This window comes from Pelobates fuscus, chromosome 4 (genome assembly GCF_036172605.1).
Source record: "Pelobates fuscus isolate aPelFus1 chromosome 4, aPelFus1.pri, whole genome shotgun sequence".
In the NCBI taxonomy this organism is placed as follows: domain Eukaryota; kingdom Metazoa; phylum Chordata; class Amphibia; order Anura; family Pelobatidae; genus Pelobates; species Pelobates fuscus.
The window spans coordinates 48,399,542-48,471,630 of NC_086320.1; the positions used below are offsets into that span (position 1 = coordinate 48,399,542).

A 72,089-nucleotide genomic window follows, 5' to 3' on the forward strand; every position below is an offset into this window, starting at 1 on the left:
CTGAACCATTTGCACTGGCTTTCGTTGAACAGCCAGCAGACTCCTCTCTTGTGGCCTGCCGGCGCGCCACTGTGCACGCCGGCAGGCCCTGGAAAGGGAGAAGGTGGTGGTCTACAAGGCGTCATCAGAAGTAGCCATAGGCTACCATCCTGCATGCGGAAGTCCATATCCGGGCATGCTGCTATTTTTTGCCTAAACTGTTGGTCATAGCGAAACCAACACTGGCCCCCATAAATCTTATAAGCCCCCCAGATTAAATCCAGATACCCAAATAGAGAGCTAGCCTTCTCTGGAAAACGACGGACTAAGATACTAGAATAAATAATAAATCCTTGGAGGCAGTTGCCGAATGTGCGAGGAATTTGCTTAGACTTATCGCCCTCATGAGGATTCCCCCCTACGGGGCCTGACAACAGATTCCCTGTCAGGGGGAACCAAGGACAAGAAGTGAACGTACTCACCATTACAAATCCTGTCCTGCGTCTCTGCGGGGATATGGACTCCCAGGGGGGATATGATACACCCAGGCAGACAAGGTCTAAACCCTCCTTGAACCCCCTTAAGGTACCTGCGCACTATTGCTCTAGGCCTGCGACCCCAGACAACTGATCTAATACTGCGCGCAGTAAACTAACAACCTCCCTAGAGCTGCCCTGATCCCCAGGCAACGCACCCCATATGCTCGCACAAGTCAACTCACCCCTGGAGAGTGGCACAGGCGGCTCCTGCACTGTAGGCATGACAGCTTCTTCCTCCTCTTCTGTCCAAGAGTCTGCATCTGACTCTTCCCGAGCAGCACTTCTTCCCTGTGCACTCCTGCTGTCTGTCAGCAGAGTTGAGGATCTTCCGGTACTCCTGCCTGTCTGTGGCAGAGTTGCAGGGCTTCTGGCTTCTCCTCTATGTAGTCTGCCCCTCCTCCCGGCTGAGTTGCTGGGCTCTTCCGAATGGAACGAGGAAGTGGAGGCGGGGCCTGTGACGTGGCAGCTTCCGGCTGTGCCTGCGTCACGTTCGCGCCCCCCGGCGGTGCGTCCGAAGTCACTCTTCTGCGCCCATGCGTCGGACGCGATGATGTAATTTCCGATCTTGCCGGAAGAGATGTCGGACTCCGTGACCGCACCTCCCTGCTGGCGCCATCTTGGGCCCTTGCCCCCGACACCATGACGGAGCGCCCGCGCCTGGCGTACACCTGGGGGGGCTTCCTCTGCACGATCCGCACCGGAACTCTGCTCACCAACCCTCCGGTCTCCGCGCTTGGTACCGGTTCTTCTCACAGGACTGGGGGATAACCGCGCCGGAGGCCTTGTCCTCCGGGCCCTCCGACCGTCTGCAGGGGGGTCTTCAGCCGTCCTCTCCAACATCGTAGTACCCGAACTTCCAGCGACGCCGGCCATCCAGGGCGCCTGAGCCATGAGACTCCAGGTAAGCCTGTAGCATTGCAACCAGTGCCTCCTGGGACACCGTTGTTGAAGTAGATGCCATAGTGAAATAAGAACTACTGCAAACCGAACTAAAAACTGCTGCAAAACTAACTATAGTTAAATCACTAGGCCCTATACTCTGGAAGTTAAATTAGCAAGTTCTCAATCCTCAATTTACTGAGCAACTGATAAGGCCCCTCCTCTGCCCTGCTTTATATTGCATATTGCAACAAAGTATCCAGTATAGCCACCCCGCCTTACTGCTGGCCTGCAGTCATGCCCTCCCTTCCTTTTCAGTCCAGGGAGATACTAAAGTTCACTCTCGCGATCGCAATCGCGAGAGGAGATCTGGCGGAGCTGCAGGTAAGAGCTCTCGGGTCTCCTCTCCCTCCTCCCTCCCTGCCGACCGCCCAGCAATGTGCCTGCGGACTGGTGAGGGAGATCTTTGATCTCCCCTCCGGTCTGTGAAGGCACATAGCAGGGTCGGCACTTGGATAGCACCGAGAGAGGAGGGCCGGTGGGGGGGGGGGGGAGGGGGCAATTTCCCTGTTGCGCCCCCCCCTTTTCCCCCCCGAATCTGCCAGTGGTTGTCAGCTAATGGAAGTAAAACCTAACCCTGGCTAAAAATATATAGAGAGACAAGAGTCCAATAGTAGGTAGAAAGGGCAGCAAACAATTTCTAAACACAGGGAACAGGAACAGCTACAGAGTTGTAAACGGAAAAAGGGGTATGGCAAGGATAGCAGTAAATAAGTAACTACTATTCTGACAAAATCAATAATATAGGTAGAGTCTCTGTCAGAAAAGTAAATCAAGTAAGATCCTCTCTGAATACTGAAGAGACAAAAATGGGGCATCACTATTGATAAACCCTATAACTCCTGGAAATACCTTCGAGGGTGTTCCATATAAATGCTGAATTTGAAGTGACAATCCTATAATGCTAACTCAGTATCAAAAATAGAAGAAAAAAAAAAAGTAACCATCATGTGTGTGACGAAGTGCCCTTCGCCACTTTGTCCTGGAGAGGCCTGCTTGCCTGCCTCCTCCCCTGCGACTATGGTCCTGGACTATATTGCACTGTAAACCCTGTATTCAGGCATATGGACTTGTATTAGACTGTCTTTTTCCCTTTATCTATGCTGTAGGTTTGGACTGCTAATATAACCTAACAGCCAGGGGATTTAGGCGAATATAGTGCATGAGAATGCCATTACTGGAGAATACAGCCGTTCGCATGATTTCATGCGAATTCTTTGTGCTCTGAATAGGTGGCCGCCATTTCGGGACTTTTCCACGTGTTCGCGGCCATCTTGCGTGCGAACAGCGGTGTTTGCCTGTGAACGCATGGAACTGAAATCGGAAGCACAAACAGGCGAATACCGCTAAGACCTCCAGACATCCAGAATTACGCACGGAAACTACCGAACGACCGGCCGTTCGGTAGTTATACTTAACTTAGTATGGGGATTCTAGCGACCACAAAGATGCGAATGGATGGCAAGAATTTCGTCTATTTTACCGTGCGAACGGAGACCGACCGCAAGGCCAAAACTCATGGAACTATTTTCGGCTAGTTGGTCTGTGCGGTCGGTCAAAACTTTGGAGCCCTGTATCTCCCGAACCATCCATCCGAATGGGCTGATTTTTGGACAGACTGTTCCCCTGAACAAGGGCTATTTGGGGATACCAGATTTAAAGCTGTACCCCCTGTTTTTGGGGTACATCCAGAACTTGGGTAAAATAATGTATGTTTTAATTGGGTTATGTGTTTATCTGAGGGGAGGAGACGTGGGGGTGTTACCATGCATGTGATTGGTCAATTTCATCCTCCCCCTGGGAGTGTCCTGTATGTACCTGATCCTAATAAAAAGCAGGCTGGGTGTTCCAGTCCTCAGACCTCTTCTGACCCTCAATACGTAGCCGTGTCTCGTTATTGGAGGGAACTGCTATATCACACTGGGGATTGCTATGCTCTGCATATTCCCCTGAGCTCTTAATCACTTAGCTCTTTTAAGAGCTTGTTCCAGATACGCTCTCCTGGAGGAGAGGTCTTCCCCACACGGTCCTGGAGGACAGAAGCCGATCCAGGGTGGAAGGAAGACGGCGCAGCTCCAGTTAAGCTACGGCGGTTGTGGAGTCTGCGGTGGTTGTGGTGTCGTCTGCAGTGCTTGGAGTCCTCTGAGAGCGCTAGGAGCATCCATCAACGGAGGGTATTCGGTCGGAGTACACGGAGCTCCGTTACATTGGTGGCAGCGGTGGGATGGCGTCCTAGTGCGAGGAGAAGCAGCTCAGAGACACTGGTAACGTTTGGAGTTACAATTGAGGGCAACGCTAGCCATTGGGCAGCGCCCCTGGCTACAACAGGATGGCTTCCCTAGGGCGAGGAACAGCATCCTGGGAACACCCAGCCAAACTGGACTATTGGTATAGTCACGTACAGTTTGACGCTATGCTGAAGCGGCGGTTGGATATCTACGGGTCCCTTCTAACCGAGGAAATGGTACCAAGAATAAGGAGAGAACTGGCGGAGTATCTGCAGATGGAAGCCGAATATCGGGCAGTGAGGGCAAAGTATTCCGTCCCTGCGCCCCAACAACAGCGTGAGTTACAGGGGGCCGAAGGGGCCGTCCTTTCCCCCCAGCAGCCGTGTGTCCTACAGAGAGCAGAGACAGTTGGTCCCTCTCTACAGCAACAGGACCATGGTAAGGGAGTGGAGACAGGCAGTCTCCCTCTCCAGCGGCAGTGTGTACCACAGGGGGCCGAAGGTGCCGTCCTTCCCCCCCAGCAGCAGTGTGTCCTACAGAGAGCAGAGACAGTTGGTCCCTCTCTACAGCAACAGGACAATGGTAAGGGAGTGGAGACAGGCGGTCTCCCTCTCCAGCGGCAGTGTGTACCCCAGGGGGCCGAAGGTGCCGTCCTTCCCCCCCAGCAGCAGTATGTCCTACAGAGAGCAGAGACAGTTGGTCCCTCTCTACAGCAACAGGACCATGGTAAGGGAGCGGAGACAGGCGGTCTCCCTCTCCAGCGGCAGTGTGTACCCCAGGGGGCCGAAGGTGCCGTTCTTCCCCCCCAGCAGCAGTATGTCCTACAGAGAGCAGAGACAGTTGGTCCCTCTCTACAGCAACAGGACCATGGTAAGGGAGTGGAGACAGGCGGTCTCCCTCTCCAGCGGCAGCCTGTGTTTCCAGGAAAGGAGCACAGCACCCCCTCTCCCCAGCGGCAGCTTTCCCCAACAAGGGGAGACACCAATCCTCCAGACGGCGCAGATGGGACCGTGGTCTCTGTGCCTGACCTACAGGGATGCTGGACAGCCTTTCCAGATCCCCAACTACCCTCACCGGGACACCCAGAGGAGGGGGTAAGTACAAATTCCCCTCCCCAGCTAACTCCTAGCGTGGCACCAGGGTTAACGGAGGCGATGCTAACCCCTCCTGACGTCCAGGTTCCCTTAACTACTGAGCCGGATTATGGTCTCAGTACCCCAGCGGAAGAGCTGGCAGCTGGACAGAGCGCAGTCGGCCTCTGCCCTACCTTTGTCCCTGGTCCAGAGCCTGATGACCGGCAGGCTACCCCAGTAGAAGAGCTGGCAGCTGGGCAGAGTGCAGTCGGCCTCTGCCCTACCTTTTTCCCTGGTCCAGAGCCTGATGTCCTGCAGGCTACCCCAGCAGAAGAGCTGGCAGCTGGGCAGAGTGCAGTCGGCCTCTGCCCTACCTTTGTCCCTGGTCCAGAGCCTGATGTCCTGCAGGCTACCCCAGCAGAAGAGCTGGCATCTGGGCAGAGTGCAGTTGGCCTCTGCCCTTCAAGTACCCTCGGCATGTGGCCTCATTACCACAGCCAAATACCCAGGTGCAGTGACTGTGTGTTGTGGGTGGGCTGTTCCTGTACTTTGATGTTGGGGGGGGGCCACTCGGACATCTGTTTATTGTGGGTTGGTGGATCGACTAACGGAGGCACTGACCGACAGAAGGTCAGGTGCCTGGTTAGTCTTCCCCCCAAAGGGGAGATGTGTGACGAAGTGCCCTTCGCCACTTTGTCCTGGAGAGGCCTGCTTGCCTGCCTCCTCCCCTGCGACTATGGTCCTGGACTATATTGCACTGTAAACCCTGTATTCAGGCATATGGACTTGTATTAGACTGTCTTTTTCCCTTTATCTATGCTGTAGGTTTGGACTGCTAATATAACCTAACAGCCAGGGGATTTAGGCGAATATAGTGCATGAGAATGCCATTACTGGAGAATACAGCCGTTCGCATGATTTCATGCGAATTCTTTGTGCTCTGAATAGGTGGCCGCCATTTCGGGACTTTTCCACGTGTTCGCGGCCATCTTGCGTGCGAACAGCGGTGTTTGCCTGTGAACGCATGGAACTGAAATCGGAAGCACAAACAGGCGAATACCGCTAAGACCTCCAGACATCCAGAATTACGCACGGAAACTACCGAACGACCGGCCGTTCGGTAGTTATACTTAACTTAGTATGGGGATTCTAGCGACCACAAAGATGCGAATGGATGGCAAGAATTTCGTCTATTTTACCGTGCGAACGGAGACCGACCGCAAGGCCAAAACTCATGGAACTATTTTCGGCTAGTTGGTCTGTGCGGTCGGTCAAAACTTTGGAGCCCTGTATCTCCCGAACCATCCATCCGAATGGGCTGATTTTTGGACAGACTGTTCCCCTGAACAAGGGCTATTTGGGGATACCAGATTTAAAGCTGTACCCCCTGTTTTTGGGGTACATCCAGAACTTGGGTAAAATAATGTATGTTTTAATTGGGTTATGTGTTTATCTGAGGGGAGGAGACGTGGGGGTGTTACCATGCATGTGATTGGTCAATTTCATCCTCCCCCTGGGAGTGTCCTGTATGTACCTGATCCTAATAAAAAGCAGGCTGGGTGTTCCAGTCCTCAGACCTCTTCTGACCCTCAATACGTAGCCGTGTCTCGTTATTGGAGGGAACTGCTATATCACACTGGGGATTGCTATGCTCTGCATATTCCCCTGAGCTCTTAATCACTTAGCTCTTTTAAGAGCTTGTTCCAGATACGCTCTCCTGGAGGAGAGGTCTTCCCCACACGGTCCTGGAGGACAGAAGCCGATCCAGGGTGGAAGGAAGACGGCGCAGCTCCAGTTAAGCTACGGCGGTTGTGGAGTCTGCGGTGGTTGTGGTGTCGTCTGCAGTGCTTGGAGTCCTCTGAGAGCGCTAGGAGCATCCATCAACGGAGGGTACTCGGTCGGAGTACACGGAGCTCCGTTACAATGTGTCAGTGCATACTGCTGAAGTGCTCCAAAAGGGAGATAATAATGAAGCCCAACGCGCGTTTCAGCGTGTAACAACGCCGTCCTCAGGGGCAAACGTTTGCCCCTGAGGACAGCGTGGTTTCACGCTGCAACGCTTGAAACCATATTTGTTGATCCTTCAGATTCACATGAGCCACCCCCCTATAGGGAACCCCTTTGTTCCTGCTGCCCGGTTATATCCGGACTTGAATAACTTGCCCCCACCTTCTCCCCTGGTAGTTCGATTACCGTTCAGACAGCATTCACTGGATACGTCACCTAAATCCCCTGCAACGGCTCTTTCAAGTCCCCCTGGTACCCTGACTCAGTCAGTTCCTAGAACTAACAAACCTGTATCTAGTGCCTTACATAGCATGGATTGTCCTCTGCCAGCAGAGGCTTTCTTTACATTCCCCAAAGCTCCTGCTGGCAATAAATATGATCTTAGGGATAGGCCTGGTACTAAAATCTTGCCCCTTAGAGCCCAACCTGGCCCCCCTGTGTTGGATATTGATGGGCATGTGGTTAATTCTCCTCAGATATTTGTATATATCCCCTTTACCACCACTGACTTGCTGAACTGTAAAACCCACAATCCCTCCTTTACTGAAAAGCCACAAGCCATGACTGATTTGTTTCAATCTATTATCCATAGGTATAACCCTATATTGTTAGATTGCCAGCAGCTGTTAATGACTTTATTCAATACTGAGGAAAGGTCCCGCATTACCCAAGAGGCTCCGATGTCCCTTAGAGAGTGTCCCTAGGGCTGGAAGGGGTTCACAACCCTGATGACTGGGCAAACACCCATTTCCCGAATGCAAATCCCAACAAAGCTGAAGATTTGGCAAAACTGCGTACCTACCAACATGCTGTTCTGACAGTTATGAAAGCGGGGGGAGGGGGGGGGGTAAACGTCGTACAAACATTACTAAGGTCTCAGAAGTGTTCCAGCGCTCAGATGAATCCCCCAGTACATTTCTTGAAAGGTTGCATGAGTCCTACCATCTGTACACCCCATTTGATCCTACTTCTCCTGAGAATTCTCACATGGTGAATTTGCCTTTGTTAGTCAGTCCCAGAGTGATATTAGATGAAAATTGCAAAAGCAGGAAGGTTTTGTTGGAATGTCTCTTACACAACTGCTGGAGATTGCCAATAAGGTGTTCATGAATAGGGAAGCAGCCACGAGGCAAGAGAAGACAAAAGAAATGAAAGTGAAAGCGGATCTGGTGGCTGCAGCCATTGTGGGCACATCCTCTTACTCCAGAGGTAGGGGGCTGGGTGCCCGAGTGCAAAGAGGGAGGGGCACTAGCCACACCTCATTGGGCAGCGACCAGTGTGCATATTGTAAGGAGGAAGAATGAATGCCCGAACTGTAGAAGAAGGGATTACAGGCAAAGGAATGAACAGAGAGGAGGGTATAACCATTGAAGTGATGAATCAACAGGCAGATGATATGTTGCAACTGGTGGAGGATATGTCTCCGCTGATAGAATGCATTACCAGACTAACCAGGATGACAGGGGCTTCATGGGATTGGCTGATACTGTGTTTTCTGAAGCCGAATACTGACGCCAGCCTGGTTCCGTACCTCTTGGTCATCAGGAGCCGCTGGTTGAACTCTTAATTGAGGGAAAGAAAAGTTTCTTTATGATTGACACTGGGGCCCAACATTCTATTGTGACAAAACCAATCGCCCCAGCATCTGGAAGGACAGACACCATTGTAGGGGCTACTGGTAAACCAGCTACTAGACCATTGTTACATGAAAGAACATGCAATCTGGGAGGCCATGTTATCCAACACCAGTTCTTGTATATGCCTGACTGTCCTATTCAACTCTTAGGGAGAGATGTCCTCTCAAAACTCCAAGCTCAGATCACCTTCCTCCCTAATGATAACGCAGCTCTTGATCTCCCACATAGTCCTAGAATCATGTCTGTCTCTGTCCCAAAAGAAGAAGAATGGAGACTATTTGTTGTAAAATATGCATGGAAAAACCTCAACTGCCTACAGGAATCCTAGACATTCCTGGTAAATGGGCTGAACATAACCCGCCTAGCCTTGCCTTTAATCAGCCTCCTGTTTAAATTGAATTGAGGCCCGGAATATCTCCTGTCAGTTTGAAGCAGTACCATATTCCACAGGTGGCGATGAGGGGAATTCAAAGGTTTCCAGAAAAATTCATTCACTATGGTATCGTGAAATTCTGCCAATCCCCCTGGAACAGTCCTCTGCTGCTCGTACATAAACCTGGTACCAATGAGCACAGACCTGTTCAGGATCTGTTAATAAGGTGGTGGTCACCATCCACTCTGTTGTTCTAAACCTGTACAATTTGCTTGCCTTAGTCCCTGGCAGGGCCTCTCATTATACTGTTCTGGACCTCAAGGATGCTTTATTCTGTCTGAGAGTAGCAGAAGAGAGTCAATGCATATTTGCCTTTCAATGTGAAGATGCCATTATGGTAACTAAGAGACAATTGAATTGGACTAAGCTTCCCCAAGGTTTCAAAAACTCTCCCACTCTGTTTGGAGAAGCACTTGGTCAAGATTTACGTAATTTTACATCTGAACTAGGTCACTGTTTCCTCCTGTAATACGTGGATGATCTCCTCATTGCTGCTACTTCCCAAAATAAGTGCCTGCAAGCTACTAACCAACTGCTGCAAATCCTGTGGGAGGCAGGATACAAGGTGTCTAAAAGAAAAGCCCAAATATGCTGCACAGCAGTCAAATACTTAGGATTTCATATCTTGGAAGAAGGCCGTAGTCTGGGCCCAGAACATAAAGTAACAGTGTGTTGTATCCCTATACCTACCAGTTGTCGAAAAGTGTGTGAATTCCTGGGTGCTGCTGGATTTTGTTGCATGTGGATACCTAATTTCGCCATTATTGCTAAGCCTCTCTATTAGGCCACGAAAGGTTCTGAGCATGAACCGTTCTTATGGGGACAAGAACAATTGACAGTTTTCAGAAGTCTGAAAAAGGCCTTGGTTCAAGCCCCAGCACTAGGATTCTCTGATCACCTAAGGATGTTTTACTTGTATGTTCAGGAGAAGTTGCCCCTTAACCTGTCCACAAATGTATATCTTTACATTCCTTGGGCCTCTATTTGGGTAAAAGAGTAGAACACTACTACACTAGGTCCTAGATATAGGGGGCCTTATACTGTTCTTGTATCCACTCCTACAGCTGTAAAAGTTGATGAGGTCACCCCGTAGATCCACCATTCCAGAATCAAGCCTGCTTCTGCTCGCTGGGAAGTATTGCCTTACGACCCTGATAACCCTCTGAAACTCCATTTTAAGAAAAATGAATATATCTGTTGGAGAGAATATAAACAAGTAGGTGTTTTGGTGGCCATAATGATGCCTGACCACCTGCCAACGATGGAAAGTCGAGGACCCCAAAGGAGGCCTCTTGAAGTTGGAGAGGATCAGAAGTACCCCTTACCTTGCAGCCCTCACATCCAGAAGCTGGGTGCCATTGCACGATTGAAGCTTTAACTGAATACTCAGTGTTGGTTGTGTTCATGATAATGCTATCTTATTATCCCGGTCTTTCTGTCTCTTGCACTCAATGCATATTTACTGCTAAAACTGGTTATTATGTAAACAAGACCCTGGTTTGGCATTCCCACTTTGATTGTGTCATAAAGAATATCTCTATTTGCACATATCAAGGCATTACCTATTCTGTTTGTAATATGCCATGAGGCTCAGTTTGTTTTGATCCTAAGTATGCCCCCCCGCAGAGTTTAGTTAGCTGTTTGTAGTTTTAACTCAAAAGGCAGTATTATAAACAGAACGTTACTAGAAAACATAGAATAGTCTACGTCATTATATTTTAATGCATGCGCTGCAATTAATTTAAACACTTGGCCCAGGTATACTTGTACTAACTTGATAAGTATATGTGCCCACCAAGTCGAGAATGTGCATATGCAGAAGATAATTACTGTGGATATTGGAAGTGTGTGGGATGGGCCACCTTTAAATTAGGTGCCCTAAATGCTAGTCTGCAGAAGATGCCGACTTTAACTAACTGTGTATCTGGCACCTGTAACCCCTTGAATTTGACACTTTTTAACCCCCTAGAATTCCTACGCAAGTAGGGAAAGGTCCATGGTCTACAAATATACACTTCAGGTGCAGTCCCAGGAACCGTACTGTACTTTGATATTGAGACCGAAACTGTGAAAAGTGAAATTCACCAGGTTTTTCAATCCTTTTGTGAAGAAATGAGATCTCAGATTGAAATTTCTCACACCACTCGTAATCTATTTCTTGATTTAGCTGAAAACAGCTTGTTTTTTAAATGTAACCAATTGCTATATATGTGGTGGAACTATTATGGGTGATCAGTGGCCTTGGGAGGCACGTGAGACAGATTTGCAGGTACTTCAGCACGGGGAGAGGGAAAGTGTAGTACCCCGTTCCAAATCTGAATGGTTATTAAAGACGTCCATAATTGGGAATGTATGTATAAGTAGATCTGGTCCAGAATTTAAAACTCCAGTGGGTACCCTTACGTGCCTAGGGCATAAAATATATAATTCTTCTGGTGGTCCGCAACTAATGTATCTGAACCATCCTAGTCCCTTTGGTAATTACCCACATCTAAAAGATGTATGGACCAATTTGTCTGCAGGGTCCACCTGGATAGCACCCAATACTATGTATTGGATTTGTGGCCTCAAGGCCTACTCTGAACTCCCCGAGGACTGGTTGGGAGCCTGTGTCCTATGAACTCTGAAACCATTATTTTTCTTCTTCTTCTTCTTCTTCTTCTGCTTACTTCCCCTACATGAAGGAGAGACACTTGGATCCCCAGTGTATGAACAGCTTCTAATGTAACAGAGGGCACTGACGATAGGTCAATGGAAGGATAATGAGTGGCCCCCTGAACGAATAATTGAATATTATGGTCCTACTACATAGGCAGAGGATGGAACTTATGGTTATCGTACTCCTATCTACATGTTAAATCGAATAATCGGGCTACAAGCTGTAGTTGAGATTGTGACCAATAAAACTGCGAAAGCCCTCAATCTTTTGGCCAAACAGAATACGGTCTGCTATCTAACAGAACCGGTTAACCTTAGATTATTTGTTAGCCACAGAAGGGGGTGTGAGCAGAAAGTTTAACTTGTCTAATTGTTGCCTTGAGATTAATGATGAAGGGAAGGCCATAAATGACATTGTTGATAAAATAAAGACAGTGGCCCACATTCCAGTACAGACATGGAATAGACTAAACCCTAGTGTTTGGTTCACAAGATGGTTTGATTCTTTTGGGGGTTTGAAAACTCTAGTGGGAGGGTTTCTACTCACGATGGCACTTTGTATGCTACTCCCATGTTTGATTCTGTTGCTGCTCCGTTCCCTCCGTAGTATAACTGATGCTACTATAGAGATGAAGACAGCAGCTCATGTCCATGCCCTTTGGAGGTATACACCCCCTAATCAAGAAGATTCTGTGTAACCTCACTTGCCTAGAATCCAAGACTAGATTGGTATGGTATTCCTGGTTATATCAGCCACCTGTATCCAGGTATTTAAGCATCAAAGGTGGGAATGTGGTAGAAGCTATAGGATGTTTAAGAAACGTTAAGTACTCACATGGTTAAAAATACTGTGCAACTATCTTGGACATGGGTGCATGTGTGGAATGTCAGGAACACCCACTATTAGATAACATGTGTAAGAGATAAATTATAGTTTAATAATTGGATGTAACCATAGTAATGTAGGTGTAATTTCTGTATACGTATGGAATACGTCATTTATAGTATATATTCTTTGTTTGGAATCTGACCAGTGCCCAGTAAAGCATATTGTTTAGGATAAAAGGTGCTGGGACTTTGCAGCTGCTAAATAATAAATAGCCTTTGTTCTTTAACCCCTTCAGGACCGGACTGTTTTTGCGATGTTTGTACATTAACCCTGTGACGAACCCTGCTGCATAGACCTGTATTGCGGGTTCATCTGTTTCCATTGGATTCGTGGATTTCCTGTCCGTACGCTGTTGGTTTTTTCGTTTCCTAAAGTACCGAGTAAAACTACCGAACATCGGCCACCCAGGAGAGGAGTGTGCGGCTCATTAACACCTTGACCACAAATTAGAACGCTGTGGTTAACCGCAAACACCTCTCCATTCCATTTCGTACGGGTGGTCGTCGTTCGTATGCCGACCACGAGGCGGCGGCCATTTTGGACACGAGGCGAATCAGCGGTGTTCGGTGAAAAAACCCATGGATCTGAAAACGGACTCTTTATCTACCGAACACCGCTGGAGACGGCCGTCTCCCCTTCTATTCCCTTGGAGGCATACGAACCCTGTTCCGTTCGGGGGTTTTCTTCATCCGTATGAACTTACCCAGATAGCCGTCCCATGGAGTCATTCGTACACCGAAAGACTTATGAGAGACTTTGACTCCATGGCGATTGGACTGTGTACTTCGGATCTGAGCGCTATTCGGCAGGAATATGCCCTCAGATTTAGTCTATCTGGGGATACGTTGCACGAACACTATATCTTCGGTACTTCGGATTTTATGTATTTTATTGCATTTTGTGTGTTGTGTTTAAAATGGCGATGGTTCCTATCCTCGGAGTTAATTAGGTTTCTCCCTAATTATCTCCGGGATAGGAAGAGATGTATTATGGGTAAAATGGGGAGGGCTTGTGTTATAGCCACTGTGATTGGCTACTGTTTAATATATTTTACAGTCTTCCACCAGGTCCCCTAGGGGAGTGTCTACCTGGTGGAGACCTGCATAAATACTGGGCAGGTAGCCCCCATTAAACACATTCTGCTTGACCTTCAAAACGGAGCTTTGTCTCGTTTGTGGAGGGATTGACTATTGGGACAGCGTTTTCGTTTATTTATAGCTGTGGAAGGATTTCGAATGGATTGCTGATCGGGAGTTACCGTGTTCGTATGCTCCGGTCGGGAGTTTTATGATCGGTTATGCTGGAATTGCATTTCTGGAGAAAGGGGAATATCGGCTAAACGGCGGCTTCACTCTCCAGGCGGTGAGTGGCGTAACAATTGGTGGCAAGCGACAGGATGAATCCCACCGCCCTGAAGGCCAGCTACACACCCCGGATTGGAAATGCAATATGAGGAGTTAAGGCGTGCTACCCTTAAAGACATTTTGGAGCGCAGAGGACGATCAGCGAGCAATCTCAAGAAAAGAGAGATTATTGCTATATTGGTGGAGATGGATACAGCACAGGGAAGGGAGATAGCTAATGTGCCTGGCCTGCTGGATCTAACACCCGAGGAAATAGCATTTAACCGGGCAGTTCAGATAAGGCTGGCACACTTTGGCCCCAACCCTGCAGCGGATATTGTGGTTCAAGTACAAGCCGCAGTAGCAGCACAACAGGCGCTCCAGAGAAGCGGAGCTGCAGCAGCGGAGGTACCCCATAATAACAATGGGAAGAAAAAGGTACCATTTGCTGCTTTTAAAAACTTTATTGAGACTGAAGGAGAGATAGACGGGTTCCTGGCGGACTTTGAACGACAGTGTGCTTTACACCAGGTGCCCGCAGAAGAATGGGTTCCTATCCTCTCTGGGAAATTATCCGGCCGGGCCAGTGAAGCTTTTCGGGCCATCCCAGAGGAGGAACTCACTAGCTACCGGACAGTAAAAGATGCCCTTTTGACCCGGTACGCTGTTACCCCTGAGGCGTACCGGAGGCGATTCCGAGACAATAATAAGCAGGCTGGTGATTCCTATGTGGAATGGGCATGCCGGGTACACCGCACGGCAACCCACTGGATGGCAGGGTGTCGAGCGGTAACTGGGGAAGAGGTGCTGCAAGTGTTCCTGCTAGAACACTGCTTTGACAAATTACCTGCAGGAGTTCGAGAGTGGGTCAGGGACCGTAAACCCGCTACCTTCCATGAAGCTGCTCGTCTGGCTGACGAATACACTGATGCCCGTAAGCTCGATCAGACAGCAGCCAAGGTCCCTGCCCGAGTGGAATACAAACCGGCAGCACCTCCAACCACCAACCTATATCACCCCCCAGCACAACGTACCCCCGCTATACCGCCAGCAACCAACCATGGGCAGTCAGCCCGATTTAACAAACGGGGTTACTCCAACCAGGTCCAGTGCTTTGGGTGCAAGCAGATGGGACATAAAAGACCAGAATGCCCTTTAAACCACGCCAACCAAGCACCATCCTGGAGAAACCCAGCCGGCGGAGCCCAGCAGTCACCTCAGCCTTCTGCTCACTGCCTTGAGCAGGAGGAGTTTTGGGGTTTCCTTCACGAAGCAGACCCAGTTCACGCAGCTCAGCAGGACAACCGCCAACACCACAGGCAGACCGTTAAGTTGAACGGGAAAGAGGTCACTGGTCTAAGAGACACCGGAGCTACTATGACCTTACTTCAAAAGAACCTGGTTTCGGAACACCAACACACCAGGAATACTGTGGCAGTAAGGGTGGCAGGAGGCGCCGTGTTCCGTCTGCCTGTTGCCCGGGTTCATTTGGACTGGGGAGCGGGAGCTGGACATGTGAATGTGGGGGTTATGAAGGACTTGCCTGCCGATGTTTTGCTGGGAAATGATTTGGCCCCTTTGATTTCCGCCTATGCTACTATGGGGCCTGGCGAAGCCAACCCAGTGACTACCCGTGCTCAGACCCGTGCTGCTGGAACCAGCCCACCTGCTGCTGAGACCCAGGTAAGAACCGATTCCCCGACTGACACCCCAGGGCCGACGTTAGCTAGTTGGGATTCCCCGGAGGAGTTCGGGAGGGAAACCCAGACAGACCCATCTCTCCAGAGGTATAGAGGCAGAGCAGACACTGGAAAGGAAGGAGCAGAGGGGGAGCGGTATGAGTGGGTGGGGGACAGGTTATATCGGATCCCTAAGCCGTCCCAGAAAAGTGTTGCCCCTCCGCCGAATCGACAGCTGGTAGTACCCGCGAAATACCGGCGGGAGATTCTGCGGATAGGGCATGATGTCCCGCTAGCCGGACATCTAGGGTCCCGCCGCACAGGCCATAGGATTATGCAGAACTTTTTTTGGCCAGGAATTAACCAGGCTGTGCGGATATATTGTAGCACGTGTGACACTTGTCAACGGGTAGGGAAGCGGGGGGACCACCCAAAAGGTAGGCTTATGTCGATGCCTATTATTGGGGAGCCCTTTGCCCGCATAGCCGTTGATATTGTGGGTCCACTGGCCAGGGCCAGTCCATCTGGTAAGAAATACATTCTCACCGTGGTGGACTATGCCACTCGCTATCCAGAGGCAGTAGCGCTGTCTAACATAGAGGCAGAGACAGTTGCTGATGCCCTGGTTAGGATTTTTACCAGGGTCGGGTTCCCTCAAGAGATTCTCTCCGACCAGGGAACCCAATTTACCGCTGTGCTCACCCAGCAGCTGTGGAGGGTATGCGGCATTAAACCGATACTTAGTTCCCCATACCATCCACAGACTAACGGTCTCTGCGAGCGATTTAATGGCACCCTCAAACAGATGCTGAGGACCTTTTCTGACACTTGCCGAGACTGGGAGCGATTCCTCCCTCATCTGTTGTTTGCCTACTGAGAGGTGCCCCAGGAATCTACTGGGTTCTCCCCCTTTGAGCTGCTTTATGGGAGAAGGGTCCGCGGACCTCTAGATCTCATTAGAGGCCACTGGGAGGGGGAGACAGAGCAGGAAGGTACCCCCATAGTACCGTATGTTCTGGAACTTCGGGACCGCATGGAGAAACTGTCTCTGATGGTAAGAGAGAATCTCCAGGTGGCCCAGGGGAGACAGAAGGAATGGTACGATCGGGGTGCCCGACAGCGAGTATTCCAGGTTGGGCAGAAGGTACTAGTGCTCAAACCTGTGAAGGCGAACAAGATGCAGGCATCTTGGCAGGGCCCGTATAAAGTATTAGCCCAGGTGTGCGATACTACGTACCTTATAGCCAGCTGTTCAGATGACAGGATCCAGCGATCCTTTCATGTGAACATGCTAAAGGAGTATCAGGAACGACCTGAGGATGTAGCCGCAGTGTGTGCCCCCGCTGCAGACGATACCGAAAGCTTACCCTTACCCGACCTATTAGCCAGAGGTGCCCAGACGGATCTGACTGAGCTCGTACAGCTAGGGGACAGGTTAAGCCCCGCGGAGAAGGAACAGGCGAAACAGCTTCTGTGGGAGAAGCAGGCGACGTTCTCCCAAGAACCCGGCTACACTACCCTAGCTGTACATAAGGTAGAGACCCCTGGACAGAACCCCTTACGACAGCCCCCTTACCGTATCCCTGAAGCAGTTCGAGAAGGAATGCGGAAGGAGATAGAGGAGATGACCCAGCTTGGGGTCATCGAGCACTCCGATAGCCCTTGGGCCTCCCCTGTAGTCCTGGTGCCTAAGAAAGATGGGATGGTTTTGAGACCAGAGCCTGCACAGACTACTTCCCCGCAGCGGCAGTACAGCGAGCGGATCGTGGACACCAGCAGCACAGATCCCTACTGCAGTCATCCACCTGCAGGCACCCTTGAACCCCAACAAGCCACCCACCTTCACTAAAGCCACCCTCAGAGGCGTCCCGCGGGGTCCCGGTATTTCCTCCCTCCTCCGGGCAGGGAAACGAAACATCACACACAGGCATCAGCTGCACGCAACCACCGCTGCACTGGGGAGCTTACCGGCACAGGGAGAAGCAAACGAGCAATCGCCCAAACTCCTGTTGGATCCTCATAGGCAGCAGGAACACAGCAGAGAACATGCCCAGCACCCAGCGACCGGCAGCAGACCGGGCACCCTGGTTCAACACATCGGCAGCTGAAGGGAGTAACTTTCTACCACAGAGTCTGGCTTACCTCCAACCATCTTACCCTCAGGAACTCGTGCCAATATCGACCGAAATCTGCTACCTGCTGGTGTACTCCATCCACTAGCTTGCCTCTAGACCACCCTGTAAACAAGATCGTGAGGCACACAGAGGACACAGGCGGAGCAGAGCCTCACATGGCTGTTTTGCCTATATGCCCCGCTGAACTAAACCTGCACATTTTGGAGACTACACAGGCGAGATCCAGTACCACTGACAAACTGATCTCACCAACCGGACTAGAACTCGTCCGCAAGGGCCCCTGAGGTGACCATCTTATCTTCCACTGCAAAGCTGCAGTTCTGTCCTTAAAGCTTATACTCCTGCCAGCCACCTGTCAGCAGACAACTGTGGCCTGATGTCTTTACTATAATAACATGACACAGATGTAAAATGTTACACCTACCAAATGTTGTGCCCTCAGTTTAACTCAGCTCTGCCAGCCACATAAGTTTACATCATTATCAATTTAAAATGTTTCACCTTATTTTATTTAGCGAAAGTGCACCAATCATTTCTGCAGCAGGGCCTGGTCTCCCAGTGGTACTAACAGCTTGTACTTAACTATGCCTTAATTAACCTATTACTATAGCTTATAATAACGCAAGTCCTTAGCAAGCCATGTCTCAGACCTTACCAAAGCGAGGTACAACGCTTGGCCATCTCGACATGGTAAAATAGCATGTATGTAAATGCTGGAGCAGCAACTAACTCGTGTTTTACATTTTCAACCAAAAAATATGTGCAGTTTCTTTTGACATACTGTGTTTATACTTGAAGCCTGTAATCACTTATACTGTAACTTACCTATATGTCATGATCAAGCAATGTTTGTTTCTGCTGCACACCAAAAATAAAGAATATAAAAAAAAATAAAAAAAAAAAAAATTCATTTATTTGTTCTGATTTACAGAATATATAATGTGTCTGGGATTTTAAGTTTTTTTTGGTAGTTACAGGTCACAAAGCACAAGGAGTAAAATAAAATTTTAATGTGGAGCGATTTTAGAATTTGGTATGTTTGTCTTGTAAGCCTAATAGCCATAAAAGAAAACAAAATTGCCACACAAGAGTATATATTTATATAAAGTAGACATCACAGGCTATTTACCTAAGGTTGTTTTGACACTTTCTACGTAGCCATTTTACCGCCAACCTCTGCTAAATATTGGAGTAAAATTGTGTTTTTAGGGGGTTTTCGCACACAAACGTATAACAAAGAACTTCTCATGTGTATTTTGTAAAGTTGTTGTGTGCTATTCCTGTACAAAGTTTTATTATGTGTTCAGTTACTTCTGCTGAGTACAACGGTACCCCCATTGTATGTCTTTGGCACTATTTTGTGAAGCTACAGTGCCATATAGGAGACCTGTCCTTTTCAGTATTCACAGTAGAATTTTGAGAGACGGATATAATGAGCCTATGCTTCCATTTGGGGTATTATAACAGTTTAACTGTTCAAAAAAACCCCACAAAGGCCTACCATTTGTAAAAGTAGACACTCCAGGGTATCTCATAAGGTGCATATTGTGCCTTAGCATGCCCCCATTTATTCATCAATATATGCCAAAGTATGTGGTAAAAAATAATTTTGTGCATTTTTTGACATACGGATTGCATTTTTGCTGGGCATTTTGTATATTTCATATGTGCCACTAAGTTCAAAACCTTCAAATTATGCTCAGCTAAGTCTTCTGAGTAAAAAGACATCCCCAATGAATGTCTTTGGCACTATTTTGTGAAGCTACAGTGGCATATTGGAGACCAAGCCATATCAGTTTTTACAGAACTTTGAATTTTGACGCTGGACCTATGTGCAATTTCCAAGCATCTTCGTAAGTTTTAAATTCAAACTACCCCACAAAGGCCTACCATTTCTTAAAGTAGACACCCCAAGGTATTTCAAAAGGCATATTTTGAACCTTAGCGTGGGATAATTTTTCCGCTAGCTTGTACCAGGTGTAGTGGTAATAAGCGTTTTTTCTGCCTTTTTGACACACAAAGTGAGTTTGCACAGTATATTTTGCAAACCTTATGTGTACCACCACTCTATAATACTTTATATGTTGCTCAGCTATGTCGGCTGAGTACAAAAATACCCCCGTATGTACCTTTGCCAGGTATATGTGGACATCGGAGGGGCACATTTGGGACACAGCCATTCCATTTTTTTTCAAACTTTACATTTTTACGCTGTGCCCATGTCCCATTTTAGAGTATTTTACCAGGCTATATAATCCAAATACCCCATAAAGCCATACCATTTCTTAAAGAAGACATCCCAGGGTATTTCAAAAGGCATATTTTGAACCTTAGCGTGGGATCATTTTTCCGCTAGCTTGTACCAGGTGTAGTGGTAATGAGCGTTATTAAATGTATTTTTTTACTTTTTAAAACTATTTTTTAAACTTTTGTTTTGCTTATTCATTTTTTTAAAGTTTCCTAAACTTTCGTAAAACTTTTTTTTACAGATTTAACATTTTTCTAAGCTTTTTCTTTTACCGTTAACCCCTAACTAGCAGTAAGCAGCACTAACAGTAAATTCCCCATTTTCCCATAACTCCCACCCACCCCAGCTAGCAAAATATTTAATTATACAATATTTAAATTAGTTAATTAAATTAATTTAACCCCTGAGGGTTAAAAAAATAAATAAAAGTTAATCGTCAGGGGTTAAAAAAAAATTAGATCACAGTATAATACTGTGATCTGTATTTTGATCACTGTAGGCAGTGATAGACTGGCAGGCAAGGGGTTAATTTTTATTTGGACTGGGTAAAGGGTTTATTTTTTTTTTTTTTTTACTTAAACGTTATTAAAACTTTTTTTTTTACTTAATTTTTTAACTTTTTAAAGCTTATTTTAAAACTTTTTTTAACGTTAACCCCTAGTTAGCCTAACACTAAATCCCCCAATTCCCCACTAACTTCCACCCTCCCCAGCTAGCTAAATTTATAATTTTAAAATATTTAAATTAATTAATAAAATAAATTTAACCCCTGAGTGTTAAAAAAAAAAAAGAATTAACCCTCAGGGGTTAAAAAAAAAAAATCAGATCATATTAAAATGTAATCCCTGCCAATTGATCACTGTAGTCAGTGATCAATTGGCAGGGAAGGGGTTAATTTTTTATTAATATGGGTAAAGGGGGGTTGGGATTTTAATTTAACTTTTTTTTTTTTAAACACCAGGGGGCAGGATCACTGCAGATCCGTCTCCCTGCACTTCACACTGAACCCGGAAGTGCAGGGAGGCGGAGGTGAGTATAGAGAGCACATGTGCCCGCTCTGGCATGCTGTCAGAGCGGGCACATGTACTCTGACAGCCCGATCCAGTGCGGCGATCTGGGGTTAATTTTACCGCGTGACGGACGAGGTCCGTCACCCGTCGTTAAGGGCATCCCCAGGATGACGGACCTCGTCCGTCACCCGTCGTGAAGGGGTTAAGGACCAGAGCTATTTTAACACTTTTGTGGTGTTGGTGTTTAGCTGTAATTTTCCGCTCTCTCATTTACTGTTCCGATACAAATTATATATTGTTTTTTCCCCAGGACAAAAAGGGGCTTTTACATAGTAATTTTATCATGTCATAATTTAATTTAAAAAAAAAAAAAAAAATACGGTGAAAAAAGAAAACACTTTGACTTTTACTTAAAAAATATTTTACTGATCTACAAAATCGAATGAAAGAAACTGCTAAACAGATTCAAAATGTTGTCCTGAGTTTAAAAACACCCAATGTTTATGTTTTTTTGCAAGTTATAGGACTATAACTACAAGTAGGAAATTGCTGTTTCAAAATGTACATTTTTCAAATGTATCAATAGTGACATTGTAACACTGTTATGTCATAAATCTCAAAAAAAACACCCCACATGTATATATTTTTCTTAAACTAGATAACCCAGAGTATTCATCCAAGAATATTTTGATACTTTCTATGCAGCCATTTTACCACAAACCTTTGCCAAACTTTGCATAGGTAGTTTTATTTTTTTATTTATTTTTTTCACGTACATTGCAATTCAGGTGTAAATTCACAGATCCTGTTATGTATCACTGCCAAACAACACCCCAATATGTGTTCAGCAACATCTCCCGAGTACAGGGATAACCCCCATGTATAGGTGTGTCGGGTTGTTGAGGGGCTGCAAGGCCACATTTGGCAGATACGAATATCAGTTTCCCAGCTTGGAATTTTGACATGTAGTCAACCTGCAAGCATGTCCCATTTGGGCCATTTTTGAAGCTGGCCAATGTATTTTACCCCCATCAAACCATATATTTTTGAAAAGTAGACACCCTAGGGTATTTCACATGGGGTTATTTTAACACTTTCCATGCACTAATGCTACCACCAGGCTTTGTCAAACATTGAGTTAGTAAATTGTTTAGTTTTTTTACACACACACACACACACACACACACACACACACACACACACACTGTATTTAGGCATGAATTAACAGATCCTGTTATATGTCACCGCCAAACAACACCCCAATATGTTCAGCAACATCTCCCAAGTACAGTGATACCCCCCATGTTGCTGGGTTGTTTGGGGGCCAAAAGGCAACAAATCAGAACTTGCACATGTAAGTTTTTCAACTTGATATATAGGTATGCTTGGTCTATCTTCAGTTTAACATATTTTTGCACCCCCCCCCCCCCCCCCCCCCAGCGGTAACTTAAAAAGTCTGGACTCAGCTTGCACCATGGTGGAACTTGTCCATCTCCATAATTTTTTAAAGAAATTATTATCAACTGAAATTGGAGAAAAAGGTGGTTTTCCCTGGATTATTATTATGGTTTTTTTTTTTTAAAGCAAAAATGAGTTGTGGGTTGCTATTTGCATCAGATAGATAGCCACCTTTTTATACCATGCTTTGGTTTTTCGTAAAATAAGATATAGCTGCATCAGCTGATCGGCCAAATCAACACTCCCCATGTACTTATTATACGCCCTGATGCAAACCGGTTTGGACTCTACTCTGCTCAGACCGGTTTTACAGAGCCCTCTCTCCTGGAGAAAATGGAGAAGTAATCCAAATACCTCCCAGGACAGAGACAGACTCCATTGAGCACATGGGGACACAAAGACAGTAAAACACTTTAAAATACATAAAGTCCCCTTTTACACATAACACACAGACATTTCACATATCCCCAGATAGCTAGGATCTGAGCGAACAAAACTACCGAATAGTACGCAGATCCTATTCACACAGTTCAATTGCCATGGAGCTAAAGTCTTTCCCATAGTCTTTCAATATATGAATAGGCTCCATGGCATAGCTATCTGGGGTATCACCGCTCACACAGGGCAAGTACCGAATGACCCCACTGTATTTAAAGGGCCAGAATGAGTGACATGCACTCTGTTAGGGCCGAATACTGTTTTTAAAGGGCCCAATCTCCCAGGGCCATAGTCATGAGGAAGGAGGCTGGCAAACAGGCTTCTCCACAATCCAGGGAAGCAGGGCAATTTATCATTTAAAGGGCCAGTTGCAAATAGCAATTTGTAACACATATCCTGCTGCTATTTGCACTAGTCTCTTTAGTTGAGACCTTTCTGCAATAGCATTATCAAGATAGTATATCTGTCCTTTTGTGGCACCATTATCACTCTACATCACTAGTCCACAGTTTGTGGTATAGACCCACCCCATTGTATATAGTGGTTATGGTGTTTTAAGTTTTATTTGTTTCTTTATATTTTTCTTTGGGATCATATTTTTAATGATACCCCTAATAAAGTAATTTTAGGTTGTTACATAAAGCAGAACAATATCTGCAGAACTCTTTTCTCGGCGCTCCTGAAGCTATTTAGCTTGGGATCACGCCTATTCTCTTTATTGCTGTGTACATACAAGGGTTATCCCCTTTATAGTTCTGCAGACACTCTCTAGTTTCCACCAGTTGGGAACCTAGCACTTTGGTGCCCCCTTTTTCCAAAAGAAATACAGACAGTACAAATGCACTGCTGTAACAGATATGGCAGGGAAGGGGTTAAAAGGGATTTTTTAATTCACTTTAGATACTGTATAAAGCTCTGGAACACTTCTGCTGCAACAAAACTATCACAATCTCTGTCTTTCTCGCCTCACAAAACGCTACATAGGAGAGAGGGGCAGAGATCACTGTCAAAGTGAGTGTTTGTAACACCCACTTTGACAGCAGCCAATTGTGAGCGATCACACTTGGCTTTTACTATCTGCCTGGGATGTCTGGCAGATAGTTACAGCGTTACACCAGCGGGAGCGATCTTTGATTGCTTCCCGCAGCCCGTTTTTCGCTACAACGGTTCAGGACCGTCAGCAGCCCAAACGCACGTCCTGAAGGGGTTAATATTTCCTGTAAAGGGGTAGGGGGTGTGATCCTTGTCTGCAGTTAGCACGGTGCTTTTGGGTACAAACATGCACACAGTCTTTAAAAGTAACTTAAGTCCAGGCACTTTATTGTTGAGCTTCACCACAGAGACAGCAGCAAATGAAAAAACAATAAGTAACAAAATCCCTATAAACAAAAACCTAGCTTGTCTGAGCACTCACTAATTTTTAGATTCCCTATCTCTCAGGGATTAAACTATAACAAAACAATATTGGTTTCACCAACCTAGTGTCGCTGCACTCCAGTGTTTAGTCAGCCTGCTGCTTCCAGCACTTCAAGAGAGAAACAAACATTCTCTCCTACCTGCCTAGCAGGGAGGGGTTTATTCCCACTGCTGCAGCTGATTACCTGCAGCTGAGCAGTGGGTTGGAGACAGTCCAAAGCCTGGTCTGGATCTAGTCTCCCAAGAAAAAACAATAAACAGTGGAGTGGAGCACTGGCCCACCCTTCTCTTCAAATGCTCCACTCCATTGGTCCATAACTAAATATGCATTTAAGTTATATACATACACACACTCCCCCTGGAGACCTGCCTAAATACCGGGTAGGTAGCCCTCATTAAAGCAGAATCCTGTTTTACCCTCAAGACGGAGCTTGATCTCGTGTTTGGGAGGAATGATACTTGGAAGTGTTATTTCGCCTATTTTAGCAGAGAAGGAGTTCGGCTGATTCTTTGTTCGGGAGTTTGAAGTATTCCCTTACACTCCGTTCGGGAGTTTGGCGGTCCACACAGCAGAGCCGGTGTGTCGAAGGGGGAAGATCACCTAAATGGCGGTTTCACTCATTTAAGCTGAGAGGGTCTTAACAATTCTCTACCACTCGATCCCTGTAAAGTTTCTTCTCTTCTTGATTTAAACAGCCTGACTCCTTTGCAGAGAAAAAAATTTCCTCTTTCTCAAAATCGGATTGTTCCTAAATAAACACATTATTTACATATCAGTGTCCTCCAACATAACACACAGAATATTTTCTCTCTCCCTCTACCCTGTCTTTGGGTTATACTTCCTTCCTTAAAGGGACACTATAGTCACCAGAACAACTTTAGCTTAATGAAGCAGTGTTGGTGTATAGAACATGCCCCTGCAGCCTCACTGCTTAATCCTCTGCCATTTAGGAGTTAAATCCCTTTGTTTATGAACCCTAGTCACACCTCCCTGCATGTGACTTGCACAGCATTCCATAAACACTTCCTGTAAAGAGAGCCCTATGTAGGCTTTCTTTATTGCAAGTTCTGTTTAATTAAGATTTTCTTATCCCCTGCTATTTTAATAGCTTGCTAGACCCTGCAAGAGCCTCATGTATGTGATTAAAGTTCAATTTAGAGATTGAGATACAATTATTTAAGGTAAATTACATCTGTTTGAAAGTGAAACCAGTTTTGTTTTCATGCAGGCTCTGTCAATCATAGCCAGGGGAGGTGTGGCTAGGGCTGCATAAACAGAAACAAAGTGATTTAACTCCTAAATGACAGTGAATTGAGCAGTGAAATTGCAGGGGAATGATCTATACACTAAAACTGCTTTATTTAGCTAAAGTAATTTAGGTGACTATAGTGTTCCTTTAATATAATTGTCTGATTAGTAGCAGCGTTGCATTAATGATCCAGTATCCTCTCTGCTGCACCATATCCTCCCCTCCATGCTGCCCCTTTACTTCTCTGCCCATGTGAAAGGGTTAAACATTCTCCTTTGCTGCAATGCCTCTCAAGAACACTTCATGAGTCAGCAAATATATCCTGCTACAGTGTTCCTAGCTAAAGCCATTTCTGATCAGTTTAGCATTAGGTTAGCTTTGTAGATAAGATAAGAACACAGTAAAAAGTAACCCCCTCGTTATGATGTAGAAAATGTGACCCCCCTCATTATGATAAAATAATCTTGTTCTGCAATATGATTGCACATTTCTCTTTGCAAGCATTTATTAACCATTGGTTTGTTCTAATTTGGTATGTTTTGAACTTCCATCTGGTTTAGTGTAGCATAAAAGTGTGGTTCCCTCCAGGTATAGCGAACACAGGAAATATCCCAACACCATGTTACTGTAATTATCTAATTATTGGTAGCATTGCATTAATGATCCAGTATCGTCCATGCTGCACACTCCCCTTCTCTCTCCATGCTGCCCCCACTCTCCTCCTCTCTCCCATGTTAATGTACTAGCCTGATTAATGGAAGTGAGTAAAAAGAGCTTTGCCCTCATCCAACATGGCGCCGGGTGGTTCAGTCTCCGTGATGTAATTTCCTTTCCCAGATGAAGCTTTCCTTCCATAGGCTGCTTACCAGGCTTCCCCCCCTTCTCACTGTATTCGGCATTGCCATCAGTGACGTAATTGAGCTGCGCCGTGCTGAGCCGGTGGGAGCAGAGTGTGAGGCTCGGGGTTCATGGTGTTTATTGGGATTATTCCTGGTTCCAGATCAGGAGGTTAGTATTGTCCTTAGTGACCCCCCTGGAGCATCATGTGACCTGGTAATACAGCCATTCAGTTATTACTGAGCAGCATGGAGGATACTGGATCATTAATACAATGCTGCTATTAATCAGACTAGTACATTACACATGAGAGAGAGGGGGAGAAGGAGAGGGGACAGCATGGAGAGAGAGAGAGAGGGGGAGAAGGAGAGGGGACAGCATGGAGAGAGAGAGAGAGAGAGAGAGAGAGAGGGGACAGCATGGAGAGAGAGAGAGAGAAGGAGAGGGGGCAGCATGGAGAGAGAGGGGGCAGCATGGAGAGAGAGGGGGCAGCATGGAGAGAGAGGGGGCAGCATGGAGAGAGAGGGGGCAGCATGGAGAGAGAGGGGGCAGCATGGAGAGAGAGGGGGCAGCATGGAGAGAGAGGGGGCAGCATGGAGAGAGAGGGGGCAGCATGGAGAGAGAGGGGGCAGCATGGAGAGAGAGGGGGCAGCATGGAGAGAGAGAGAGCGAGAGAAGGAGAGGGGGCAGCATGGAGAGAGAGGGGGGCAGCATGGAGAGAGAGGGGGGCAGCATGGAGAGAGAGGGGGGCAGCATGGAGAGAGAGGGGGCAGCATGGAGAGAGAGGGGGGCAGCATGGAGAGAGAGGGGGGCAGCATGGAGAGAGAAAGGGGGCAGCATGGAGAGAGAGGGGGCAGCATGGAGAGAGAGAGGGGGCAGCATGGAGAGAGAGAGGGGGCAGCATGGAGAGAGAGGGGGCTCAGCATGGAGAGAGAGGGGGCTCAGCATGGAGAGAGAGAGGGGTCAGCATGGAGAGAGAGGGGGGGCAGCATGGAGAGAGAGAGAGAGGGGGCAGCATGGAGAGAGAGAGAGAGGGGGCAGCATGGAGAGAGAGTGAGAGGGGGCAGCATGGAGAGAGAGTGAGAGGGGGCAGCATGGAGAGAGAGTGAGAGGGGGCAGCATGGAGAGAGAGAAGAAGAGGGGGCAACATGGAGAGAGAGAGAGAAGAAGAGGGGGCAACATGGAGAGAGAGAGAGAGAAGAAGAGGGGGCAACATGGAGAGAGAGAGAGAGAGAGAAGAGGGGGCAACATGGAGAGAGAGAGAGAAGAGGGGGCAACATGGAGAGAGAGAGAGAAGAGGGGGCAGCATGGAGAGAGAGAAGAAGAGGGGGCAACATGGAGAGAGAGAGAGAGAGAGAGAAGAAGAGGGGGCAGCATGGAGAGAGAGAGGGGGCAGCATGGAGAGAGAGTGAGAGGGGGCAGCATGGGGAGAGAGAAGAAGAGGGGGCAACATGGAGAGAGAGAGAGAGAAGAAGAGGGGGCAACATGGAGAGAGAGAGAGAGAAGAAGAGGGGGCAACATGGAGAGAGAGAGAGAGAAGAAGAGGGGGCAACATGGAGAGAGAGAGAGAGAAGAAGAGGGGGCAACATGGAGAGAGAGAGAGAAGAGGGGGCAACATGGAGAGAGAGAGAGAAGAGGGGGCAACATGGAGAGAGAGAGAGAAGAGGGGGCAACATGGAGAGAGAGAGAGAAGAAGAAGAGGGGGCAACATGGAGAGAGAGAGAAGAAGAAGAGGGGGCAACATGGAGAGAGAGAGGGAAGAAGAAGAGGGGGCAACATGGAGAGAGAGAGAGAGAGAAGAGGGGGCAACATGGAGAGAGAGAGAGAGAGAAGAGGGGGCAACATGGAGAGAGAGAGAGAGAGAAGAGGGGGCAACATGGAGAGAGAGAGAGAGAGAGAAGAGGGGGCAACATGGAGAGAGAGAGAGAGAGAAGAGGGGGCAACATGGAGAGAGAGAGAGAAGAGGGGGCAACATGGAGAGAGAGAGAGAAGAGGGGGCAACATGGAGAGAGAGAGAGAAGAGGGGGCAACATGGAGAGAGAGAGAGAAGAGGGGGCAACATGGAGAGAGAGAGAGAAGAGGGGGCAACATGGAGAGAGAGAGAGAAGAGGGGGCAACATGGAGAGAGAGAGAGAAGAGGGGGCAACATGGAGAGAGAGAGAGAAGAGGGGGCAACATGGAGAGAGAGAGAGAAGAGGGGGCAACATGGAGAGAGAGAGAGAAGAGGGGGCAACATGGAGAGAGAGAGAGAAGAGGGGGCAACATGGAGAGAGAGAGAGAAGAGGGGGCAACATGGAGAGAGAGAGAGAAGAGGGGGCAACATGGAGAGAGAGAGAAGAGGGGGCAACATGGAGAGAGAGAGAAGAGGGGGCAACATGGAGAGAGAGAGAGAGAAGAGGGGGCAACATGGAGAGAGAGAGAGAGAAGAGGGGGCAACATGGAGAGAGAGAGAGAGAGAGAGAAGAGGGGGCAACATGGAGAGAGAGAGAGAGAGAAGAGGGGGCAACATGGAGAGAGAAGAGGGGGCAACATGGAGAGAGAAGAGGGGGCAACATGGAGAGAGAAGAGGGGGCAACATGGAGAGAGAAGAGGGGGCAACATGGAGAGAGAAGAGGGGGCAACATGGAGAGAGAGAAGAAGAGGGGGCAACATGGAGAGAGAGAGAGAAGAAGAGGGGGCAACATGGAGAGAGAGAGAGAGAAGAAGAGGGGGCAACATGGAGAGAGAGAGAGAGAAGAAGAGGGGGCAACATGGAGAGAGAGGAGGGGGCAACATGGAGAGAGAAGAGGGGGCAACATGGAGAGAGAGAGAAGAAGAGGGGGCAACATGGAGAGAGAGAGAAGAAGAGGGGGCAACATGGAGAGAGATAGAAGAAGAGGGGGCAACATGGAGAGAGAGAGAAGAAGAGGGGGCAACATGGAGAGAGAGAGAAGAAGAGGGGGCAACATGGAGAGAGAGAGAAGAAGAGGGGGCAACATGGAGAGAGAGAGAAGAAGAGGGGGCAACATGGAGAGAGAGAGAAGAAGAGGGGGCAACATATAGAGAGAGAGAAGAAGAGGGGGCAACATATAGAGAGAGAGAGAGAGAGAAGAAGAGGGGGCAACATGGAGATAGCAGAAGAGGGGGCAACATGGAGAGAGAAGAAGAGGGGGCAACATGGAGATAGCAGAAGAGGGGGCAACATGGAGAGAGAAGAAGAGGGGGCAACATGGAGAGAGAAGAAGAGGGGGCAACATGGAGAGAGAAGAAGAGGGGGCAACATGGAGAGAGAAGAAGAGGGGGCAACATGGAGAGAGAAGAAGAGGGGGCAACATGGAGAGAGAAGAAGAGGGGGCAACATGGAGAGAGAAGAAGAGGGGGCAACATGGAGAGAGAAGAAGAGGGGGCAACATGGAGAGAGAAGAAGAGGGGGCAACATGGAGAGAGAAGAAGAGGGGGCAACATGGAGAGAGAAGAAGAGGGGGCAACATGGAGAGAGAAGAAGAGGGGGCAACATGGAGAGAGAAGAAGAGGGGGCAACATGGAGAGAGAGAGAAGAGGGGGCAACATGGAGAGAGAGAGAAGAGGGGGCAACATGGAGAGAGAGAAGAAGAAGAGGGGGCAACATGGAGAGAGAGAAGAAGAAGAGGGGGCAACATGGAGAGAGAGAGAGAGAGAGAGAGAAGAAGAGGGGGCAACATGGAGAGAGAGAGAGAGAGAGAAGAAGAGGGGGCAACATGGAGAGAGAGAGAGAGAGAGAGAAGAAGAGGGGGCAACATGGAGAGAGAGAAGAAGAGGGGGCAACATGGAGAGAGAGAAGAGGGGCAACATGGAGAGAGAGAGAGAGAAGAGGGGGCAACATGGAGAGAGAGAGAGAGAGAAGAAGAGGGGGCAACATGGAGAGAGAAGAAGAGGGGGCAACATGGAGAGAGAAGAAGAGGGGGCAACATGGAGAGAGAGAGAGAAGAGGGGGCAACATGGAGAGAGAGAGAGAGAGAAGAAGAGGGGGCAACATGGAGAGAGAGAAGAAGAGGGGGCAACATGGAGAGAGAGAAGAAGAGGGGGCAACATGGAGAGAGAGAGAGAGAAGAAGAGGGGGCAACATGGAGAGAGAAGAAGAGGGGGCAACATGGAGAGAGAGAGAGAGAGAGAGAGAGAGAGAGAGAGGAGGGGGCAACATGGAGAGAGAAGAGGGGGCAACATGGAGAGAGAGAAGAAGAGGGGGCAACATGGAGAGAGAGAGAGAGAAGAAGAGGGGGCAACATATATAGAGAGAGAAGAAGAGGGGGCAACATATATAGAGAGAGAGAGAGAAGAAGAGGGGGCAACATGGAGAGAGAAGAAGAGGGGGCAACATGGAGAGAGAAGAAGAGGGGGCAACATGGAGAGAGAAGAAGAGGGGGCAACATGGAGAGAGAAGAAGAGGGGGCAACATGGAGAGAGAAGAAGAGGGGGCAACATGGAGAGAGAAGAAGAGGGGGCAACATGGAGAGAGAAGAAGAGGGGGCAACATGGAGAGAGAAGAAGAGGGGGCAACATGGAGAGAGAAGAAGAGGGGGCAACATGGAGAGAGAAGAAGAGGGGGCAACATGGAGAGAGAAGAAGAGGGGGCAACATGGAGAGAGAAGAAGAGGGGGCAGCATGGAGAGAGAAGGAGAGGGGGCAGCATGGAGAGAGAAGGAGAGGGGGCAGCATGGAGAGAGGAGAGGGGGCAGCATGGAGAGAGAAGGAGAGGGGGCAGCATGGAGAGAGAAGGAGAGGGGGCAGCATGGAGAGAGAAGGAGAGGGGGCAGCATGGAGAGAGAAGGAGAGGGGGCAGCATGGAGAGAGAAGGAGAGGGGGCAGCATGGAGAGAGAAGGAGAGGGGGCAGCATGGAGAGAGAAGGAGAGGGGGCAGCATGGAGAGAGAAGGAGAGGGGGCAGCATGGAGAGAGAAGGAGAGGGGGCAGCATGGAGAGAGAAGGAGAGGGGGCAGCATGGAGAGAGAAGGAGAGGGGGCAGCATGGAGAGAGAAGGAGAGGGGGCAGCATGGAGAGAGAAGGAGAGAGAGGGAAGAAGAGGGGGCAACGTGGAGAGAGAGAGAAGAGGGGGCAACGTGGAGAGAGAGAGAAGAGGGGGCAACATGGAGAGAGAGGGAGAGAGAGAGAAGAGGGGGCAACATGGAGAGAGAGGGAGAGAGAGAGAAGAGGGGGCAACATGGAGAGAGAGGGAGAGAGAGAGAAGAGGGGGCAACATGGAGAGAGAGGGAGAGAGAGAGAAGAGGGGGCAACATGGAGAGAGAAGGAGAGGGGGCAGCATGGAGAGAGAGAGAGAAGGAGAGGGGGCAGCATGGAGAGAGAGAGAGAGAGAGAAGAAGAGGGGGCAACATGGAGAGAGAGAGAGAGAGAGAAGAAGAGGGGGCAACATGGAGAGAGAGAGAGAGAGAGAAGAAGAGGGGGCAACATGGAGAGAGAGAGAGAGGAGAAGAGGGGGCAACATGGAGAGAGAGAGAGAGGAGAAGAGGGGGCAACATGGAGAGAGAGAGAGAGGAGAAGAGGGGGCAACATAGAGGGAGAGAGAAGAAGAGGGGGCAACATGGAGAGGGAGAGAAGAGGGGGCAACATGGAGAGAGAGAGAAGAAGAGGGGGCAACATGGAGAGAGAGAGAGAGAAGAAGAGGGGGCAACATGGGGAGGGAGAGAGAGAAGAAGAGGGGGCAACATGGAGAGAGAGAAGAAGAGGGGGCAACATGGAGAGAGAGAAGAAGAGGGGGCAACATGGAGAGAGAGAGAAGAGGGGGCAACATGGAGAGAGAGAGAAGAGGGGGCAACATGGAGAGAGAGAGAAGAGGGGGCAACATGGAGAGAGAGAGAAGAGGGGGCAACATGGAGAGGGAGAGAAGAAGAGGGGGCAACATGGAGAGAGAGAGAAGAAGAGGGGGCAACATGGAGAGAGAGAGAGAGAAGAAGAGGGGGCAACATGGAGAGAGAGAGAGAGAGAAGAAGAGGGGGCAACATGGAGAGGGAGAGAAGAAGAGGGGGCAACATGGAGAGGGAGAGAAGAAGAGGGGGCAACATGGAGAGAGAGAGAAGAAGAGGGGGCAACATGGAGAGAGAGAGAGAGAAGAAGAGGGGGCAACATGGAGAGAGAGAGAGAGAAGAAGAGGGGGCAACATGGGGAGGGAGAGAGAGAAGAAGAGGGGGCAACATGGGGAGGGAGAGAGAGAAGAAGAGGGGGCAACATGGGGAGGGAGAGAGAGAAGAAGAGGGGGCAACATGGAGAGAGAGAAGAAGAGGGGGCAACATGGAGAGAGAGAGAGAGAAGAAGAGGGGGCAACATGGGGAGGGAGAGAGAGAAGAAGAGGGGGCAACATGGGGAGGGAGAGAGAGAAGAAGAGGGGGCAACATGGAGAGAGAGAAGAAGAGGGGGCAACATGGAGAGAGAGAGAGAGAGAGAGAGAAGAGGGGGCAACATGGAGAGAGAAGAAGAGGGGGCAACATATATAGAGAGAGAGAGAGAGAGGAAGAGGGGGCAACATATAGAGAGAGAGAGAGAGAAGAAGAGGGGGCAACATGGAGAGAGAAGAAGAGGGGGCAACATGGAGAGATAAGAAGAGGGGGCAACATATATAGAGAGAGAGAGAGAGAAGAAGAGGGGGCAACATATATAGAGAGAGAGAGAGAAGAAGAGGGGGCAACATATATAGAGAGAGAGAGAGAAGAAGAGGGGGCAACATATAGAGAGAGAGAAGAAGAGGGGGCAACATATAGAGAGAGAGAGAGAAGAAGAGGGGGCAACATATAGAGAGAGAGAGAGAGAAGAAGAGGGGGCAACATATGGAGAGAGAGAGAAGAGGGGGCAACATGGAGAGAGAGAGAAGAGGGGGCAACATGGAGAGAGAGAGAAGAGGGGGCAACATGGAGAGAGAGAGAAGAGGGGGCAACATGGAGAGAGAGAGAGAGAGGAGGGGGCAACATGGAGAGAGAAGGAGAGGGGGCAGCATGGAGAGAGAAGGAGAGGGGGCAGCATGGAGAGAGGAGAGGGGGCAGCATGGAGAGAGAAGGAGAGGGGGCAGCATGGAGAGAGAAGGAGAGGGGGCAGCATGGAGAGAGAAGGAGAGGGGGCAGCATGGAGATAGAAGGAGAGGGGGCAGCATGGAGATAGAAGGAGAGGGGGCAGCATGGAGAGAGAAGGAGAGGGGGCAGCATGGAGAGAGAAGGAGAGGGGGCAGCATGGAGAGAGAAGGAGAGGGGGCAGCATGGAGAGAGAAGGAGAGGGGGCAGCATGGAGAGAGAAGGAGAGGGGGCAGCATGGAGAGAGAAGGAGAGGGGGCAGCATGGAGAGAGAAGGAGAGGGGGCAGCATGGAGAGAGAAGGAGAGGGGGCAGCATGGAGAGAGAAGGAGAGGGGGCAGCATGGAGAGAGAAGGAGAGGGGGCAGCATGGAGAGAGAAGGAGAGGGGGCAGCATGGAGAGAGAAGGAGAGGGGGCAGCATGGAGAGAGAAGGAGAGGGGGCAACATGGAGAGAGAAGGAGAGGGGGCAACGGAGAGAGAGAGAGAAGGAGAGGGGGCAACATGGAGAGAGAGAGAAGAGGGGGCAACATGGAGAGAGAGAGAGAGAGAAGAAGAGGGGGCAACATGGAGAGAGAGAGAGAGAAGAAGAGGGGGCAACATGGAGAGAGAGAAGAAGGGGCAACATGGAGAGAGAGAGAGAAGAAGAAGAGGGAGGGGGGCAACATGGAGAGAGAAAGGGAGTGTGCCCATGGAAGATACTAGATCATTAATGCAATGCTAGCACTAATTAGATAATTACAGTAACATGGTGTTGGGATATTTCCTGTGTTCACTATATCTGGAGGGACCCACCCTTTTATGCTACTCTAAACCAGATGGAAGTTCTAAGCATACCAAGTTATTAGAACAAACCAATGGTTAATAAATGCTTGCAAAGAGAAGTTTCTTTTTTTTGTGCAATTGTATTGCAGAACAAGATTATTTTATCATAATGAGGGGGGTCACATTTTCTCCATCATAACCAGGGGGTTACTTTTTACTGTGTTCTTATCTTATCTACAAAGCTTACCTAATGCTAAACTGATCAGAAATGGCTTTAGCTAGGAACACTGTAGCAGGATATATTTGCTGACTCAAGAAGTGTCCTTGAGGGGCATTGCAGCAAAGGAGAATGTTTAACCCTTTCACATGGGGAGAGAAGTAAAGGGGCAGCATGGAGATGGTGGTGGTGGTGGAGGGGGGGGGGTGGTGCGCAGCAGAGAGGATACTGGATCATAGAAACATAGAAACATAGAATGTGACGGCAGATAAGAACCATTCGGCCCATCTAGTCTGCCCAGTTTTCTAAATACTTTCATTAGTCCCTGGCCTTATCTTATAGTTAGGATAGCCTTATGCCTATCCCACGCATGCTTAAACTCCTTTACTGTGTTAACCTCTACCACTTCAGCTGGAAGGCTATTCCATGCATCCACTACCCTCTCAGTAAAGTAATACTTCCTGATATTATTTTTAAACCTTTGTCCCTCTAATTTAAGACTATGTCCTCTTGTTGTGGTAGTTTTTCTTCTTTTAAATATAGTCTCCTCCTTTACTGTGTTGATTCCCTTTATGTATTTAAATGTTTCTATCATATCCCCCCTGTCTCGTCTTTCCTCCATGCTATACATGTTAAGATCCTTTAACCTTTCCTGGTAAGTTTTATCCTGCAATCCATGAACCAGTTTAGTAGCCCTTCTTTGAACTCTCTCTAAGGTATCAATATCCTTCTGAAGATAGGGTCTCCAGTACTGTGTACAGTACTCCAAGTGAGGTCTCACCAGTGTTCTGTACAATGGCATGAGCACTTCCCTCTTTCTACTGCTAATACCTCTCCCTATACAACCAAGCATTCTGCTAGCATTTCCTGCTGCTCTATTACATTGTCTGCCTACCTTTAAGTCCTCAGAAATAATCACCCCTAAATCCCTTTCCTCAGATGTTGAGGTTAGGACTCTATCAAATATTCTGTACTCTGCCCTTGGGTTTTTACGTCCAAGATGCATTATCTTGCACTTATCCACATTAAATGTCAGTTGCCACAACTCTGACCATTTTTCTAGTTTACCTAAATCATTTTCCATTTGGCTTATCCCTCCTGGAACATCAACCCTGTTACATATCTTAGTATCATCCGCAAAAAGACACACCTTACCATCAAGACCTTCTGCAATATCACTAATAAAAATATTAAAGAGAATGGGTCCAAGTACAGATCCCTGAGGTACCCCACTGGTGACAAGCCCAAGCTTCGAATATACTCCATTGACTACAACCCTCTGTTGCCTGTCACTCAGCCACTGCCTTACCCATTCAACAATATTGGAATCCAAACTCAAAGATTGTAGTTTGTTGATAAGCCTTCTATGTGCAACAGTGTCAAAAGCCTTACTGAAATCGAGGTAAGCAATGTCTACTGCACCACCCTGATCTATAATTTTAGTTACCCAATCAAAAAAATCAATAAGATTAGTTTGGCATGATCTCCCTGAAGTAAACCCATGTTGTCTCTGATCTTGAAATCCATGTGTTTTTAGATGTTCAACAATCCTATCCTTTAACATGGTTTCCATCACTTTCCCCACTACTGAAGTTAGGCTTACTGGCCTATAGTTGCCCGACTCCTCCCTATTACCTTTCTTGTGAATGGGCACAACATTTGCTAACTTCCAATCTTCTGGGACTACTCCTGTTATCAATGATTGGTTAAATAAATCTGTTAATGGTTTTGCTAGTACACCACTAAGCTCTTTTAATAGCTTTGGGTGTATTCCATCAGGTCCCATTGACTTATTTGTCTTTACTTTTGACAGTTGAAATAGAACCTCTTCCTCTGTAAACTCACGTGTAATAAATGACTCATTTATCCTTTTTCTTAACTGAGGTCCCTTTCCTTCATTTTCATCTGTAAATACCGAACAAAAATATTCATTGAGGCAGTCAGCTAGACCTTTATCCTCATCTACATACCTTCCTTCTTTTGTTTTTAATCTAACTAATCCTTGTTTTACTTTTCTTTTCTCATTTATGTATCTAAAAAAGGTTTTGTCCCCCTTTTTTACTGACTGTGCTATTTTCTCTTCTGTGTGTGATTTGGAAGCTCTTATAACTTGCTTAGCCTCTTTCTGCCTAATCTTATAGGTCATTCTGTCTTCCTCACTCTGGTTTTTTTTATAATTACTAAATGCTAACTTTTTGTTTTTTACTATTTTGGCTACATCTGTGGAGTACCACAGTGGTTTCTTGAATTTTTTGCTTTTACTGACAAGCCTAATGCAATTTTCTGTTGCGTTCAGTAGTGCAACTTTTAAATAATCCCATTTCTTTTGGACTCCATTTAAATTGCTCCAGTCTGATAATGACTCCTTTACACATATTCTAATTTTGGAAAAGTCTGTTTTTCTAAAGTCTAAAACTTTTGTTTTTGTGTGGTGTGACTCGGTCACTGTTCTTATATTAAACCACACTGACTGATGATCACTGGATCCTAAACTTTCACCTACAGTAATATCTGATACCAAATCTCCATTTGTTAACACTAAATCTAGTATGGCCTCTTTACGAGTTGGCTCCTCAACGACTTGTTTTAGAGACAATCCCAGTAGGGAGTTTAGAATATGTGTGCTCCTGGCATTAATCCATTAATCCAATGCTGCTACTAATCAGACAATTATTAAGGAAGTATAACCTATAGGGTAGAGGGAGAGAGAAAATATGCTGTGTGTTCTATTGGAGGACACTGATTTGTAACAATGTAAATAATGTGTTATTTAGGAACAATCTGAGTTTGAGAAAAAGGACATTTACTTTAATGCAAAGGAGTGGGACTGTTTAAATCAAGAAGATCTAGTGGTGGAGAATTACCAGACCTTCGGCTCTCTGGGTAAGAAAATCTCACACACACCCTTCCCCTTTACAGGAAATATTTCTCATCAGAGGACACATTTATATCTGGGACCAGGGCCGGACTAGGAATAAAAAGCAGCCCTGGCAATATTTTATACCAGCACTAATATTAATTACGCCACCTGTGACAGATATACGGATAGGAAAAGCCAAAACAATGAAAATTATTTACCCCACAAGAAGGAGAACTTAACGCTGTTACGGCGTTCTATGCCGTCGCGGCTTTAAAGCCGTTGCGGCGGCATAGAACGCCGTAACGGCTTAAGCCCATGGGAGGTCCTGCATACTTACTTATATATATCTCGTCATACATAGTGTATTTTTAATACTAATATTAGTATATATATTAATATTAAAATACACTTAGAATGACGTTACATATATATTATATATATATAATAGATATATACACATATATTATATATATATATATACATATAATTACAATAATAAAATAAATAAATAAAATATTGAAACAAAATTTAATATAAATTATATATTCATTTGCACTTTCATTCTAACTGTATTTTGTTATTAAAATTATATATATATATATATATATATATATATATATTGGTAACAAAATACACTTAGAATGACATTATATATATATAAAATACAAATAACCGCATATATATATATATATATTTATATCTATATAATAGATAAATACATATAATTACAAAAAAGATTACTTAGTATACACGTAGAATTGAAATACCTATAAATGCATATATATTATAATTCTACGTGTCTATTTAAGTAATCTTTTAACATAATTATGTGATTTGATTAATTAAAATGTGATTGACATGCCTGACAACACAGGGAGAAAGTGCAGAGAATTTAATTCGCAAGCACTATATTTGACCCTGTAACTCTCCAAGACACCATAAAACCTGTACATAGGGGGCATTGTTTTACTCGGGAGACTTTGCTGAACTCAAATATTAATGTTTCAAACTGATAAATTGTATTACAACGATGATATTTTAAGTAAAAGTGAAGTTGTTTGCATTTTTTACAAATGAACGGCACTTTTATGGACTACATTATTGTTGTAATATGTTTTACTGTTTTAAAACACTAATATTTGTGTTTAGTGAAGTCTCCCGAGAATAACAGTACCCCCTCATGTACAGGTTTTATGGTGTTTTGGAAAGTTAGAGAGTCAAATATAAGGCTTGCATTTCGTTTTTTTGACATTGAAATTTGCCAGATTGGTTATGTTGCCTTTGAGAGCGTATGGTAGCCCAGGAATGAGAATTACCCCCATGATGGCATACCATTTGCAAAAGTAGACAACCCAAGGTATTGTAAGTGGGGTATGTCCAGTCTTTCTTAGTAGCCACTTAGTCACAAACACTGGCCAAATATTAGTTTTTTTGCTTTTTTCACACAAAAACAAATATGAACGCTAACTTTGGCCAGTGTTTGTGACTAAGTGGCTACTAAAAAAGACTAAACATACCCCACGTCCAATACCTTGGGTTGTCTACTTTTTCAAATGGTATGCCATTATGGGGGTAATTCTCATTCCTGGGCTACCACACTGTCTCAAAGGTAACATTACTAATCAGGCAAATTTAATTTTGAAAATGGAACGTTCTATATTTGACCCTGTAACTTTCCAAAACACCATAAAACCTGTTAATGGAGAGTACTGTTGTACTCGTGAGACATCGCTGATTACAAATATGTGCATTTTTTTTGCAGTAAAACAAAACAGTATTTTGACATTAACAGCTAAAATGTCAGACGGAAATACAAATTTAAAAAAAAATCTTATTTTCTCAATTTTTTTTACATTTTATTCATAATAAATTATGTTTCATATATGAATAGTTAATGATAAATTAAAGCCCTGTTTCTCCTGAACAAAATGATATATAATAAGTGTGGGGGCAGACATTGGACAGACATATAGCACAAATTCCAGTTTTTGTTTACGTTTTGTTTTGATCAGAACGTGCACTATTGACTCCGTCCTGAAGGGGTTAAAAATAAACAAAAGAGCTGCTTTATTCCAATTAGATGTGCAACATCTTACATGAGCGTTTCATCCCCATAACCTTGAATAGTCCAGTAATGGGAGTGAAACATTGACTGAATGCTGCTGCATGTCTGATTTAAATAAATGTTATTTAGTTTAGTCCTCAATCCTATGAGTGCACTCTGCGTTGGATATAGTTTTACACCAGGATACGAAAGACTCGGAGACAGCCAGTGTTATCCACTAAACTAATAATTTAATAATTCCACAAATTAGGCTACAATTGTCAAGCTGTCACTATAGCTAAATTGGATTTTTCAAATCCGCTATTGTGGTCTAAATTACACAATTTAGATTTTCACTTCATATAATTAAAAGTTTACTGAATAACGAATAACCCATTGACGAATGTGAAACCCTTGTTACATTTTATATACGTGTATCAGAAAGTAGGGTGTAGGTGCTCACTAAAATAACTAGATCTAAGGCAGCAGTGAACCAGCAGGATTTCCCAATACCTGCTAATAGTGACCAAAAGTGCAAAAACAGAGTGGTAAACCGCGCCACAAAGGTATTCAAAGTGAGTAAAACGTAGTTATGGTATATACATACATACAAGTTTTCCACTGTTATGGCGATGTGTATATAGCCCTCGGGAGAAATAAAATACATAACAGTGAGTGCAATATGTCATATAAATATTAACATAGATATACTGTAAAGAGCCAATTAAAAGACTAACTCACGCTCTGCAGAGTTTCTGAGAGCTCTGCCGTATATTATCATTGCCATTTATATAGCGCCAACAGATTCCGTAGTGCTTTACAATATTATGAGAGGAGATTTAACTATAAATAGGACAATTACAAAAAACTTACAGGAATGATAGGTTGGAGAAGCCCCTGGTCAAACGAGCTTACATTCTATAGGGACATTTAGTAGCAGAGGGTGGAGGGGGTTGACAGGGGACTTACTGTAGCCGTGATATTTACTTTTCTCCCGATCTAGCCACCCTGCTGTATGATTTTATTACCATCTAGATAGGTAGCCAAGCCATCTAGACAGTTCGGCTACCGGTTTGTTTAATGAGGGGAAGATTTTTGTGCTGTTAAGGTGGCACAGTATGATGGGAGTTGGGAGATATACTATTGGGTCTATCTATACTTCTCTTTAGCTTTACCATATCTGTATCCCTGTGCTATAGGTGTTACCACCCAACAGGGACAACACGGGCTAAACTATTATTTTTTTCTGTTTTTCGTTCCCCTCGGCCTTTTATGTATTTTTTTCACATTTAGAATTTTAATTAATCGAATTAAAAGTTATATTTGATTTTGATTGGACTAATTAGGGTTGCTGTAAAAGTACAATAACCTTAAAGGGATTTCAACTAGGCATTTTCTTCTCCCTGTTCTGGCATTCTTGTACCTTTTTTATTTTATTTTTTATTTTTTTTTATAAGTTATGTTACATTTAGGGGTTACCCCCCCACAAATCCCCTGCGACCTGACACATTCTCTCTAATTTCTTTCTATACTATCAACTTACGTTAGATAGGTTTTTAGTTTTTCAGTCTCTTTGAATTAGAGGTTGTACAGCATTAACCCCTTAACGACGAGTGACGGACCAGGTCCGTCACTCAGGGGAATGCGTTAATGACGAGTGACGGACCTCGTCCGTCACCCGTTAAAATTAACCCCAGATCGCCGCAATTGCGGCGATCGTGGGGTTAATGGTGCTCCGGTCTGCCTCTGCATTAGAGGCAGACCGGGAGCACCGGATCCGGCTGCCCCAGTACATGTGCCCGCTCTGACAGCATGCCAGAGCGGGCACATGTGCTGTGTATACTCACCTCCGCCTCCCTGCACTTCCGGGTTCAGTGTGAAGTGCAGGGAGACGGATCAGTGTTGATCCTGCCCCCTGGTGACAAAAAAATAAAGTTTATTTAAAATCCCACCCCCCTTTACCCATTTTAATAAAAAATTAACCCCTTCCCTGCCAATTGATCACTGACTACAGTGATCAATTGGCAAGGATTACATTTTACTATGATCTGATTTTTTTTTTTTAACCCCTGAGGGTTAATTCTTTTTTTTTTTTAACCCTCAGGGGTTCAATTTATTTTATTAATTAATTTAAATATTTTAAAATTATAAATTTAGCTAGCTGGGGAGGGTGGAAGTTAGTGGGGAATTGGGGGATTTAGTATTAGGCTAACTAGGGGTTAACGTTAAAAAAAAGTTTAAAATAAGCTTTAAAAAGTTAAAAAAATAAGTTAAAAAAAGTTTTAATAACGTTTAAGTAAAAAATTTAAAAAAATAAACCCTTTACCCAGTCTAAATAAAAATTAACCCCTTCCCTGCCAGTCGATCACTGCCTACAGTGATCAAAATACAGATCACAGTATTATACTGTGATCTAATTTTTTTTTAACCCCTGACGATTAACTTTTATTTATTTTTTAACCCTCAGGGGTTAAATTAATTTAATTAACTAATTTAAATATTGTATAATTAAATATTTTGCTAGCTGGGGTGGGTGGGAGTTATGGGAAAATGGGGAATTTACTGTTAGTGCTGCTTACTGCTAGTTAGGGTTTAACGTAAAAAAAAAAAGCTTAGAAAAATGTTAAATCTGTAAAAAAAAGTTTTACGAAAGTTTAGGAAACTTTAAAAAAATTAATAAGCAAAACAAAAGTTTAAAAAATAGTTTTAAAAAGTAAAAAAATACATTTAATAACGCTCATTACCACTACACCTGGTACAAGCTAGCGGAAAAATGATCCCACGCTAAGGTTCAAAATATGCCTTTTGAAATACCCTGGGATGTCTTCTTTAAGAAATGGTATGGCTTTATGGGGTATTTGGATTATATAGCCTGGTAAAATACTCTAAAATGGGACATGGGCACAGCGTAAAAATGTAAAGTTTGAAAAAAAATGGAATGGCTGTGTCCCAAATGTGCCCCTCCGATGTCCACATATACCTGGCAAAGGTACATACGGGGGTATTTTTGTACTCAGCAGACATAGCTGAGCAAAATATGAAGTATTATACAGTGGTAGTACACATATGGTTTGCAAAATATACTGTGCAAACTCACTTTGTGTGTCAAAAAGGCAGAAAAAAAACGCTTATAACCACTACACCTGGTACACGCTAGCGGAAAAATGATCCCACACTAAGGTTCAAAATATGCCTTTTGAAATACCCTGGGGTGTCTACTTTAAGAAATGGTAGGCCTTTGTGGGGTAGTTTGAATTTAAAACCTGCAAAGATGCTTGGAAATTTCACATAGGCCTGGCGTAAAAATTCAAAGTTCGGTCAAAACTGATATGGCTTGGTCTCCTATATGGCACTGTAGCTTCACAAAATAGTGCCATAGACATACAATGGGGGTGTCCTTTTACTCAGAAGACTTAGCTGAGCATAATTTGGGGGGTTTGAACTTAGTGGCACACATGAAATATACAAAATGCCCAGCAAAAATGCAATCCGTATGTAAAAAATGCACAAAATTATTTTTTACCACATACTTTGGCATGTAATGGTAAAAAAATGGGGGCATGTTAAGGCACAATATGCACCTTATGAGATACCCTGGAGTGTCTACTTTTACAAATGGTAGGCCTTTGTGGGGTTTTTTTGAACAGTAAAACTGTTATAATACCCCAAATGGAAGCATAGGCTCATTAAATCCGTCTCTCAAAATTCTACTGTGAATACTGAAAAGGACAGGTCTCCTATATGGCACTGTAGCTTCACGAAATAGTGCCAAAGACATACAATGGGGGTACCGTTGTACTCAGCAGAAGTAACTGAACACATAATAAAACTTTGTACAGGAATAGCACACACCAACTTTACAAAATACACATGAGAAGTTCTTTGTTATAAGTTTGTGTGCGAAAACCCCCAAAAAACACAATTTTACTCCAATATTTAGCAGAGGTTGGCGGTAAAATGGCTACGTAGAAAGTGTCAAAACAACCTTAGGTAAATAGCCTGTGGTGTCTACTTTATATAAATATATACTTTTGTGTGACAATTTTGTTTTCTTTTATGGCTATTAGGCTTACAAGACAAACCTACCAAATTCTAAAATCGCTCCACATAAAAAGTTTATTTTACTCCTTGTGCTTTGTGACCTGTAACTACCAAAAAAAACTTAAAATCCCAGACACATTATATATTCTGTAATTCAGAACAACTAAATTATTTTTTTTTTTTTAATTCTTTATTTTTGTGGTGCAGAAAGATATGACAGCGCTTATGTGGTACCCCAACGGCATTCCACATGAGTATAAACATCAGTAATAACAGTGGGGTACATGGAATACTTGCACCTTTTTATATAATAATGCAGGATTGAATCCGCTTAACATTGACTAGTTGCGAGGGATTAGGTGCGCAAACTTTGTACTGAATAGATGCGCAGGTTCAGTATTTCCATGTCGCGCAAATTAAACTAAAGTAATAGGAACACACTTACACAGTAAATGATAAATTGCTTGCATAAATGGTGATTAGAGATAGCTTAGGTAATATGATTAACTAGAAGATTGTAAAGTAGCTTAAACAGTTTAAACAATGCTTAACGTTGTTTACAGTGGCCTTAGTGTTATACATATTGATGAGCACATACAGTTTAAGCTTTGCCACTGTATTTTGTATGAAACATGCTTAAGTTGATCTAGCCAGTGGTTGTGTCAACAATGGTAAGAAAGCATATTATATACACACTGACTAAGATATAGCAGGGTAGATTTAAGTATACTATGAGCGACAATCACAGTGTGGAACTATAAGCTTAGGGTATCCACACAGTAGCATCTATATATGGTAGGTTTGCAGCAATCCGTTGTTATTAACCAGTAGTCCACAGGTAAGATTTAAAAGTGCATCTAGCCGATGCCCAGAGGTAGAGAGACACAGCTTTCCCTGCAATTAGTCCCTTCAATTAGGCATATGGGACGGGGACTGTGTGTGAGCAGCTGCAGCAGCCTCCAAGGCTGCCTTGCCTTATCTGACTCTGATGGGCCTGGGCAGGCACCCGCTTGTGATGTAGCCCGCTTCATCCGTCGAGGTCGCGATCCCCCTCCATGCTGCTTTGCCCCTCTTTGTGGCAAGGGATAGCCGGGTTGCTTGTTGCGACGTCGCCTCCAGCGGCGGTGAGTTCTCATCCTGCGCGGTAGTTGTCGGGCTGGTAGCTTGAGGGCTATGGCTCTGTACGATGCAGGGTGCCCCTTTTCTCTGCGCTGTGGTACCTTATGCTTTTCCACGGGGGGGCGACGCCGCTCACTCGGTCCCGGCAGGGTGTGCCGTGCTTCCTGATGTACGTGCAGCTGCTCATTTAAGGCATGCCAGAATCGGGCAAAAGCGGCCTCTATGCGTCGCACGTCCTCACTGTGGGGTTCCTCTACGGGCATGTAGTATGGCTCACTCGGTGTGCATGTCGCCGCCATTTTGGGTGCGCCATGTGCTCGGCTACTTTTGTGCTGTGTCGCAGTAGGCTCTGTGATCCGCCCGTGACTGCCGCTTCTGTTGCTTGTCGTGGACCGAGATAACCCCCGTCGGTCCATGGGGGGGGGGGTAGGTGTTGGCAACCCCAAGAGATCCGTGTCCGGGCCAGGCTAAATGAATTTATTTTTAATTACTTTCCTTAACCTGCACTAATTATGTACACATTATTATTGCAAAAACTGTAAAAAAAAAACACACAAAAATTCATTTTTTTGCATATTTCTGTATTTTTTTTTTATAATAAATACCGTATTTATTCGAGTATAACGCGCATTTTTTTTAACCGATTTTTAATTTAAAATTAAGGGTGCGCGTTATACTCGAATAAATATACCTTCCAGGACCGCCGGACTCATTACAAGCCCGGCGGTCCTGGGGGGGTGGGCAGCAAGCGTTTACTCACCTCCGTGCAGCTCCTCCAGCTTCCCAGTGTAAATCTCGCGAGACCCGCGGCCAGCTCTGACGCTCTGACGTCGTCAGAGCTGGCCGCGGGTCTCGCGAGATTTACACTGGGAAGCTGGAGGAGCTGCACGGAGGTGAGTAAATGCTTGCTGCCCACCCCCCCAGGACCGCCGGGCTTGTAATGAGCCCGGCGGTCGGTATTATTTATTCGAGTATAACAAGCACCCTAATTTTAGATTAAAAATCGGTATAAAATTTTATACCGATTTTTAATCGAAAATTAGGGGTGCGCGTTATACACGTGTGCGCGTTATACTCGAATAAATACGGTAAGCATTTATATATATATATGTGTTACATCAAATTAAAGCCCTTTCTGTCCTTTAAAAAACGGTATATAATATGCGTCGGTGCAATAAATGAGTAAAATGCAAATTGCAGTTGAACGCAAATAGCAAAAAATGCAAAAAAATGCCGTTGTCATTAAGTGAAAGACAAGCTTCTGAAGCTCTGTCCTTAAGGGGTTAACAGGTCTTTTATGATAGATGCCAATATTATCTGGAATGTTTGTAAACATTCCAGATAATGTGCCTTCGAGGGCACCCCTTAATAAAAATGCCTGGTCTTATCAATCTCCCCCCATAAAAGTAATAAAGGAAAAATAAAGAAATAAAGTATGTACAGAGTAAACAAAACTAGTGTTAACCCCTTAAGACCGGAGGGCGTACTATTACGTCCTTTTAAAAGCGACTCTAAACGCCGCAGGGCGTAATAGTACGCCCTCCGGTTTTTAGTAACTTACCCGGTCGCCGGCGGTCCCACGCCGGCGATCGCGGTTGGGGGGAATCCCATGGAGCCCCCCCGCGGCACATCTTCCTCCTCCGGTCCCTCCCGGTCATGTGAGAGTGAGGTCCTTGCGAGGACCTCACAATCACATGGCTGGTATAGCTGGCTGCAGCAATGCCAGCAGGGGGACCAACTGTAATGACAGTTGGTCCCCCTGCTGGCTGAAATCAAATAAAATAAATGTTAAATAAGTGTAAAAAAAAAAAATGTATACTTAGATCATATATATATATATTATATATATATGATCTAAGTATATATATATATATATATATATACACATATACATACACACACATACACCGTCTAGGTGTATTTTAATATTAATATATATATATAATTATATATATATTAATATCAAATTACACGTAGACTGATACTGATTAAATATATATATAATTATTGTTATATATATATTTATAAATAATATAAAATAAATAAATATGTAAATACGTAAAAAAATAAAGTAAAAAAAATAATTAAAAATAAAATATTAAAAAATATATAGATGTGTTTTATTTCGTTGTAACTGTATTGTGATATTAATATATATATATATTTATATCAAAATACACGTAGAACGAAATGATATATATATCTATATACATAAATATATACGTATATATCACTATATATATACCTATATATAAATAAAAATATTAAAAGAAAAATATATATATATACGTATATATACACATATGTGTATATATATATATACATATATTAATTCTACACATATATTTATGTAATAATTTTACATAATTAGGTATCCTAATTAATTACAATTAGCGGGACCTGCCTGACCACCCATGCCGAAAGTATAGGGAATTTAATTTGCTAGCACTATATTTAACCCTATAACTTTCCAAGACACCATAAAACCTGTACATGGGGGGTACTGTTTTACTCGGGAGACTTCGCTGAACACAAATATTAGTGTTTCAAAACAGTAAAATGTATTACAACCATGATATCGCCAGTAAAAGTGACGTTTTTTGCATTTTTCACGCACAAACAGCACTTACAGGGACAATATTATTGCTGCAATACTTTTTACTGTTTTGAAACACAAATATTTGTGTTCAGCGAAGTCTCCTGAGTACAACAGTACCCCTCATGTACAGGTTTTATGGTGTTTTCAAAAATTACAGCGTCAAATATAAGGCTTGTGTTTAATTTTTTTCACATTAAAATTCGCCAGATTGCTTACGTTGCCTTTATGACCCTATGGTAGCCCAAGAATGAAAATTACCCCTATGATGGCATACCATTTGCAATAGTAGACAACCAAAGGTATTGCAAATGGGGTATGTCCAGTCTTTTTTAGTAGCCACTTAGTCACAAACACTGGCCAAAATTGGCGTTTTTTGCATTTTTCACACACAAACAAATACGAACGCTAACTTTGGCCAGTGTTTGTGACCAAATGGCTACTAAAAAAGACTGGACATCGCTTATTTGCAATACCTTGGGTCGTCTACTATTGCAAATGGCATGCCATTATGGGTGTAAATTTATTTCCTGGGCTACTATACAGTCTCAAAGGCAACGTAACCAATCTGGCGAATTTCAATTTCAAATGTAACACGCTATATTTGACCCTGTAACTTCCCAAAACACCATAAAACCTGTACATAGGGGGTACTGTTTTACACGTGAGACTTTGCTGAAAACAAATATGTGTATTTTATTGCAGTAAAAGCAAACAGTATTATGACATTGACAGTTAAAATGTCATGTAGAACAAAAAAAATCAAAAAAAATCTTATTTTCTCCCATTTTTTTCATATTAAATTATGTTTCATAGCTAAATATTTGATATTAAATGAAAGCCCTGTTTCCCCTGAATAAAATGATATATAATAAGGGGGGGGGTGCATTTAATATGAAAGAGGTGAATTACGGTTGGACAGACATATAGCGCAAATGCCAGGTTTTGTTTACGTTTTGTTTCGTTCACAACTTGTACATTTGGCTGCGGTGTTAAGGGGTTAAGAGTCTCCAATATGCACTCCTGAGATGCTGGACATGAATGAACTTGATGTCGGTAATTTAGCAGAGCGTTAGGTGCCGACACCAATAATGTGTCAGTATGTGTCCAGAGTCCCTGACGTGCACGTTTCGCCAGTGAACCTCATCAGTTGACTAGGGGTCCCCAAGCCCCTAGTCACCCCCACCCACCCAAAGAAAAAAAGGAATAAACCCCTACCTACCACCTTCATTCTAAAAATAGTGAGGGGGGGGAACAAGAGCACTAAATACTACCTGTAAAAAATAAATAAAAACTTACCATTTGATGTCTTATTTTTTCAATGGAGAAACTGTTCTCATTGTGTTAGCACGCAAATCGGTAGTTTCGCCGGCGTTCTGTCTTAAATCACAGGACGTTTGGGAAACGTGAAAGGAGACATCGCAGGATCACGGAGGAAAGGTAAGAATTGTGGAAAAATTGCTCTGACCACCGGAAATGAAGCACACTTTGCTCCTCTGCTGGTCAAAGCTCCATAAGACAAAGTAGTCCCTACTTTGTCTTATGTTTTAAAGAAAACTAGTGTCCAGTCAAGTCTCGGCGACTGGGTCTGAAGTGCTTCAGGGTCCCTGACAGCTACAAGGAAGCAGGATTTGGCGGAGGTACTCGGTCGGAATGCTGGAGCTCCGTCGTGTGTGTGTATATATACATTTTTCATGATAGCCATGCAGAAGCATGCTTGGCGGAGGTACCTTTTGTCATTATTATAGTTTAGCAACCACAGCAGATCTACGTAATTACACACATCACGTGTACCACTTGTGCACTTCCGTGTTCGGACGGGAATCGGGCTACACACACACAGAATAGGTAAGTTAATGTTTACTTTTTCTATTTAACTGTATTTATTACACTGTTAAAACTGATCTTCAAAAAGACCCAACTGGGTCGAAACGTCGATCGGGACAGACACTATTTGTTTATTATAATAAAAGCATATTAGAAACGACCTCCGAGCGCACCTTTCTTCATTGGATTATTTATATATAAATATATATATATATATATATATATATATATATATGGGAAAACAAGGGGCTGGCTGCTGCATTGGCCTTTTTTGCAGGCTTATGCAATGTATGATCATATAATGTAACTAAACCCCCATTATTTTTTCCCTAGATTGTTTTTTTTTTAATACAATTAGCGAAATCTGTCAGCACCAAAGTATCTGTTTAGTAGATAAGGAAGTGCACTGGATTTTAATTTTTACTGTACTTATAGGCCCCCAGCAGCACCCCATTTAAGCATGTTCAGGTGAGTGCAGCCAGCCACTTGTTTTCATATATATATATTTATTTATTTAGGAGAGAGTAGGTGCACTCACAGGTCTTTTTTTAAAGTGTCACTTTTATTGTAGTTACATATACATTGTCCCAATCAATGTTTCGACCCAGAAAGGGGTCTTTTTAAAGATCAAGAATCTAGTTTAGAAAGTGCAAATAAATAAGAAATGTAAAGTAATTACTCATAAATTAAGTGTGAGGAGAGATCCAACACCCGACCGAACCCGGAAGTGCACAGGCGGGACACGTGATGACGAAAACGATGGCGTCAGTGTTGCTAAGCAACGTGTAAACCACAAAGAGATTGTGATTCCCCAGTGCTGTGCATAAAAGTGAGGTGCTATAAAGAGATGAAAAAGGGAATCTAAGAATATCTAGGACTGAGGATTAAGTAGATGAATTATAGATATTACTGATTAAACAGATACTATTGGTTAAAGAAATATAGGAACTTAAGAAGTGAAAACATATGTGAGAAGTGTGAATGTGTAAAATCAAGTGAAACAACATGATGAAAAAAGTGAGTGAAAACAATATATATATATACATCAAGCATGCTGCGACAGGCTTCTAACTAAATACACCCCTGCATGTAAATTAAATTGCTGTCTATTCTAAATGAGTAGTATAATGCATAAACCTATTATTTTTCCAGAATATTACCGGAGATATTACTTTACTGAGAGGGTAGTGGATGCATGGAATAGCCTTCCAGCTGGAGTGGTAGAGGTTAACACAGTAAAGGAGTTTAATCATGCGTGGGATCTGCATAAGGCTATCCTAACTATAAGATAAGGCCAGGGACTAATGAAAGTATTTTTAAAAATTGGGCAGACTCGATGGGCTGAATGGTTCTTATCTGCCGTGACATTCTATGTTTCTAGAATAGAATAAATGACTAATAACCAAAAAAAGCTTAACATAGATCAGGATACAAGGTGGATATATCATTATGAAACACAAGTATATTACCTCTAAATAGGCAACAGAAAATGGTACAATACCTCCATAATATAATATGACTAAATAACCTGAGACAACAGGATATGGCTAAACATTTGCCTAAATAATCTATTAAAGGCCTAAATAATCTATTAAATGAACTAAAGAAACTTTGAGTAGGTGATTTGTTCATTCGGGGCCCTTAGGTACCACGGTGTCTAAACGATTAATCTAATATGCTTCTCTTTGAAGCAACAGACCTATTACCCCCACAGGATAATCGGGGATGGTCTATGGCTATGAAGTGTCGGAAGTCTATGGGATGCTGCGAGATAGTGTTTGGCAACAGGTTTGTCTGTCCTCTAGTCTCTAAACGCAGTCATAATGCCAGACATATGGCCTCTGATATGGTCCCGTAGAGTTTGGTCAGTTTTTCCTACATATGATAATCCACAGGGACACGTTATTAAGTATATCACATGATCGGTCATGCAGGTGGTATACTGAGATTCTTTTGCCATTTTGGGGATGAGCGAAAGAGTTGCCAGGGTTCATATGTTAAGTTGTTTTTTTTTTTTGTTTGTTTGTTTTTTTATAGCATCGTGTAGGATCACTGCAAACCAGCATATCCCTCAGATTTCTGCTCCTCATATATCTGATGATGGGCTGCTTTTGAAATATGGATGGTAGAATCTAGTCAGAGCGTAATATATCCCAGTATTTGTGAATAGATTTACGAATCTGGGTAGTTCCCCTGTGGAACGTCAGAGGTAGATACATCTGGGACGTGTCCTTTGATGAATTACGTTCTATACCTTGTTTCTCTTTAGTCCACTTGTCTGTGGCTTTGGCTTTAGCTGCTTCAAGTGTCTGAGGACGATACCCTAGGGCTAAGAATCTATTTGTCATCTCCTGCAGTTGTTTATCTCGGTTTCTGGGGTCATAAGTAATTACTTTACATTTCTTATTTATTTGCACTTTCTGCACTATATTGTTGATCTTGCAAAAGACCCCTTTCTGGCTCGAAAGGTTGATCGGGACAATGTAAATGTAACTACAATAAAAGTGACACTTTGAAAAAAGCCCTGTGAGAGCACCTAGTCTCTCCTGAATATATTGGTACGCAATGGTTGCACCAAGGCAAGATTTTTATCAATCATTATTAACCCCTTAAGGACACATGACGTGTGACATGTCACGATTCCCTTTTATTCCAGAAGTTTGGTGGTTAAGGGGCTAAAGGGGTGAGTGCCAAGGTCACATAAAATAAATCTAAATATATATAAAATATATATGTAGTAGCTGTATTTGTCCAGTGATGTAAGAAAACAGATACAATAATGTATCTTGTAATAACTTTCTTTTTATTGGACGAACAGAATTTTTTTAATGATGAGCTTTCTGGGAACCTCCCTTTCTCAAGTCTAAAGCATTTCTGAGCAAAGACAACACATATAATTCAAAGGTGAGTTGTGATACAGGGGTTAAAGCAACATGAGTGTAGATAAGACACCATTCTCACAGAGGGTTGTAAATATCTTGTGTGAAGATTCAAGAGTAAGGGGGGAGAGAGAGGTGAAAAAACACAGAGAACACAGCAGCACACAACTATAAAACCTACAGGATTAAAGGATCATACTCCTGCACTTCCAGCAATGTGTTATACATGATTCAAATGCCACCTATGATGCTACATTGGAGAAACCACCCAGCAATTAAATGGCAGAATATAGAGGGGGGAATTGGCAGTGTTTTTTGTAGATGGGGGGGGGGGGGGGACGACGACTGTGCAGTGGTTTTTGTAGATGGGGGGGGGGACGGACGGACGACTAGTCAAGGGATTTTGTAGAGGGATTGGGGCAGGATTTTTGCGGAGGGGGGGCAGAGGATTTGTAGAAGGGGGACTGGGCACGGGTTTTTGTAGAAGGGGGGGGTTTAGAATTTTTTTTTTTTTTTTTTTTTTATTGCCTTTACTGTTGTAGTTGGGATTTTAAAGAAAAATTTTAAAACATTAAAAAGTTTTTTGCAAACAATAGTGGGTATTTTTTAAATTTCAATTGCGGAAGGGGGGTGCCAAAAGCTCGAGGCGCCTCTGAGCCCATTAATTCTGTCCTCCTCCTGCACAGCTTCCTCACCACCCGGCAGTGAGCTGTCCGCCGGGATATGACATCATCACGGCATCACTGCTTGGCGCGCGAGGGACCTATGCATGAAGAGCACAGAGGTCCCAGGCTACAGCCCAGCAGCAGCCATTGGCCACAAGGAAGAGGATCCACTCCAGCTCTCCCAGAGCAAGTTAGAGAGGCTGGGTAGACCTCTTTAGTATTAAATGTGTGTGCATCTGATTTTTGTGTATGTTTTGTCAGGGATTGGCTGTGTGTGTGTTTTATATCTGTGATTGTGTGTGGGTCTTTTATTATGTGTGTGTGTGTGTATGTATGTGATTGTGGGTATATCTGTGTATGTGGGGGTCTGTGATTGATTGTTTGTGTATGTATGTATCGCCGCCCGCACACCAGCCGCTCTGCAGCCTTACTGGACCCCAAGGACCGCACGCCAGCAGCCCCACTGGACCACAGGGACTCCATGCCAGCACTTCTTAAGGTGTGTATCTCTTTGTCATATATACACTGACACAGGGATACACACACTGTCACATGTAAACACAGATATTCACACCATGACACACTGGCACATACACACCCTTTGAAACATAGATACACAGATACATACACACACACAGATACACACTGTTTGTAAAGTGTGTATTTGTGTGCCACTATCTGCCAGTGTGTGTGTATTTGTGTGTCAAATTCATTCACACTGGCACATACAAACACAGATACACATACCTTTTTAAATATTTTATTTTTATAACAATCTCTACAATGCTAATGTAATGCTGAGAGGCATATGAGAAAAAAATATAGATTTTTCCTCTTCTACAAGATGGTAATCATTCCTGAAGTGTAGTGGAAAATGTATTTATACTTACCGTAATTTTCTTTTCCTGGCTATTATTCATGGCAGCATTGAAATTGAGCAAATTTGGACCCAATTGTTCTTCAGTAACCCTCTTAAGTGAAGAAGAGCCCTGAAATTGACTTGTAATTCCATACAATTGAATGGAAATAATGTGCAACATGATCCAAACACTGTGCAACCAATCTTTGAAAACTGGAATCAGAGCTTATCATTGACCAATGAGGGTCTGTTCACTGGAAACACACAGAGATATTGTAACGGACCGTTTCAGCATAAAAGGGGAAAAATGCGTTTAGGCGATAATCCCCTTTTCCATAGACCAGCAGCTACTATAAGCACCAACTTCCCGAACTCCCAAACTGCACGAATTCACCAACTCTCGAACAGCAGACACACGAACCCTGGAAGCAGCCGAACAGGAAAAGCAATACGAACAGCTTACACTCCTGGCAGTCGGCATACAGTCCCCTTTCCCCCCAAGAAAGAGACACACTCCAGCTTCAGGGTTAAACAGCAACTCATTTACTCAGGGCTACCTGCCCAGTATTTATGCAGGTCTCCCACCTGGTGGACACTCCCCTAGGGGACCAAATGGAAGACTGTAACAAAGGACAGACATAAACCAATTACAGACCCACAGCAGTAAACATTCCCACAATGCATCCTGGTTTCCTCCCTTCTGCCCTGGAGATAATTGTAGAGGTAATCCAATTATCTCCCAGGACAAAGACAAGACTCCATTACACATGTGGGGATCTAAATACAGTATTATGCTTTAAAATATATAAAGTCACTTTTATTCCACCTAACACAGACATGTTACATATCCCCAGATAGCTCAGGTCTGGGTGCACATTGTTAGGTGAATGGCACCCAGACTACACGAATACAGTTTAATCGCCATGGAGCCAAAGTCTTTAATCACACAAATAGGCTCCATGGTATAGCTATCTGGGTTACTACAATTCCCATAGAAATACCGAATTCCAGTGTTCGGTTAACCTTGTACGATTAGGACCCAGGCGACAGACGGCTCAGCGGTGTTCGTGCAATTAAATGTCCGTTTATAGTTCCATAGAATCCTCGCCGAACACCGCTGGTCCTTTGCACGATTAAAATGGCCGCTACCTCGTGGTCGGCAAACGAACAAAGGCCACCCAGCGTTCATCAATTAAGCTGCGGTTAACCACAGCTTCTGGGCGGTTAATTGACGGCACACTCCATCTCCTAGGTGGTCCCTCATACGGTAGTTTGTTCGGTAGCTGGAATCTACCGAACACCCCGGCTGAAAGGCACGAATATGCCTTTCTGCAGGTAAAATAAAGCTTTTTAAAGTCTGGTCCATAGTCCAAAGGAAGCAGGCGAGCAACCAGGCTTCTCCAGCTCATAGTGGCGAGGTTGGTTTCGCCACAGATATATTCTCTCTTTCAGCTACCAGTTAAGGTGTAACTCCACTGATGGGGACATAGTCAGTGGCTGTCTCCAATAATCTTTCTCTTGTTAAAAAAAGATAGGTAGAATCATAGAGAGATACAGAGATGCCATTGGGCACATCACACAAGTCTGATGGTGGAAGCCAGGAGTTCTAGTAGTTGCATCTACTTTCTTGCTGGTACCAAGCAAAATTAAAGAAACTGGGAGAGAAACCTCCACAATTTGTGCAACTGTTCCTGAGATAGGAAAAAGGCAGAGCATAGCATCTTCCACCCAGAAATGTCAACCACTGAACTGACGTGAAACTGCTTTTCTTGATATACATCAAGCAGCCAAACTTCAGGAGTTTCTGAAAGAACTATCTTTCTCTGTGGGTCTGAGGCTACCAGAAGTAGATCATCCAGATAATGGAACCAGGTGGTGTTCTGGACTCTCAATAAGCACATAGAAGGTTCTTCGGGCTGCAGTGAGGCCAAATGGTAGTACACTAAATTGGAAGTTCTCTTCAGAAATAATTCTGAAGATCTAGGTCGATTTGAATGATAGTAAGCATCCTTGAGATATATATAGAGATAAGAAAATTATCCTTCCACATTGCTTGAGATTTGGATCTGATTGACTCCATCTTGAAGACTGACATTCAACCTTTTGTTGGCCCTTCTTAGATCCAGTGTAGGCTTCCATGTGCTTTTTCTTTTAGCACCAAAAGCGAGGCGAATATTGTCCCTGGAACTGAAACTGAGGTGGTGTAGTTCAGAGGTTGGAAATACCTTCCTCCACAGGATAAGGCCTGGCCTCTTTTTATACCCCTAAAGCCTCTGGAATACCTTGCAACATTGTTTGTAAGCCATGGCTGCATGTCATGTGGCTGCACAGTGATAGGTCATGCTGAAAGGGCTACTTTCTGGAGGTAGTCAGTGCATAACAGTTTTCCTTCCACTGTTTTCCCCTCCAGAATCTGATGTAGATTCAGACATCAGATAAATAATAAATAACTAGAAAACAACTATTACCGGCGGCAAAGCACTAAAGTAAAAAAGTGCACTGATAAATTATATTAAGGAATCAGTGAAACAGATTAAAAACTGGGTGTAGACAGCACCTATTCCTGTCTGGACACCCTTAAACACTTACCAAATAAGTTTGGGGTGTTTACTGTAATTCTCCCTTCATTTTAGGTACTTTCTGGCAATTTCCCTTATCCAAGATGGCTGCCACAACTTGTATTCCCACAATGCAAGTCATCTGTATTAGACCTTTTAAGGCACAAACTGCACACACGTGGGCCCTTTCTGAGTGTGTTTGCTGTTTAGAGACCAGGGAGAGAGCTCTGTCTGAAGCATACATGGCTCCTGAACACCCAGGGAACCAGGAAAATCACTGGGACTGGGGGGAAGCAAAAGACAATGTAAAGGTGCCTGCAAGGTAGTAAAAAGGCCTCATAGTGTTAAAGGTCTCATAGCCTTAAGACACAGCTGCAAAATGCATCACGGTTTAAAAAAGTCTTGAAAGCACTGCAGACTCAAGTGCACTGCAGATTTAAATGTACCGCAGTTTGAAAGCACTGCAGATTCAAATGCACCGCAGATTTAAATGCACCGCAATCTGAAAGCACAGCAGTTTCAAATGCACTGCAGATGTAAAAGCACCACAGTTTCAAATGCACTGCAGTTTTACATGCAAGTTTTAAATGCATCCCCGTATAAAAGCACAACTGCATAATGTACCAAAATGTAAAGATATTATAGCATAAGGTACAGCTGTATAATGCACTAGTTTAAAGACATCAAAGCTTAAATGCATCACAGTCTACATTCCTCATAGATTAAATGCATCACAGCATAAAAGACAACTGCATAATGTACCACAGTATAAAGGCACCCTAAAATAAATTTAAAAAAGTAATGAAGAAAAAACATACATGTCCGTAAGTAAAGGGAGCAAATTGCTCACTTCCTAAGGGCTGTAGGACAGGAAAAAGACTGAGGACCTTAGGAATGGAGCCTCCTTTTAAAGCCTTGGTGTTTTTCCTGACCTGTCGACTGTAAGTTGCGGAGCTAACCCATGTTGTATATGCTGCCATGATTAGCCAAGAAAATGTAGTTAAGAGAGTTTTTATAGACTTAAGTTCATTTTGTAAAGCAAATGAAAGTAAAAGTGTGCCGTGACATGACTGAGTGCCTTTATGAATAGGTAGATAAATTGAACATCTAGCAATAAAGGAAAGTTGGAAAGATATTCTACTGATGCATAGTGATACATTAATTTATAGTTGTGACTGTATACAAGGGGTGTGGATCTTCTTCATATCAAATTTACTTATATGGTTACGAATGGGAAGTTTCTATTTAACAACATCTATTCCTAGCCAGAAAGGTTAGAAGCAGCCCTAGTCACACCTTCCTGTGTGTAACTTGCACAGCCTTCCTAAACACTTCCTCTAAAGAGTCATCTAAATCATCTAATATTTACACTTCCTTTATTGCAAATTATGTTTTATTTCAAATCCCTTTTCTCCTTCTCTGTTAATGACTTGCAACATCCTGCATAAGCCTTCTGTGTGTGATGAAAATACAAGCTATAGAGCAGAGATACTTTTAAAGTAAGTTACTATATGATTGAAAATTAAACTATTTTTTTCATGCAGGTTGTCAGTCACAGCAAGGGTAAGTCTGTCTAGGGCTGGAGGGACAGAAACAAAAGTGATGTAACTACTAAATGGCAGCGAATTGAGCAGTGAGGCTTTAGAAGCATGATCCATATACAAAAACGTCTTCAAGTTGTTTTGGTGACTATAGTATTCCTTTAAAAGTGACACCTTTTCTTTAACGCTCAGTACATTTCTTTCAGGTGTTTCCACCAGCAGAATTTATCCCAAAGAACATGACAAAAACAGACATGAACAAAGCAAGATTATGAAGAAATCTTTTAAGGATCAAGTATTCAAACTCTCTGAATCCTATGTGTCTACAAATGAGCTAGTAAACAAAAAATTTCACATGTTCTAACTGTGAGAAATGTTTTACCCATCACTCAGCTCTTGTTAGGCTTCAAAGATTTCATACAGCGGATATGCTGTTCTCATGTTTTGTAAGTGGGAAATGCTTATTTAACCAAAACAGATCTTATTATACATCCCAGAACTCGCACAAAAGAGAAACTGTTTTCCTGTTCTGTATGTGGGAAATGTTTTGGAACTAAATCAGAACTTATGGCACATCAACGAACTCACACAGGAGAGAAGCCGTTCTCCTGTTCTGAATGTGGGAAATGTTTTGGAACTAAATCAGAACGTAAGGCACATGAGAGAACTCACACAGGAGAGAAGCCGTTCTCATGTTCTGAATGTGGGAAATGTTTTGGAGCTAAATCAGACCTTCTTAGACATAAGAGAACTCACACAGGAGAGAAGCCATTTTCCTGTTCTGAATGTGGGAAATGTTTTGGAACTAGATCAGACCTTATTCCACATTTGAGAACTCACACAGGAGAGAAGCCGTTCTCCTGTTCTGAATGTGGGAAAGGTTTTGTAACTAAATCAGACCTAATTTCACATTTGAGAACTCACACAGGAGAGAAGCCATTCTCATGTTCTGAATGTGGGAAATGTTTTGCTTTTAAATCAAACCTTGTTAGACATAAGAGAACTCACACAGGAGAGAAGCCGTTCTCCTGTGCTGAATGTGGGAAAGGATTTGGAACTAAATCAGACCTTATTTCACATCAAAGAACTCACACAGGAGAGAAGCTGTTCTCCTGTGCTGAATGTGGGAAATGTTTTAGAACTAAATCAGACCTTATTTCACATCAGAGAACTCACACAGGAGAGAAGCCGTTCTCCTGTTCTGAATGTGGGAAATGTTTTGGAACTAAATCAGGCCTTATTTCACATTTGAGAACTCACACAGGAGAGAAGCCATTCTCATGTCCTGAATGTGGGAAATGTTTTGTCAATAATTCAAAGCTTATTATTCATCAGATAATTCACTCAGAAGTGAAGCCGTTCTCCTGTACTGAATGTAGAAAAGGTTTTGGAACTAAACCAGAACTTATGGCACATCAGAGAACACACACAGGAGAGAAGCCGTTCTCCTGTTCTGAATGTGGGAAATGTTTTGGCGCTAAATCAGACCTCCTTTCACATCAGAGAACTCACACAGGAGAGAAGCCGTTCTCCTGTTCTGAATGTGGGAAATGTTTTGGAACTAAATCAGGCCTTATTTCACATTTGAGAACTCACACAGGAGAGAAGCCGTTCTCATGTTCTGAATGTGGGAAATGTTTTAGCCAGCATTCAAACCTTGTTCTACATCAGAGAACTCACACAGGAGAGAAGCCATTCTCCTGTTCTGAATGTGGGAAATGTTTTGTCAGTAATTCAAAGCTTATTATTCATCAGAGAACTCACACAGGAGAAAAGCCGTTCTCCTGTTCTGAATGTGGGAAATGTTTTGGAACGAAATCAGACCTTGTTAGACATAAGAGAACCCACACAGGAGAGAAGCCGTTCTCCTGTTACTGAATGTGGGAAATGTTTTGGAACTAAATCAGACCTTGTTTCACATCAGAGAGCTCACACAGGAGAGAAGCCGTCTCATGTTCTGAATGTGGGAAATGTTTTGTCAATAATTCAAAGCTTGTTAGAGATCAGAGAACTCACACAAAATAGGAATTTTCTGATCTTAAGTTGTACAATGTTTTAGTTACATACTGATTTTAAAAAAAGTCGATTTAAAAAAAAAACTTGAAGTGCACAGTTAGTCAATCAAGATTACAATGACAGTTTTGCAAATATAGGCTTGTCAATAAAAGAGACAGAAGTAGTAGAAAATGCACTATTAACCCATGGCAAATAGAAACAAGAGTAGAGGCCCAGTGTAGGCACATATGACTATATAGCAAAATATAATAAGGCATTGACATATATATATATATATATATATATATATATATAAAACATAAAATTAAAACAAACTGCAGAATTGCTCTTTTAAATAAGGAGAATACCCATAATAGTCCCTGCTGATCACCCTATGCCAATCCAAGAGACTTGCGGTATGTGTCGGTTTCCCACTGTATCTATTTATATTTTGACCCTTTAATATATATATATATATTTTGTTCACTGTGGCTTTCTTTAGCTATGATATGACTTTTACTGACAAAAAGGTCTATTTATCCCTGGTCATTCATTACTTATCGTGATTAAACAGCAGTAGGAGAATAAATATGTCACTTTGCAAGCATATCTTAAAAATCCAGCCACTGCACAAACTAAAAACATAAAAACCCTTGCTCCAAGTGGGTTATAAAATGGTAATCCCCAGCCTCAATTGGTCCTTCCTATATCTGTGTCATATCGTGATTGTCTCTTCTGTCCCCTGATCCACTCCCCTCCCATCATCCCCGTCCACTTCCCAGTGTGCAGTCCAAGGCTGCCATATCCCCACATATTTCCCGTGGAGGACCAGTGAAGTTCATCCATGCCCCTCACTTTCTCCACCCGGCCTATCCATTGTTCAATGGAGGGATTTATTCCGCCATTGGACAGGTATCAGGGCATTTGCCTCCCCCAAACAGGAACCATATGAGTTTCAGAGTGTTCATGATTCTCATGGAGTTTGGACACCCTATCAGCACCTGTGATGGGTGTGGCAAAGATGCCTCTGCCACATGTTCCTGGAGAAGCCTGCTGGCTAGCCTCCTGCCCAAGGACTATGGGCCATGTAAAAAGACACTGTTAGTGGGGTTTTCCTGTAATGTTTGGGAACTGAACAAATCCACATACTATAGACCACCCCCACAACTTATTAGAATGTACAAACTCTCCGTTAATTAGTGTGAAACCATAAGAGAAACAACTAACTAATGCACTCCTGGGTGGCCGCCTTTTCGTACTGGCGAACGCACATGGTCAGCAGTATGGATGGCAGCCATCTTGTCTCCCAAACGTGGGCAGCGGTACTTGATTGTCGAGTCCCTGGAACTAATTTCGGCTAGGCACTCCCTAGACACACTGGTGAAGATGGAACTGCTGCCCATTCAAGTTCCCAACCACCCATATGTACGGCGTTCGGGAGATACAAATGACTGAATGAGGGGAGCATTCGACACTTGAAATCATTAGTTTATTTTGTGTGGTTTTCATATGGAAGTCCACAAACGGAGACCAGCCTGTCAAAAGTTTACGTCGATGAAACTCCCGGATCACTGAACACATCTGAGGTTGTTTTTTTTTTATATATAATAGTCACTGATTGAATGTTATTATTTTTTTATGGTTCTTGATTTTTAACATGTTAATGAATATGCCCCTAGTCTAACAAGCTAAGTTCTGTTCATTGTAGACTATACATTCGTATCCTTTTTCTTTGTATGGCAGTGACCATCTGTTAGTATTTTATTTACCCTTCCCACCAGGCTCCAAGAATGTGTGATTCTACCTCCCCCCACATATCCAGTAGGCTGCAAGAATGTGTGTTTCTAATTACCCCCCATATCCTGCATTCCCCTTTAAGATCTGTGTGTTAGTACCCAATTGAATGATCCAATAAGGGGCATGTATAATCCTCATTTCATATACTGATGTGTGTTACAATTAAATTTGTAGTCCTTTTGAATCAGCAATGTGTGTGTGTTCAATTGGGCTGCCCAATACTGCAGAGGTACAGATTAAACCAGAGATTGATAAATTAACCCCTTCCCAACCGTTGACGTACCTTATACGTCCTAGGGAAATTAGCGCTCTGGAAGCGATCATGATCGCTTCCAGCAGCTGTAAGGGTGTTACAGCGATGCCTCATTGTTGAGGCATTGCTGCAATACCCCCTCACTGCCGTGGGCCACTGGAGAAGACTGGATGGTCACTTCCCCCCGGAGCGATCACTTCCAGTTTGCCCCACGTGAAGCCCGGCAGTGAGACAGAGCATCGGAAGCCATCAGGCAGGCTTCCGATGCTCTGCCTGTACTGAGTACCTCGAGGGATCTAGGTACTCCAAATTTGTTTTAATTAATCCCTCTCCATGTACTTACCGAACGCTGCTGTTGCCCCGCCGGCAATCGGTCTTCTTAGGAGGGACTGTCTGGGCTAAGCCCAGAGAGTCCCTCCTCTGCAATTTAGGACCCCCAGGGGCCATGTGATCGCTCCAAAGAGAGCGGTCACATGGCTGCCATAGGTGTATACAGTGCTGCCAGCAGGGGGGAACACTTAAAGGGAACACTTAAACAATACAATGTAACTTCAAGTCAATCACACTTCTGTGAAATCAAACTGTCTACGTAGGAAGCAACACTGAGTGACAATCAATTTCAGGTGGAAATTATAGGCAATTAGCAAGACACCCGCAATAAAGGAGTGGTTCTGCAGGTGGTGACCACAGACCACGTCTCAGTTCCTATGCTTCCTGGCTGTTGTTTTGGTCACTTTTGAATGCTGGCGGTGCTTTCACTCTAGTGGTAGCATTAGACAGAGTCTACAACCCACACAAGTGGCTCAGGTAGTGCAGCTCATCCAGGATGGCACATCAATGCGAGCTGTGGCAAGAAGGTTTGCTGTGTCTGTCAGCGCAGTGTCCAGAGCATGGAGGCGCTACAAGAAGACAGGCCAGTACATCAGGAGACGTGTAGGAAGGCAATAACCCAGCAGCAGGACCGCTACTTCCGCCTTTGTGCAAGGTGGAACAGGAGGAGCACTGCCAGAGCCTTGCAAAATGACTTTCAGCAGGCCACAAATGTGCATGTATCTGCTCAAATGATCAGAAACAGACTCCATGAGGGCCCGACGTCCACAGGTGTGGGGTTGTGCTTACAGCCCAACACCATGCAGGACGTTTGGCATTTGCCACTGGCGCACTGTGCTCTTCATAGATGAAAGCAGATTCTCAGAGCACATGTGACAGAGTCTGGAGACAGTGGAGAACCTTCTGCTGCCTGCAACATCCTCCAGCATGACCAGTTTGGCAGTGGGTCAGTAATGGTGTGGGGTGGCATTTCTTGTGGGGGTCACACAGCCCTCCATGTTCTCGCCAGAGGTAGCCTGACTGCCATTAGGTACCGAGATGAGCTCCTCAGACCCTTTGTGTGGTTGGCCCTGGGTTCTTCCTAATGCAAGACAATGCTAGACCTCATGTGGCTGGAGTGTGTCAGCAGTTCCTGCAAGACAAAGGCATTGATTCTATGGACTGGCCTGCCCGTTCCCCAGACCTTAATCCAATTGAGCACATCTGGGACATCATGTCTCGCTCCATCCACCAACGTCACGTTGCACCACAGACTGTCCAGGGTTGTCACATGCTTTAGTCCAGGTCTAGGAGGAGATCCCTCAGGAGAAAATCCGCCACCTCATCAGGAGCATGAACAGGCGTTGTAGGGAGGTCATACCGGCACGTGGAGGCCACACATTACTGAGCCTAATTTTAACTTGTTTTAAGGACATTACATCAAAGTTATATCAGCCTGTAGTGGTAGTGTGTTTTTCCACTTTAATTTTGAGTGTGACTCCAAATCCAGACCCCCATGGGTTGAAAAATGTGATTTACATTTTTACATTTTTGTGTGATTTTGTTGTCAGCACATTCAACTATGTAAAGAACAAAGTATTTCAGAAGAATATTTAATTGATTCAGATCTAGGATGTGTTATTTTTGTGTTTCCTTTATTTTTTGAGCAGTGCCTGCTTAGCAATACATGGATACAGTTGGATATTTGCCCTGTAGTAATATGGAGGACTATGTGTAGAATGCACAAAATGAAATAATTAGGGAGCATATGACGAATATGCGCTGAAAAACCGGAAGTGACGTCAGATGCCGGAACAGCCGAACTTCTGCCCACGTGAATGGCTGTCTTACAAGCGGCAAATTCAAAAGGCATCAAGTTGGACATCTTTTCATGCACCAAGGAAAACTCGTGGAAACCAGTCTGCATGTGAGAAGGACTGTTTGTCACCATCAAGGGACTTATTTTACACAGTTTATTTTATTTTACTTTGTTTTAATGCTTTGTTTCTGTTTTTGAGACGGTGTGGTAGCCCAGGAATGAGAATTACCCCCATAATGGCATACCATTTGAAAAAGCAGTCAACCCAAGGTATTGGACGTGGGATATGTTTAGTCTTTTTTAGTAGCCACTTAGTCACAAACACTGGCCAAAGTTAGCGTTCATATTTGTTTTTGTGTGAAAAAAGCAAAAAACGAATATTTGGCCAGTGTTTGTGACTAAGTGGCTACTAAAAATGACTGGACATACCCCATTTGCAATACCTTGGGTTGTCTACTTTTGCAAATGGTATGCCATCATGGGGGTAATTCTTATTCCTGGTCTACCATACGGTCTCAAAGGCAACATAACCAATCTGGCAAATTTCAATGTCAAAAAAATGAAATGCAAGCCTTATATGTGACTCTCTAACTTTCCAAAACACAATAAAACTTGTACATGGGGGGTATTGTTATTCTCGGGAGACTTCACTAAACACAAATATTAGTGTTTTAAAACAGTAAAACTTATTACAACAATAATATAGTCCATAAAAGTGCCGTTTGTTTGTAAAAAATGCAAAAAAGTCACTTTTACTTAAAATATCTTCAATGTAATACAATTTACCAGTTTGAAACACTAATATTTGAGTTCAGCGAAGTCTCCTGAGTAAAACAGTACCCCCTATGGACAGGTTTTATGGTGTCTTGGAGAGTTACAGGGTCAAATATAGTGCTTGCTAATTAAATTCTCTGCACTTTCTTCCTGTGTTGTCAGGCATGTCAATCAAATTTTAATTAATCAAATCACATAATTATGTTAAAAGATTACTTAAATAGACACGTAGAATTTTAATATATATGCATTTATGGGTATTTAAATTCTACGTGTAATTATATGTATTTATATATATATATATATATATTTGCGGTTATTTGTATTTTATATATAGATAGATATATATAGAATGTCATTCTAAGTGTATTTTGTTACCAACATATACATATTAATAACAAAGTACAGTTAGAATGAAATTACATATGAATATATAATTTATATTACATTTTGTTTCAATATTTTATTTATTTATTTTATTATTTTATTTATTAATGTAATTATACGTATATATATAATATATGTGTATATATCTATTATATATAATATATATACATATTATATATATGTAACGTCATTCTAAGTGTATTTTAATACTAATATATACTAATATTAAAATACATTACATATGACGTTACATATATATATAATATGTATATATATAATATATATTATATATACATAAATACTTTTAATTAATTTTTTATTTAATTTATTTGATTTTTTTTTTTTTTATTACTTCCCAACAGCATTGGGACTGTCTGACATTTCAGACAGTCCCCCTGCTGGCAGAGCCACAGCCAGCTATAGGGGGCCATGTGATCGCTCTTTGAGAACGATCACATGGCCCCCGGGGGCCTCATTCGCCGGGAAGGGCTGCCTGGGCTGTCAGGCAGCCTTCCAGAAGAGGATCGCAGCAGAGGTAAGTAGCCTCGTTCTATGCCGCCGCAACGGCTTTAAAGCTGCGACGGCATAGAACGGCGTTAAGGGGTTAATTTAGAAAAATGGCGCCTCAGAGGATATATGATCACATTATACAAATATATCCAGAGCCAATACAAACCATTGTTTGGAAATCTATTTACAATCAGGACTTTACATAGGACACAAGGTCATGCTTATATACTGGAAGAAAGAAGATTTAGTGAAAGGCAAAGGAAAGTTTGTTTGTTTTTACCGTAAGATCAATAAGGATATGGAATTCTTTGCTTGAAGAAGTGGTTTTATCAGAGTGCGTACAGATGTTTAAACAGCAACAAGATGCATACTTGCAAAAACAGAATATTCTATCTAATTTTTCAATGTACGGTAATAGCTTCTTGATCAAAGGATAAATCTGACCTCTATTCTGGGGTCAAGAGGGAATTTTTTTCCTAGTTTGTTGCAAAATTGGAAGTGCTTCAAACTTTTTTTCTTGCCTTCTTTTGGATCAACAGCAAAAACAAATCTGGGGAAGGCTGAACTTGATGTACACATGTCTCTTTTTAGCCTATGTAACTATTTAACTATATGTTCAATGTTCACTATATTAATTATAGAAAGCATTGTAGGGGAATGAACTACTGTCAAACACAAATGACAAACAATGTGTCTATCACTGGGTCCAACCCCGTTTCCGATCTTTGGAAGGACATTTTATTACGAGAAACTCTCCCAAAAACAAGTTTTTCATAGAAATTAATGTTTACATAATATATCATGAAACAATCTATACACAAAATATACTTCCAAAATGTTAAATGGCAGAGAGGATATTATTAACCATACAAATCCTGCATTCATACTCAACCTGTACAAAAATGTATCTCTTTAAAGGGTTATGCATGTATGCTGCAGTGAGTATAGAAATAGCAATGGGTCATGGGCCTTACATACATCTTCACCATCAGCATATAGTCTGACAATAGTACAGATACGGCACAACAGAAACATGCCATGAAAGCAGAGTATTGCCCAGAATATTTTGGTGCAGAGGCATTGCATGGGCAGGAATTGCAGAATATGCCCTTTGTGCTAGGAACCCGCTCCTTAATGTAAAACCAAAATCACTTGCTCTGTGAATAAACACTTGCTCTGTGAGTTTTACTTTTTTGCTATGTACATGATAACATTAGTAAAATGTGGATTACAGAATAAATAAGCATCAATTACTTAACAATCAGTGCCATCATTGAACCTGGAATCCACAGAGGTGTTCCTGATGAAATATACATGTTGTGCCTTACCAGGGAACATGGAAGTGATTTACATAATCTTGATATGGGCATTTTATGTGGCCAGATAACCTAGATGTTGAGAATATTGTAGATCCTGCTTAGGAACAGGTGGGATCCGTAGATGCAACCATATACAAATTGGGCGCTCACTTCAATCCAAATCATAGCAGGTGCCACAAATTGCATAGTAAAGAGTACTTATATCACTGCAATTCATGTGGACTTTGGGTGAATTGTGTAGACTCCTCTTTTGTTAATAGGTCCTGTAGGCACCTCTGCCAGGACCTCTGAGAAACTGTACTGTGGCATCCTCATACATGGATGATGCATGATACAACAAATTACATTATTCAGGTGTTTTAGATCAAACCAAGTGTTTGCTCGAGTATCTGCCCCCCTCCAGATTGCTTCAAATAGAATGCGTGCACGCTGAAGTAAATCACACTGACAGTTCAGATAAATGAAACACTTCAGAATGTTTAATCAGGGGGGCGGCAGGCCCCAAATAAAGCAGAAAATCCATCATAAGCAAAATGCAAGATAGAGAGAATACATCTTTAATTGGTCAAGTGTTAAGTGTCTAATGCACTTCCTCCAAAGTGTGATGTCACCATCACCTCGGGATTTTACTCCGGATGGAGACACCATCTTGTTACACGAGGTGTTCAGTCGATGGGAGGGGGTGCTCTAGCAGCCATTTTGAATAAATACTGAATACAGATATACAAAGTAAATAGACATTTTACCTAAATTAATTTCTATCCATAACAGTACCCCTTAAAATGACTATTTACTAAAAGCCATATATAACAGCAATATCTATCCCTATAAGCTGAGCAGCGGGTGGGGACCCTAAATTAGAATAAGGGGGGGACCTATTGCCCCCCAAGCCCCCACACCTGAGCGGCAGGTGGGGGCCCTAGATTAGAATAGGCGGGGACATAATGCCCTCCTCCCTGGCTCCCACCCCTGAGCGGTGGGTGGGGGCCCTAAATACTAATTAGGTGGGGACCTAATGTCCTACCCCATGACCCCCACCCCTGAGCGGTGGGTTGGGGCCCTAAATACTAATTAGGGGGGAATCTAATGTCCTCCCCCCTGGCCCCCATCCCTGAGCGGTGGGTGGGGGCCCTAAATGAGAATGAGGGGGGACCTAATGTCCTCCCCCATGGCCCCCATCCCTGAGTGGTGGGTGGTGGCCCTAAATATTATTAGGGGGGATCTAATGTCCTCCCCCCTGGCCCCCACCCCTGAGCAGCGGGTGGGGGCCCTCAATAAAAAAAATTAACTCCCCTCCCCAAACCCCTAGTCACCCCCCTCCCCCCAAAAATTAACGCCTACCTACCCCACTCACCCTAAAAATAACATTTAACTAAGTACCTGTAAAAAATAATATAAAACTTACCATTTGATGTTTTCTTCTAAAATCTTATTTTTTCAGCCCCCAAAAGGCCAAATAAAAAGCCATAATAACCGACGCACTTTAGAAAAAAAAAAAAACGAGTGCAAAAATGTTTTATCCATCTTCACCCATGGAGGGCTCTGCGCAGACTTAATTACTTAATCCACCAATCAGAGAGTTATGAGTCAAATTACACAGCGTGGGAAAATTCCAAAGAACTTTCCCACGCTATGTAAATTGACACAGATCACTCTGATTGGTGAATTTCAAGCCAACCAATCAGAGTGCTGTGACAGATAAATGTAGAGACCTACCTGTCAGTCTCTTTATTTACCTGTCAGAGCACTCTGATTGGATGGCTTGAACCCACCAATCAGAGTGCTCTGAGCCTAATTGCAGGGCGGGGCAAGGCTTTACAGCCTTCCCCCGCCCTGCAGAGCTCAGTCTGCACGGAGCCCCTGATGGGTGAAGATGGAATTTTTTGGGGGGGCTGAAATAATAAGATTTTAGAAGAAAGAAAACATCAAATGGTAAGTTTTATTTTATCTTTTTTAACAGGTACTTAGTTAATGCCCACCCTCATTATTTTTAGGGTGAGGGGGGTAGGTAGGGGTTAGTTTTTTTGGGGGGAGGGGGGTGACTAGGGGTTTGTGGTCCCCTAGTCACCTGGGGATGGGGGGATTAAATTTTTATTTAGGGCGGGTGGGGGCCAGGGGGGAGGACATTAGGTCCCCCCTAATTGGTATTTAGGGCCTCCACCCACTGCTTGGGGTTGGGGCCATGAGGGAGGACATTAGGTTCCCCATTAGTATTTAGGGCCCCCACCCACCGCACATGAACCTCTAGTCATCTGGGGCTGGGTGGTTACATTTTTATTTAGGGCCCCCACCGCTCAGGGGTGGGGGCCAGGGGGAGGACATTAGATCCCCCCCTTATTCTGATTTAGGGCCCCCACCCGCCGCTCAGGGGTGGGGACCGGGGGGAGGACAATATTATTCTAATTTAGGGCCCCCACCCACTGTTTAATAGACATGCCCCTACTCGCGGTATAGCGAGTAGGAGCATAATATACTTATACTAAGTAATCTTTACTTAGCATTAGTAAATTTGGCTGAAAGACCAATTTAGGTCTTTCAGCCTTTTAGTAGATAGTTCCCTAATACTGTGGGAATTAGGGACTTTTTCATTCCTGTCATTCTATTGACAGGCTAAGTAACTTACATTTTATATGAATGTATGATACTTGATTGTTTTAAGTGTTGCAAATGCTTACAGCTGAATCCTCGCTATGTTTGTATACATTTTATTTAAACTTGTATACAGTGTAACATTCTTCTTCCACTGGGTAAGTATATTAGTACTTAGGCAATACTGTACTTCGGCACTTCGGAAATTCGGTAATTTCGGAACTTCCGAATTGCCTGAAATTCGTCCGAATTTATATTCGGACCGAAACGAATTGCACATGTCTACCATCCACAAACAGGGTGAGGTCAGGTTCCTGTAAGGCAGCTTCATGTACAATTGGGAGGTGTGTTTCCATTTTCATCTGTTCAAAACAATCATGAGGTGCATTAGGATCTTGGTCTGTGGGAGGAGCTTCAGTGCATATTTCTGTATGGAATCGGGGATAGTCAGTTGCCCTGCAATTCAGGGTTCGCTTGGTGACACCCTCTTCAGAAAGCTGAGTCTGGTCTGCAGTGCTCCATGATTTGCCTAGCAGGCCAAGTTCTTTCCAGGAAGTCTGTGGGAACTTGGAGAGAGAGGTGTGAGGAACAGCTAAGTCCCAGTGGTGGTATAGATTATTTACCTCCAGAGGCAGTTGGACTTAGGATCACAGAACAGACCTCCACCAACTAGAATAGGTCTTCTTCATAGTGGGGTTCGGGTCCTGGAGTATTTCTGTACCACAAGGTGCAATGAGGAAAAGGGAAAGGCTATCATGTGGGACAGAGGGCTTGTGCACATTCAGAAGAAGCATGGAGTCTGGGTCTGTATCGAGGCTGTATCATTAGTGGGAATTCCCCCCGGGAAGTGGCAGAAAAGTGGCCGTTTAAGGGAGTAGCACCTCTGCAGGGACACGTCTGGTAGCAGGAGAGAGCACTGTAAGCAGAGGTGGCGGGCAGCTGAGAGATGTTTAGGCTGCACTTGGCTGATGATTGCAGCAATATCATGGGGTGCAAGAATGGTGAGGTGATGACCGAGTACCAAATCAGTTGTGAGGGCCTTGGCTGCAAAAACTGCTCGAAGACAGGAGGGGCCTCTTCTTGCCACAGGATCCAGTTGACAGGAGTAGTAGCTAATGGGGCGTTAGTGGGAGCCATGGGACTGTGTAAGGACTCCAGATGCATGACCCTGTCTTTCTGACATGAACAACTTAAGGGCTTCTGGTAATCTGGGAGGCCTAGAGCTGGGGCAGTAGAAATAGCACGTTGCAGGGCAAAGAAGCTGGATAATGCCTCAGGGGACAGGGAAAATGGTTCAGTCTTTAGGGCATCGTACAAAGGTTGCATGAAGATGAGGCCTCTGGTATCCAGGCTCCGCAGTAGGAGATTAAGCCCAGGAAGGCATCAAGGTGCTTGTGTGCTTTAGGAGAATACATAGCAGAGATTCCTCTCACCCGGTTCTGGGTGAGATGGCAGGTGTCATGTGAGAGACTGTGACCCAGGAAGACCACGGAGGGCCGGCACCATTGTAGTTTCTTCTTGGAGGCCTTACATCCTTGTTCAGCAAGGTAGCGGAGCAGATCTTCAGAAGCACGCTCAGCAGTGGCGAGATCATCAGCACAGAGTCATCCACATATTTGAGCAGGACCACATCAGTGTGGTATTTTTGCCATGAGTCCTGAATTGAAGCCATTGCTTTCGCAAATTGACTGGGAGAGTTTTGTGCTCCTTGAGGCATGACAGTCCATGTGTATTGCTGACATTCATGGGTGAAGGCAAACAGATATTGACATGAGGGATCCAGAAGTACACTGAAGAAAGCATTAGCCAAATTGACCACTGTGAAGATCTTGGCGGTAGGTGGGACTCCTGACAGGAGGTTGTGAGGGTTAGGCACGATAGGGGTTTCCAGAATAGTAGCTTCATTGACAGCTCTGAGATCTTGAACCATTCTGTATTTCTCAGGCTCACCCTTTTCAGTTTTCTTCTTCACAGGGAACAGGGGAGTGGTTCAGGGAGACACACACTTGACCAAGGCACCATTAGACAATAGGCTTTCTACCTGCTGGGAAATATCAAGGGCTTGGGCAGGCTTCAGAAAATACTGTGGTTTATGGGGCAGGCAGGCTGGGATTAACTTTACCAGAACTGGGGGAACTTGGAGGCGTTTAATGTCTTCTGGGCCTGTGGACCGTAGTTTGGAAGGTATCCTGGCAAAGGCATTGGGGGAACCATCTAGGACCCTTGCATTCCTATCAGGAGTCTCCATGTGGAGAAGGAGGGGTATGGAGCAGAGGGCTGAAGTATCAGCAGTAGACAGGGGGGAGGACAACTGAACCTGGCCATCTGGGGTGAAGGGGATAGAGGCTTGTAAGCAGGAAAAGACATCTGCTCCCAGTAGGTTAATTGGGCAGGTAGAGGAAACCACAAAGCGGGCCAGGAGATCAGGGTAAGTGCCAACTTGCATCAATGTTAGACAGGAAAGAGGAGTCAGGCAGGTCTTGTTCTCTAAGAAGGTGGTTGGGTGGCTTTCTACAGGTAGGACGACTGTGGCTAGGGGCCCACCCTTTTCCCTGAAGACACTGCCATGACAGGGGTAGGTGACACAGGTTTGCCAGTTACCAAGCGTAGGAGATCTATGTGTGCTTGGTCAGGGCCAATGTAGGGGCGACTGGCTGGTGCAGGGTTACTGATTGGGGGAGGGGGTAGATGGCAACAGGGTAGCTGGCAGTGGGATTATTAGCTGTAGGGTAACCAGAAGCTGAGAACTGGGGGTAATTGGCATATTTCCTTGGTTACTCAAACTTTTATTGGCGACTGCAGTAAGTAGTGTGGTTAGCCTAACCAATATTGCTTCCAGTGCTGGAGCTGCCAAACTGTCATGTAACTAAGTGTGGAGCAATGTAAGGTTGGTCTAGTTGTACATAGCATGCTAGTGATTAACTCAGAGGGTTAACCTATGTAACCTGCGTGAGGGTGAGCGGGGTTATACGCAGGCATGTTTAGTTATAGGTGATTATAAAGGTACGTTCTCATGACTAATAAACTGCAAGAATGAGGTAGAAATATAGAAAAGCAGATCAGTAGGGAAAAACAGATCAAGAAATGCGTAATGAATGAGAACCGTGCTCTGCTGCAGTAAAGAGAGTCCTCGTAGCTGCAAT

General features: G+C 44.2%; 1 pseudogene; it reads left to right on the top strand.

Moving 5' to 3' along the window:
- The first annotated feature begins 26,293 nt into the window (after nucleotides 1–26,293).
- LOC134608375 (zinc finger protein 84-like) lies at nucleotides 26,294–59,474 on the top strand (annotated as a pseudogene).
- Nucleotides 59,475–72,089: the final 12,615 nt, after the last annotated feature.